At 37.0% G+C, this 72,089-nt stretch overlaps 3 protein-coding genes, 1 long non-coding RNA gene and 1 other non-coding gene across 5 annotated transcripts; 4 read left to right on the forward strand and 1 right to left on the reverse strand.

Annotated features, from left to right (window-relative positions):
* Positions 1–14,963: 14,963 nt before the first annotated feature.
* LOC113709178 (small nucleolar RNA R71) lies at positions 14,964–15,070 on the reverse strand. The gene has a single exon (XR_003452599.1). It is a non-coding gene; the product is annotated as a small nucleolar RNA R71 (small nucleolar RNA).
* Positions 15,071–25,036: 9,966 nt separating this feature from the next.
* LOC113708400 (uncharacterized) lies at positions 25,037–26,963 on the forward strand. The gene is made up of 2 exons (XM_027230858.2): positions 25,037–25,780; positions 26,658–26,963. Exons 1-2 carry the CDS (start codon positions 25,037–25,039, stop codon positions 26,961–26,963), a joined length of 1,050 nt encoding a protein of 349 aa, XP_027086659.2.
* Positions 26,964–28,066: 1,103 nt separating this feature from the next.
* LOC140014085 (uncharacterized) lies at positions 28,067–28,984 on the forward strand. The gene is made up of 2 exons (XM_072064479.1): positions 28,067–28,751; positions 28,833–28,984. Exons 1-2 carry the CDS (start codon positions 28,067–28,069, stop codon positions 28,982–28,984), a joined length of 837 nt encoding a protein of 278 aa, XP_071920580.1.
* Positions 28,985–29,927: 943 nt separating this feature from the next.
* On the forward strand, positions 29,928–33,413 carry LOC140014086 (uncharacterized). The gene is made up of 2 exons (XM_072064480.1): positions 29,928–30,891; positions 31,024–33,413. Exons 1-2 carry the CDS (start codon positions 29,928–29,930, stop codon positions 33,411–33,413), a joined length of 3,354 nt encoding a protein of 1,117 aa, XP_071920581.1.
* A 36,583-nt stretch (positions 33,414–69,996) lies between these two features.
* On the forward strand, positions 69,997–70,463 carry LOC140013998 (uncharacterized). The gene is made up of 2 exons (XR_011820847.1): positions 69,997–70,059; positions 70,167–70,463. It is a non-coding gene; the product is annotated as an uncharacterized lncRNA (long non-coding RNA).
* The last annotated feature ends 1,626 nt before the right edge of the window (positions 70,464–72,089 follow it).

Below are 72,089 nucleotides of genomic sequence, written 5' to 3' on the forward strand. Positions count from 1 at the left end.
TACTAGACATCACAACTAGATAAAACAAGTCAAATAATGCGGAAGCTTTCAAACTTAACAATTTATAATGATTATCCAAGCCTTACATCGAATATCCAAAGGATACTTCAATGCCCAAAATATACAACATCCAGATACATTAAATATCCAAATAATACATTAGATTCCCAAAAGTATAACCAATAAGGGGTCTAGCCCAAATTACATTAGAAACCCTAAGCCAAAAGTACATCAAAATGGGGTTTCTCCAAATTCATTCCGTGTCCAATCCTGTTAAGGAAAACAAATCTACAGGGTGAGCAAAACGCTCATGAGGCCAAGATCACACATGCAAGCACATAATCCAAGTAACAAGCCCAAATAACAGGTCAATTGATAAAGTATAAGTAATTGACAATTCCAATAAAATGTAAACAGAAACAATTCAAGGATATGGTAGCTCTCAGGAGCTAAGTTCCACTTGCTTTGCCAGAGTCATTCGTATACCTTCCCGCAATGACTCTCCATCAACCGGGTCGGTATTTCCGTCCCGTAGATCTCCACTTACTTCTCATGTCCGTGCACCGTACATACCACTCCGGGCCCGCACGTCATTTATAGGGCGATACTCCACGAGTATGCCAAGCGAGATTTCTCAAATAGATCAAGTTTATCAGGTAATCTCATGACTCACCGAGGTTCTCGACCAAGCCCATGCCGCCTCGAGTCCCACGGTCGGCCTATGAGTTTGGGCATCCCCCATGTACATGTATGTGTAGAGGAGATTCACTCCAGCGACGTATGCAGCCATAGCATATTATTTCAGGTCAAGCAAGCATTTGATATATTCAAGCATTCATGTCATATCAAGCAGGTCATTCATTTCATGTCAAACAAGTTGATCATGAATTATTTGTTTCAAATGAGAATGAGTGCGATAAAATACACATTCGACTCCATTTTTAAAATCTTTGATCATTGGTTACAGGTAAACTTGTATCAAGTTCACAGGAGTTCAAGTAATCATACACTTGACACTCACCAAGTAAACAAGGAAGAAATGTCACTTGAAGTTCAGGTGTCCACCGAGAATCCTCTTGAAGGTTCTCGTGCGAGCCTGAGCAATTTAATAGTGAAGTATCATTTATAAACCCTAATTATCACGCATGAGTGTACGCTTGTACAATCCGAGAAAATTTCATGAAAGTGAGCCTAATTTATTCATAAATTGAGGCTCAAAAGTGGGGTTTCAAAAGTACAAGAGAAATCGAGTTTTCGCCTTTGAAATCAAGGGTAAAACGTTCAAGTGATATCGAGAGAAAAAGAAGAATTCGAACAACTCTATTTCCCTTAAGTTTTGGAAATTTCAGTTTTGATACGAGATCTTTGAAAAATCGTATCTCACTCGTTACAAGTCCAAAATTGGAAAACTTGGTACCGTTGGAAACTCCTTCCAAAGTACTAAAGTTCCTAGAATATACTTTCCCATGATTCCAAACGGAAAGTATTCAAAAATTAGCTCAAAGTTGCTGTTTTGGGGAACTTAAGACAGGTTTAGGTTGGTTTTTGGCCAATTTTGAAAATTCGGCAAAATTCACTTGATTTGAACTAACATCTGAAATTTGGAAATCTATTAGAGTTACAATCCAAGTTTTAAAAAAAACAAATGGAACAAGAATCGGAGTATTGAGAACCAAGATATGATAGCTCAAATTTGGTGAAAAATCGAAACTGTTAAGCAAAATTCCAGATTTAAACTTCAAATTTTGGGACTTTGGTTAGGTATTGAAACGGACTCAGAACGGCACCAAATTTGGTATGAATACACTACCATATAATGGCTATTCTTCTACCAAATTTCATTGAAAAATATGTACGAGAAATCGGTTAACGAAACTACTAAAATCCCAAGAAGTTCCAAGGTAAATCTGCCTTGGACTTCCGTTTTTTTCCGTTTTCAAATATTTGGCCAAGAAAACATCTCAAACATGGTCCACTCCAGTAGTTAATGTCTAAGAGATGTCCAATATACATTTGGTAGGTGATTTACACCAAGAAATTCAAAACAACAAGTCCCAATAAGGATTTAAGCATTCACTAGCCAAAAGAGGATTTGAATTCGCCTAGTCAGTTTTGGAGATTGGCCACAACTCACTCAATTCGACTCGGAATTGAGCGTGATTGGTGGCATTGAAAACTAGATTCATAAAGCTACAATTTCTTAGAAGAAATTATTTTCAAAATCTGTCCACAACCAACTCATATGTGAGCATCAATTCGCTGCTCACAACCAAGCTTCTAGTGAACTAATGAAACAGGTCAGTCAACTTCAAACGGGTGGTACGGATTACTCATGTGGAATCAGGACGTGTATTTTATACCGTTGGAAAGTTGGGAATGTCCAGTTTCCAATGCCATAAATGGCACTCAATTTCAATATTGGAGTAAAATGTTATGGCCGAAAGAAAAAGACTGTCTGGGCAATCCGAGAAAATTTTCCAGTTTTGCTAAACCTTTGAAATCACTACCATTGACCAACCAAATCTTTCTTGAATAAAATTCACTTTCAAAATTCAAAATTAGAGATTAAAAGAAAATCAAAAAATTTTTCTCAAAGTTTGAATACTTACCTTTCCTGCGAACATGACGCGGGCACGTCATGTAGGCACGAAGTGAAGAGCTCTCCAGGTTACTTGACGCGGGCACGTCATGAGGACATGAACCCCTTCTGACGAATCTGACCATGAGCCCTTCATGGGACTTGACACGGGCGCGTCATGTCAGAAGGATGCCTATGAATCATCAAAAATGAAAATTGAAGCAAAAAATCAGTCAAATCCAAGGAAAAACATATTTAAACCAAACAAAAACGAACAAATGATTAAAAGAAATTGGGTTGCCTCCCCATGAGCGCCTTTCTTTAATGTTTTTGGCCAAACATTGTCATGTTTGTTCAGGGAGGATAAAATCTTGTGCCTCGTTTCAATGTTTCATCCTCTATAGAGTCTTGATAGCCCTCGTAAATAAAGTAATTCTTGGGCACACGAGCTACGGGCTTCCATAGACTAGTAAATGGTGCCAAACGAGTCAACAATAATTTACATTCTCCATTCACTCCCCCTTCACGTGCATTTATTGGTCCAAGATATCTTGTCATCGCTACTCTTAATTTATTCCTATCATGAAATTCAAAATTTTCTGGTATAATAAAGTCAATTTCATTAACAGGAATTAAAGAATAAGAATCAGGAGAATATTGATTAAGGATTGGAGGAGATGTCACCGCATTTGGAGATTGTTCATTGGATTCATTCACCTGGACGAGTTGATACTTGGGCCTCATTTCTTGCACTTCAGCTTCCTTTTCAACTGCATCTTTAGATCCGTTTCCTTGAAACTTTTGCAGTTCCATGTCATTTGGCCGGATAATCGCACTCTCATCTTCTTCAAGGTTGATATTGGTTTGTGAGGGCAATTCTTCAAGGTGAGAAGCTAATCGCGTTATCTTGGATGTCAATAGATGTATTTGATCTGCCATCCCGGATATCAATAGTTGCACTTGATCCGCCATCGCTTGTGTCTCCTGCTGAGTTCGATATGTATTAGCAGCTAGTAATTCAATCATTTCTTCAAGAGACATACCTGACACGGATGATGGTTGTTGAGATTCTTGTTGTTGAAAATCCATAGGTCCGGTCGCATAATTAAAATTGGAATTATCCCATCATCCTTGATCATACCTGTTTGAATAAGGGTTATACCACGTTTGAAATCGAGGTGAAAAATCTCCAAAAGTATCAATTGGAGCACTTAGATTATCTTGAAATGCGGGGCATGTGTCGGTTCAATAACTTGAGGCAAAATAAGTTGCACAATTTGTAACAACCCATTGATCATTAGAAAAAACACGAGTCTCATAACCCCATTCAGGAATAAAGTCCAGTCTATCATCAAAATACGGAATGTTAGCAGCCATAAACTATATAAAAAAAATAAGAGAAAAATAAATAAAAAAAATAAAAACAGATGAACTCAAAAAGAAACAAATTAATCTGGCACCAGTCCCCGGCAGTAGCGCCAAAAATTGACAGGCGTCGGGCCTGTGCAATAATAAAACCTGCTCAAACTAAAAGTAATTTCTGTACATAGCGGTGAGTAGGGTCGAATCCACAGGGACTGGGAGTAATTATTTCTTTTCAAATTCACAGTGACAAGGGGGTGTTTTTGTGCAGAAGATGACAATCAAAGAAATTCAAATAAAATCTAAGAAACTATTAAAAATTAAATAACAAGTTACTAAAGTCAAATGAATGATAACTAATGATCTAGCCAAGAAATAACTTCAGCAATAGTTCACCTAATTGATCATCGATGCAAAGCCAATTCCAATTATTTACTAATAAATAGGTTATAACTGCCAAACAAGCGATGACAATCAACCCCTCCTTACTGTGTTGGTGATTAAGGTACGCCCGTTAATCACTACTTTAATTGAGAAATAATCTTAGGTACGCTTGTAAGATTTAATTCCCCAATTGCCTTACGTATTAGAGGAGCCATATTCTAACAAAATAACACACCACCAGGGTTATTTTAGGTTAGCCCATGTATTCCTTTGACACAAACCCAATCATGCTAGTTATCACTATTTTGAGACAATTAAACAATTATAGATTTAACGTCCCAATTGATAATAGATTATCAAATTAACTAATTATCCGGATCCAAGACAATCAATTAATTAAACAATCATAAGCACTGTAACTAGGGAATATGCAAATACTAATAAATAAAAGAAAAAGGTAAAATTAAATCGATCTCATAATTTTAGGCGAGTCAAAGCATTCGTTGCTCCTTGACTAGAAAAAGAGGTTTAGCTCATTATTGATGAAAAAATCCCATACAAGACTGCATAAATAGTTGCGACATACATTCTTCCAATTAGGGAGGAAGAAACAGTGGAAAACCGAATACTGGAAAAAAGACTACTTCTTCAAAAAAGATGATAACCCCTTATTTCTACCCTAAGTGTAACATACGTGGACTCAAAACCACTAAAGGACAAGATTGTCCAAAGCCCAAGAGAAGTCTTCTGCTACTCCCCGTACCTATTGAATTACTAATCTATTCTAATGCTTGGCTCTCATGTGCGGCGGCCCACCAGGAGAGAAACGACTCCAGCCTTTTGTGCTTCTTTTTGAATGTTGTCTTCTGCAAATTACCAAAAAGAACTTGTGTCTCCTTGTTCCAAAAATATCCTTGAAGACCTTCCATTTGAATTCTTTTCCGATGACTGTCAAATTGGCCTTGATTGTGATATTTTTGTTCTATTCCCTGAAATAAATGTAAATTACGAAAAGTGAGTAGAATCTAATAATTAATTTACATCAGGTCAGGTAATAGAGAAAATTAATAATAAAATAAATAATGAAATTGTAACCGATCAAGGGACAAATTGTTATTTTACCTTAGTTGGGATTTTTCCTAAGAGATTTTCCTTAAATGTTGACAACATAATCAGGGTTTAGTTCATTGAGCAGTACTATTGTATAGCTTAATTGGTTGTAGCTGTACTTTTGTGGAGCAGATTCCTTTGCACTTATGTACATTCATGTTCTATTAAATAAAATCCCTTTTTACGTGTGTGTGTGTTTATATATATATATATATATATATGTATGTATGTATGTATGTATAAGGCTCAAGAGAATTAAACTTACAAATGCACCCTACAAACCATTCTCCTTTTCATGTACTCCATCTATTCGTATAACTCACGATTTCCTATTATATTTATTCGACACGTACATTGGTTTTCCAACGTCATTGAACCAAGATTGTGACAAACAAACAAAAACCTTAATTTCATCAGTCATTCAAAATTCACACAAATGTTGATATCTTAGTTTCAATCCACATTTATACACACAAATACAAATGTTGGCTCTGTCATTCAATGCTGTGATTACAAGAAATACGGCCCGTAACAATCTACTTTGAATGATAAACTCTTATGAATAGGAATAAAACTAACATCTTTTGTCATAGAAATTACTTTTAAAATTTTAAGAATGCTAAGTGAAATTATTAGAAGCCTCTGAAATTATCCCTTAAGGAAAATAAGCAAGGTAGGCAACAGACATCCTGGTTACTGCGCACCACACTACGCCCCATCACACCTATATTTGGTCTTGAATTGAATGGCATTCCAAAATTGATTATCAACATTTGTAAAGATGTAGATGTACCATAACTAGATACCAACCCCAAGGCAATTGAGAATCTAAAACTCTTGGAGACCTAAAAAATCCTCATTGGTAGATCAATGCGCTGCTGATCAGGAAAAATAATTACGTGCGTAACATTTCTAAATTTCAGGTCAGGAGAAAAACTACGTGCAAATTTTCCTTTTCGATACATGTGATGAAGGCTACATGCATTTAGAAATTTCCAAGAACTCCAATAAAGTGAAAACATGTATGGTCGTATTGGGCTATTGAAAGCTGAAAGTATCATAATCTGGATAATAATTTAGGGGCAAATTCCTCATATTTCCCTTGTAGTTTAGCATTTTTTAAGATACACCCCTTATAGTTCAAAAAAGTCCACTTGTACCCTATGTGCTTTGAATTTAAGTAGGAAAACATGGAAGCAGACTTCACTAGCGGAGATTTCACTGTAAGCATTTCAATAGTGCAATTAGTTACTTGATTCTAATGGCGTTAAGACTTAATAATATTTTTCCTCTACAAATACCTCCAAATTAACATTTGCAATCTTTAAAAAGTTTCAAATCATCACTTTTAGGGTATTTGAACCTTCTATACAATAAAAAATGGTTGATATATTTTTATTATAAAGTCCAAATGTTCATCTGAGTGTATTTTCGAAAGAAAACATTATTTTAGTTTATTATCACTAGAAACAAGTAATTAATCAGTTGCACTATTGGATTGTGTAAAGTTAAATTTTCACTAGTAGAGTCTATTTCTGTCAGTTTTCCACTTAAATTAAAATCACATTGGATGTTAGTGAATATTTTTTAGTCACAAGGGGTGTGTCTTAAAAAGAGTTTAATCATAGAGGTGTGGAATTAGCCCATAATCTAATTTTCCTAAAGAAGGATTTTGGCTAAAAATAAGATGAGAGAGAAATAATGCAAGAAACCGATAAAAGAAATCAAGCGATCGATGTTTACCAAGACGATGTTTCTTCTCATTTGTGAAAAAAATTCCGAACTTATCAACTTTTGATGTTTGGAAAAAAAAAACACAAAAGATTATCCATGATTTATCGACTCGAAAAGAAATAAGACATGTAGCATACTTCGAAGAATTATTTCTAGGTTTTTCTTGTTTATGAAATTCAATTAGATTTCAATGGCACATTAATGAGTTATCTTAAAATACAAGTATATAAATGGAATATGCGGCAATCACAATAGTAGAAGAAATATTTAGGCAATCACACAGTGTTTTGTGTCCTTTGAATTGCGGACCACTTCAGGAACATTCCCGCTGTGGAACATTGATATGCATAGATTGGTTTTATTAATTAATTTATTCTAAAAGTATATTCAAAATTGCAAAATACTTCATTGAAGTTGTCTATGGAGTTCACCGGAATCCATGGAGAAGGGAAAGCGGCAGAGATTATTTAGAGGGTATACCCAACATCCAAATTTCCTACAAACAATTTCCATATGTGCATAAGGAAACTCAATAATTTAGAAAAGCTTTGAAATCGAAATGTTTTTTAATTTAACAAATTACAGTACTTAAATTTGGAAAAAATTATTATGATGGCGTGGCATTTCCTACTTTGACATCTACAAAAGTGGTGATACACCAGTGATCTAAAAATCAGTGATACATCTCATCACTCTCCATTTTAATGCCTTACAAAGCTTTTGCATAAACTGCAACTCAAAAAAAAAAAAAAAAAAAAAGGAAACGAAGGAGGGGGAATTTTCTACAATTTCATCTTGAAGGAGGGCAATGGTTTGGGATGAAACTGAAATTAAAAATATGTCTTATAGTTGCCTGCATTTTTTTTTGTTTGGGTTTGTGTGTTGGGTGTGTGTGTGTGTGGGTGTGTGTGTGGGGGGGGGGGGGGGGGGGGGGCGCATATAGTTGCCTGAATTGTTAATGCTATCTATGAATCGTAGTTTTAATTGCACATTTTGCGTGTACTTCTTGGATAATTTGTTTGCACTTGGTGAGGGCTGCTGACAATAGTTCCTAGGTCCTCCTGTAACTTGTTGAGAATGCCATTATGGAAGAGTTTAGAATTTGGTACTTTTCCAGTTGCTTCCATAGGCTGCTAGCACAGAAGATGATCTAGTCTTTGCATTTGGAATCTGCCAAGAAGGGTGGCCTTTGTGATGAAGACTGCACCCCGTAGAGAATCTTTTTCTAATCCCATTTCCAGATTCTGAAGAAGCTTGAACCTGGTCACAATTACGTAGCAGATGAAAATATGAGAATAATATCTACAAGAGATGTCTAAAATGGTAGATACCGATCCAGCATCATCTACTCTCTCTCCACTCGTGTTCCTTATTATTTTCAAAATGCAATTGTCTACACCAACCCGAAACTAATTCAAACTGCTAAGACTAATAGCAATAAAGTAGTTAAAAGCTCAGGAGGATTCAAAACTAGGTTTAGCTTGACACTGATTAATTGGATTACTAGTTTTGTTTTTGTTATGACTAAGTTCACTTCTGCTAAGCATACGTACGGAAGAATGTCAGATTTTTTGCAACATGTCCAAAAGTACAAATAAGGTTGTATTGGCAATGTCAAGTTGAAAATGAGAGATCAAATGGAATAAGTAGGATGTCCTGAATGCAAAGAAAAGATTAAAGAAAGGATCACTCCTGTTCTATTCTTTCTCACTCTTTTCATTTGGCCCCATATCACGACTAGGTTTAGGCACAAGATGTGTTAGGTCTGACCCTAAAAAATTGACGAAAGGATTTTTGATAACTCCAAAAGACAAATAACAACGCCAAAATAAATAAAATAGGAACACAAGAATTTACGCAGTTCGGTTAAATTGACCAACGTCCACGGGGAGAGAAGTATCAATATTTTACTATGAAGAAAAAAGTACAAAAATGTCTTAGGAAAAGATTTCTAGGTCTAAAACATCTAATACTTAAAACACAAGAGAACCCAAGATATTTAACTAACCAAAAGGTTTAATGATCCAAAAGTCAAAATAACCCACTAAAACTCTTTTGGTTTGGTGTGCTTAATCCCATCACAGGCTCACTATATTTATAGGCAATTAAGGGACAAGTTCTCTTATAGAAAAGGAGACGTGAGACAAAGCCACTTTAACAATTCTCCACCTTAGCATGTCCCAATATCAACAATAGCAAATCTACTCCACCTTCTCCACATAAGCCCCAATGGGCCTAAATCACTAACAACGAGTAACAACCAAGTTCAAGCATTGCTTGAAATTTCATGGGTCACCTCCTTGTCACGCACTTAAAAAGAAATATATAGCACCAATATTATTCTAAACCATTTGAGTAGAAAAAACAGTTCAAACAAAGACCAAAGAAGCTGAGTTAGCCAACAGACTTCCTGGTCAATACACGCCACTCTACGCCCCATCAAACCTACTTAGGTCTTGAATTAAAGGTCACTCCAAAATTGCTTATCAACATTCGTAAAGATCTCAAACTCTTGGAGAATCCATGGAGAAGGTAAAGCGGTGGAAGTGATTTAGAAGGTATACCCAAAATCCAAATTTTCCTACAAGCACTTTCCATATGTGCACAAAAGAAAACTCAATGATTTAGAAAAGTTTCTATATCCAATTTTGAATGTCTATTCAGCTTTCGCATAAAATGTAACCCCCCCTCCCCCCCCCCCCCCCCCCCCCCCCCCCAAAAAAAAAAAGGAGGACGAATTTTCTACAATTTCTTCTTGACGGAGGCAGTGGTTTAGGATGAAACTGAAAAACAATAGTTGCATGAATTGTTAATGCTATCTATGTATCATTGTTTTTGTTGCACATTTTGGGTGTACTTCTTGGATAGTTGTTTTGGCATTTGGTGCTTTTCCAGTTGTTTCCACAAGCTGCTTGCAGAGAAGATCATCTAGTCTATACATGTGGAATCTGCTAAGGAGAATGGTGGCCTTTGTGATCAAGACAGCATCACATAGAGAATGTTTTTCTAACCCAATTTCCAGATTCTGAAGAAGCTTGAACCTGGTCAGAAATATATAGCAGTTGAAAAAAGGAGAATATTATCTACCATAGATGTCTAAAGCAGTAGATACCGATCCAGTACAATCTACTCTCCCTTCACTCGTATGTCGTATCCCTTTCTATCTTCGAATTGCAACATCAAACCGCTAAGATTAAAAGCAATATTGTAGTTAAAAGCTCAGAAGCATTCAAAACTAGATTTAGCTTTATAGTAATTAATTAGATTACTTTATTTTTTGGGGTAATGGCTAGGCTATATGCACACATATGTATGGGAAGAATGCCAGATTTTTTAAAATATGTCCAAAAGTACAAATAAGGGAGCAATGGCAGCATCAAGTTGAAAATGACAGATCAAAGGGAATAAATAGGAAGCACTCAATGCAAAAGAAAAGATTGAAGAAAGGTGACCACTTAAGTTCTAGTGTTTAGCATTCTTTTCATTTGGCCCCATATCACGACTAGGTTCATTCAGGTACAAGATGAGGGCTTACTTAGCTTATTGAACGAAAAGCACTTGGAAAAAAATAAAATGCTATCAATGCACTGATCACATATACAAATCATCAAGAAAGAAGCTCTATAAATAGCAGCATCGAAGCTGATCAAAAGCATAGGATGAATTAACAAAGCATCAGATGTCCTCTAGAGTTCCCTCAGAACACTTCACTGGGGGGGACATGTTTCTTTCTTTGACTCATTTAGGGCCAAAGAACTTTGCCTACTGAAGTGTTTGGGGGAACTCCTGAGTCCATTTGATATGTAATGAATAAGATTCCAGATTTTTGTTGTTGTCTTCAAATTTCTTCCTAGCTTGTGAGCTTGAGCGAGCATTAGGATTGCGAAAAGTAGTTATTCAAGCTAGTTGCTTATATGTTTTCTTGCAGTTTCTTTTGAGTTTACTTATGTAGTTATATGCCTTCTTTCTTGGTAGAGATGAGTTGCATGAAGCAAACTACATAAAGAAAAGAATAAGGAACTTCAATTAGCAAATGCCCTGTAAATTACTAGTTCAAATTACTTATAGCCTATGTTCATTGTTAGTTTCATGCTGGTATTATATAACATGTCTAGTTTCTAGCTAATGCTTTAGATGAATTAGGATGGCCTTCGGAGATAATATCCAAAAAGAAACGGAGGAAAAATACGTAAAATTGTTTCTGTACTGTGCAACAACTACCATCGGTTTGAAGCTTATGTAGAGTTTGTTGGAACTATAAGAAGTCTCAGTTACTGTTGCTCAAAAATCAAGATAAAAAGTGTTTTTCTTTTGTTGCAATTCCTTTCATTTTGTCTTACAAATCCAATCCCCCCTCCTCCCAAAGGTTTCATAGGAATATTGGCAAGGTTACAATAGCAATATGAAGTAAAAAGGGAATTGCATGATTTATAATGGTGGTTAAGAGTACAGATACTCAAAGCATGTTGCAGCTTTAACGTTTCCATTAGTTGTACATGCTAAATAGTGCATACTGCCATCTACAAAATGTTTTTGTGCATAGATTTTCATAAATTTGTATAAATGGTTTAACAAATAGGTAAGTAAAACTACATAATCACTTTTTAAAGATAAAAGTCGTGTACTTTTATTTTCAATTATGTAGTTTGATTTCATGATGCATGACTAAGGTTAGTAGTGTTATAATATTTACATCCGTATGTTGGTTGCCTAATGATAATATCTATATTTTTCTCCAAAATCGAACCTCATTTGATATACCGCGCAAAATAAGTTTCTTACTTCAGGTAAAGGAAACTGTTATGGATTTTACCGTGCCTCATAAGTTGGACGATTTGACAAGCGAGGAATCGGTCTTTATGAACCAAAGTTTCAGGCATAAAGGTTGCATACATGGAATAACATCAAAGGGATTATTTTCATTCAAATGGAAGTCCGGATACCAGTTCCAATTTCATGGCAATGTTTCCAGGCCTCTCGCTATAAACTTAACGTGGATTATTTTCTATAGGTGATCAGGGTTCTCTGGCAGAGGAAGCATTATTCGTGATATTTAGGCAATTTTATTGATGGATTGACATAGAAGCAGGGACCCCTTCCCTACCAGAGGGTTTGAACCGAAGCTCTGTCTTGATCGACAACTCCGGCCAGCGCTCGTTCAAATGGACTGGAAGATTGTGATCAGCTTAGTTTGCAATACAGTAAGAATTCCATGGAAAATTCGTCTTTGTGTAACTCAGGAAATTAAGAAGTTCGCCTCGCATGAAATTTTTTCTATTAAACATGCGTAGCAGCAAGTTAGAAGTCTTGATCTAAAGTTGGAACTCTAGAAATTAGAAATTTTGATTAAGAGCAAAATGCACTTTATCCCCCTGTAGTTTAGCGCTTTTTCACATAACCCCTGTGATTTCAAAAGTTATACATAATCCCCTTATAATTGGAATTAAAGTGGCAATATGACGAAATTTACATTTCATAACGGAGTCAAATAAAATGTCAAAAATAATTATTAAATTTCACTTATAATAAAGTTAAAATGGTTGTTAATTACAAAAAGACATATCCAAATATACTTGTGTATTATCTACTTGATTATAAATTTGATAATAATAATTTTGAAAAATAGATATATATATCTATCAATTTCGCACGTCACAAAGTTGTAATGTTATCAGTCTTGTTTATATTTCTTCACCTTTGTTCTATTTCTTAGAATATTACCTTCTCTTGTAAATTCTAATATGAATGCTTCTACTGCTCTTGTTATCATATTATTTGAATCATTATCAGAGAATATGGTGTTTTTAATTTCAATACTAAGATGCTTCCAAAACCTGAGTGTACTATTAACAAGTGTTTTTTCAATAAATCTTTTAGTTGTATTATAATCCATTTCATAAATGGCTGCAACTAATCTTAAAGCTGTTTCCCATTTATCTATAGCTTCTCCAGTATTTAAAGACACAGTCTACATCCAGATACATTCCAAAAGGTTTGTATTGCTTCGGGTCTCAATTTTTCTAATGGAGTAAATCCTTTCGAATCTACATTTTTTCCTAAAGAATGGACCGCAGCATATCCTCTAGCAGGTCTATTAAAGCTATTATTAACATATCTAGGGAAGCGGCAGCAACACTATAAATAAAAAGGCAGCAATAGACTAGGGGATCTTCTGTCTTGGACTTGTCTCTTTGTTCTTTTCTTCTTTTTCCTTTTGAACGCAAGTAGCAAATAGGAGCCGACATCTTTTACTACTTCCTCAATCGACAAAAACTCGATGAAAACTCTGAATTGCTTCATGATTATGCGGCAAGGCTAGTTCTTTTATCTAGTTGAGGAATAAATCAAGGATTGGAGCACCATAACTGTGAGATCGTTTTAATTGTTTTATTTCTAATTTATATGTTCATGGGTATTTAATTATTCTCTATTTTTCCCTGAGTTGTTATTGTTTAGATTTATTGGATAATTAGGCCTGTTATTCAATTGTCTAAATAATTGATAGCCAATTAGGATGTTGGCGCGTCGCCTTTAAGCATCTTGATTAGTGGCAAACGAGACAATTTCACCGCCTCGCAAGCGGTTTAATTTGGATCGTGGGGATAATTAATCTAGCCTAAATAAACCCGCATGTGTGTTTGTCATCTAGAATTGGGTCTTTCTAATTCCTAATGCTGTGGCTACATTAAATCCTGTGAGCGTTTCTGGGGTTGTCTAGTCACAAGAGGGTAGTTTATGAGCATCTCTTGACTACCATAAAATTAAGGAAAGATTGGTGGTTGGGCGCGTCGCTTGACCACTATAACCAGTTTATTCGTGAGTATATGAATTGTCCCATGTATCTGTGATCAGTTGTGTGCTTCGGTGCCAAGATTAATTCCTTGACTAGATTGTTTTGATTAATTGTTATTTGTGTGATTTGGTTCCTGCTATCTTACTCAACTTTAAATTTCAGTTTTTATTCCTTTTTAATTAGTTGGTACTACTGCTAAAAAACCCCCCCATTTTCCTGTGTGATTTGCCTACCTGTTCCCTGAGGAGACGACCCTATTCACCACTATACTCATTCAGTTTTGGTAGTAGGTCTAATATAAATTTTATTTTTGGTGGTTTGACACCTACCAAATTTTGGCGCCGCTGCCGGGGAACTGGTGTTTTAAGTGACTTATTGCACAAGTTTTAGTTTATATTTTTATTATTATTTTTTTTATTATTATTATTTTTTATTTATTTTATGCCTCGATCTTCTCGTACAGGAGAATTAGAATTTGATCCAGAGATTGAGAAGACTGCAAGAAGGTTGACCAAGGAGGCAAAGTTGCGTAAGCAACAAGATTCAACGTCACCTTCAGAATTTAAGCAAGAGTTTGTTTCCAGGAATTCATCAAGTGAATCTGAAAAAGAAGAAGTGCATATCCCCCGAGTAGCAATGGCAGCCCCAAGAACTTTGAGGGAGTTGGCAACTCCTAACGTGAACCAGCAGCCATTATGCATTACATTTCCTAACACGGAAGAGGCATTTGAGCTTAAATCTGGTCTTATTCACTTACTTCCTACTTTTCGTGGTATTGCAGGTGAAGACCCACATAAACACTTGAAGGAATTTCATGTGGTGTGCTCTACAATGAAACCTCAAGGAGTCACTGAGGACCACATCAAGTTGAGAGCCTTCCCTTTCTCTTTGGCAGATAAGGCTAAAGATTGGTTATTTTACCTGCCATCTGGATCCATCACTACGTGGGAAGAATTGAAGAGAAGATTCCTCGAGAAATTTTTCCCTGCCTCTAGAGCCGCCAATATAAGGAAAGAAATATGTGGAGTTAGGCAGGCAAATGGGGAAATTCTATATGAGTACTGGGAGCGCTTTAAACAACTGTGTGCCAGCTGCCCACATCATCAAATCCCTGATCAGCTCTTAATACAATATTTCTACGAGGGATTATCACCCATGGATAGGAGCATGTTAGATGCAGCCAGTGGCGGTGCTCTGGTTAACAAGACCACAGACGAAGCCACGTTATTGATCTCCACCATGGCTGAAAATTCCCAACAATTTGGAGTGAGAGCTGATGGAGCAATACGAAGGGTCAATGAAGTGAATCACTCTGACTTAGAGGGTAAACTATCTGAGCTTACCTCCTTGGTACGTCAAATGGCAAGAGGGCAATTACAATCTGTGAAGACTTGTGGTATCTGTGCTGCTCCCGGACACATGACTGACATGTGCCCAACTCTCCAGGAGGATTCACCTGAACAAGCCAACATAGTGGAAGATTTTTCTGGACCACCTCCACGAAGGAATGATCCTTTTGCACCCACTTACAATCCAGGGTGGCGAAATCATCCTAACTTTAGTTATGCTTCAAAACCCCCTGGCTTTCAACAACATTTCCAGCCACGGCCACCAGTGCAACAACCATCCACTTCCAATTCAAACATGTCTCTTGAAGATATGGTGAAGTCACTGGCCCAAAGCACGAGTCAATTACAGCAAGAGGCTCAAAGATCTCAGCAGGAGTCTCACAGATTTCAACAAGAGACTCGTGCTAGCATTAGGAATTTGGAAGCACAGATGTCTCAATTGGCAACTTCCATGAGCAATCTGGAAAATAGTAATAGAGGAAAGTTACCATCTCAAGTAATTCCTAATCCCAAGGAGAATGCCAGTGCAATGCAATTACGGAGTGGCAAGGAGGTACAGTCTCCTAGGCGTGCCCACGCCAAAGAAGAAGAAGTGCCCAGGAAGGTGGAAGAGGAAGATGAGAAACAATCCTCTGAAGTCTCAAAGAAAGTTGACATTCCTCCTCCTTTTCCTGGCAGGTTTACAAGAGCCAAAAAGGAAGAATCTGAGCAAGAGATTTTGGACACCTTCAGGAAAGTGGAGATCAATATTCCTTTATTGGATGCTATTAGGCAATTGCCTAAATATGCTAAATTTTTGAAGGGCTTATGCACTAACCGCAATAAGTTGAGTCTGGATGACAAGGTGAAGGTGGGGGAGAATGTCTCAGCGATGTTTCAAAGGAAGTTGCCCCAGAAATGCAAGGATCCAGGTATGTTTACTATACCATGCATAATTGGCAATCAAAGAATTGAAAAAAGCATGCTTGACTTAGGTGCTTCAATAAATGTCATGCCTCTCTCAATTTTTAAAGTTTTGAATTTAGGGCCACTCAAAGAAACTAGGGTAATCATTCAACTAGCTGATAGGTCGAATGTCTACCCTGAGGGCCTAGTTGAAGATGTTCTAGTAAAGGTCAATGAATTCATTTTTCCTGTGGATTTTTACATTGTTGATATGAATGATGAATACTCTACTGATTCAGCAGTGATTCTTTTGGGTAGACCCTTCATGAGTACAGCAAGGACTAAAATAGATGTACATGAAGGGACTTTATCTGTGGAATTTGATGGAGAGAAAGTCACTTTCAATATTTTTGATGCAATGAAGCATCCTGTGGATACTGAATCTGTAAATTTTGTTGGCATGACTAACACCATTGTGCAAGAGAATTTTGAACAGAATTTCATGAGGGACAAGTTGGACTTTGTCTTACAACAAGGCAAGACCAATTTGGAAGTGGACGACATGGAGGAGGAGGAAGTCAAAGAAGCTATCATGTCCTTACATTCACTACATCCGCTTCCAGGCAGGTTTGAAAATTCTTTTTTACCATTACCCACTTCTAATGAAAGAATTCTACCTTCTGTTCAACAGGCACCTAATGTGGAATTGAAGGAACTGCCCGAGCATTTGAAATATGCTTACTTGGGAGATAACAAGACTTTGCCTGTAATCATTGCCAATGATTTAACTGCGTTGCAAGAAGAGAGGCTCTTACGGGTCTTACGGGAATTTAAACCAGCAATTGGATGGACGTTAGCAGACATCAAAGGCATCAATCCATCCATTTGCATGCATCACATCCTTTTGGAGTCGGACGTAAAACCCGTGAGAGAGCATCAACGCAAGCTCAATCCTGCAATGAAGGAGGTGGTGATGAAGGAGATTCTCAAGCTCTTAGAATTAGGAATTATTTTTCCTATTTCTGACAGCCAGTGGGTGAGTCCAGTCCATGTTGTTCCCAAGAAAACTGGAATCACGTTGGTGAAAAATGAAAAGAATGAGTTAGTGCCAATGAGATTGCAAAATGGGTGGAGAATGTGCATTGACTTTAGGAAGTTAAATGCCGCAACTCGGAAAGACCACTTTCCACTCCCATTTATTGATGAAATGCTTGAGAGGTTGGCAGGTAAGTGTTTCTTTTGCTTTTTAGATGGTTACTCTGGATATTATCAAATTATTGTTGCTCAAGAGGACCAACATAAAACTACTTTTACCTGCCCTTTTGGAACTTTTGCATATCGCCGTATGCCTTTTGGTTTGTGTAATGCTCCTGGAACATTTCAAAGATGCATGATGAGTATTTTCTCTGATATGATTGATAATTGCATTGAAATTTTCATGGATGATTTTACAGTATACGGTGATTCTTTTGATCAGTGCCTAGACCATTTAACAAAGGTTTTGAAAAGATGCATTGAAACAAACTTGGTTCTTAATTATGAAAAATGTCATTTCATGGTTAAGGAAGGCATAGTTTTGGGCCATGTTGTTTCATCAAGGGGTATTGAGGTAGATAAGGCTAAAATTGATTTGATCACTAGTCTACCTTACCCTACTAATGTCAAGGATATTCGTAGTTTTCTAGGCCATGCAGGTTTTTACAGGCGTTTCATAAAAGATTTTTCAAAAATTGCTCAACCATTGTCTCGCCTGCTTCAAAAGGAGGTGCCATTCAACTTTGGAGATGATTGCAAATTGTCCTTTGACACACTCAAGGGTATGTTGACCACGGCACCAATCATCCAACCCCCAGACTGGAAGCTATCCTTTGAGCTCATGTGTGACGCCAGTCAGTATGCCGTAGGAGCTGTGCTTGGACAGCGGAGTGGGAAGTGTAGTCATGTGATATACTATGCGTCAAAAACATTGACACCAGCTCAATGCAACTACACCACCACGGAGAAGGAGCTTCTAGCCATTGTTTTCGCTTTTGAGAAATTTAGATCATATCTATTGGGGTCAAAAGTAACGGTTTACTCTGATCATGCAGCTTTGAAGTATCTCTTGTCAAAAAAGGAGTCCAAGCCAAGACTCATTCGTTGGGTGCTCTTGCTGCAAGAATTTGACTGGGAGATCAAGGATCGGAGAGGGGTGGATAATTCAGTAGCTGACCATTTGAGTAGGTTGATAAGAGAAGAGGAAGCAGTTCCCATATCTGAGGTATTTCCTGATGAACATCTTTTCTATCTCAAAGGTAAGGAACCTTGGTATGCAGATATTGTGAACTTTTTGGTCAGTCATAAATTCCCTATTGGCATGAGTAAGAGTAAGAGAGATAAGATAGTCCATGATTCTCGATACTATATTTGGGACGAGCCATATCTGTGGAAAATAGGCTCTGATCAAATTATTCGTAGATGTGTACCTGAAAGTGAAACTCCTTCTATCCTTGCTCATTGTCATAATTATGCATGTGGTGGCCATTTTGGACCTAAGAGAACTGCTAGAAAAATCCTTGATTGTGGCTTTTATTGGGAAACATTGTTTCGTGATGCTTATGCATTTTGTAAAAGCTGTGAAAAATGTCAAAAATTTGGAAGTTTGTCTCATAGGGATGAAATGCCTCAAGTGCCTATGTTATTTTGTGAAGTGTTTGATGTTTGGGGTATGGACTTTATGGGACCTTTTCCTAGCTCTTTTGGATTTTTGTATATTCTGTTAGCAGTTGACTATGTATCGAAATGGGTAGAAGCAAAGGCTACCCGGACTAATGATTCTCAAGTTGTTGTAGGATTTCTCAAATCCCACATTTTTAGTAGGTTCGGGGTGCCGAGAGCCATCATCAGTGATCAAGGTACCCATTTCTGCAATCGCACCATTGCATCTCTCATGAGAAAATATGGAGTGCACCATCGTGTGAGTACAACATATCACCCTCAGACCAATGGGCAAGCTGAAGTCTCCAACCGAGAGATCAAGAGCATATTGGAGAAAACGGTTAACCCCAACCGTAAGGATTGGAGCTTGCGATTGGATGATGCTTTGTGGGCATATCGAACCGCGTATAAAACGCCCATTGGAATGTCTCCATATAGGTTGGTGTTTGGTAAGATGTGTCATTTACCTGTGGCTATTGAGCATCGTGCATTCTGGGCAGTCAAGCAATGCAATTTGCATGCGGATAGAGATGGCAAAGAAAGAAAGCTCCAACTCCAGGAGTTAGAGGAAATTCGTCTTGAAGCATATGACAATGCACGTTTGTACAAAGAGCGTACCAAGCAGTTTCATGACCGCCTATTGCGTGCGAAACACTTTTTCCCAGGACAAAAGGTACTCTTGTTCAATTCACGGTTGAAATTCATGCCAGGTAAGTTAAAATCTCGTTGGATTGGACCATATGTGGTAGTCAATGTTTTTCCCAATGGTGTGGTTGAAATCCAGGGTTTAGAGACTAATAAGAGTTTTACAGTTAATGGTCATCGTTTAAAACCGTTTGTTGATGTTTCAGACATTGGCACTTTGGAAGAGGTATACTTGATAGATCCTATCTATGCCTAATTGCTCACTGTGGAGTCGTCTAGCCAAAGACGTTAAAGAAAGGCGCTTCTTGGGAGGCAACCCAAGGCCTCCAATTTTTGTTATAGTTCTCTTTCATTTTTCGTTGATTTTGGGTTGTTTTGTTTCATTGCAAGTGTTTTTTTTGGTGTTGGGCAGGAGACTTGGATTTACAAGGCATGCCCACGCCCTATAAGTGACTCCATGAAAAGCGTAGAAATGCTTGGGCAGAAGACTCTGCCTTATAAGGCGTGGGCACGCCTTACAGCAACTCTGGTCCACTCTGGGGACACAGGCTTGGATTGAAGACTTCCGCTTCCATCTGAAGCAACGCTACACCACACTACCGTCGGAGGCTCCACGCTGCCAGTCCCTGACACCTCCTCTACCATGGTGTTTTGCTGCAGTTTTTATTCATTCAGGGAAGTTTTTGCTCCTTTCACTTGACTTCAACTTTTCGTTCTTACATTGAGGACAATGCAGACTTTAGGTGTGGGGGGAGTAGTCTAGCTTTTCCTTCTTACTGCTTTTCCTTCTTCCTTAAAAAAAAACAAAAACAAAAAAAACAAAAAAAAACAAAACCTTTACCATGCCTTTTGGATTTTTGTGGTTAGCCTTGATAAGCAATGGCTTGATTTTCAAATTTAACTATTGTTATGGTTTTAGATGATAATATGTTAAGTATGATATGGTAAAATTTTAGGATGACTCTCTGGTAAATATTTGAGATTTTGTGACTCTTGCAATTTCTTTTGGTTAACTTTTCTAGGCATTGTAAATATTTTTCTGATATTTTTGTGTGAACTGGTTCAACTATTAATCTTAGTTCTCCATGTTAAGGAAATGAAGTAGGCTTGCATGGTTTTAATTTTACTTGGGTGTTTATTTGTGAATAACATTCGGCTATACTCCACTGGTTATCATTGACTAGTAACCGGGGGTCTTCACCTAAAGTGTCGATTTTCGCGTCAAAAAGCAGCGATAACTATGAGTATGTGGTCTTTAAGCGGTTTAAGTTGAGTAACCGGGCTCCTTCATTGAAGAGATGTCGGAGTTCGCGTCAAAAGACTTGAATGGCTCAAGACTAAGCACTTCCTTTAAGGAAAAAAGGGAAAAGAAACAGAAAAAAAAAAAGAAAATGAAAAAAAAAAAATTGGTATACGAGCATGAAAGTATGCGAATAATTGTATTGCCTGCGGATCCATGAGTCTTTATGTTGAGATTTTGCTTAATGGTTGGACCAGTTATTAAAGAATGTTGGTTGGATATTTTCTATTCTTAGATTGGTTAGTCTGGATTTGAAAGAGTCATTGGTTTTAAAAGCTAGTTGGAGAGTTATCCCGTAAAATTTGTCATCAGTACTTGACAGTTATCTAAATCATACATTGGCAATAGTTGCTTTGATTAATAGCCATTGTTTTGAATTCAACTGCTGCAAAATGTTTGCTCGCTTGGTTGTGTATTTAAAGTTTGAAATGCTTGAGGACAAGCATTGTCTTGGTGTGGGGGAATTTGATAGGGATATAATTATGCATTTTATTTGTGGTTATTTGGTCTTAATTTTGGCAGTATAGTATGCAAAGTATTGGATTTCTGCTCATAATTAGTATTGGTGTTAATTACAGGCAATTAGTGTTGAAAGTGACAAAAGGGAGGCAAAATCCAGAAGACTCTTGCTTCTAAGGCGTGCCCACGCCAGACAACACAGAGCTGCGTGAAAAAGTCGGATCGCGGGCCCAATCCCTGGAACAACCATTCTGATTGGAAGATACCTTTTTACCATGCGTGAGATCAGGAAACCTTAAAAACAAGAAGTCGTTTGGCAACAAACAATTAAGAAAGTAAGAAAAAGGAATCCTTTTGGGAAACACAGGAAAATTGGAAACCAATTGGAATTGGAAAGCAAGTGCTGCGAAGACCTTTAAGTAGCAGAGGAAATAGAATTCGAAGAGGACTTTTGGCAACAATCCAATGAGGGAAATAAGGAAACAATCCTTGTGGGAAACAAATTCCAATTCAACAAGCAAAGGGAAGCGGCAGCAACACTATAAATAAAAAGGCAGCAATAGACTAGGGGATCTTCTGTCTTGGACTTGTCTCTTTGTTCTTTTCTTCTTTTTCCTTTTGAACGCAAGTAGCAAATAGGAGCCGACATCTTTTACTACTTCCTCAATCGACAAAAACTCGATGAAAACTCTGAATTGCTTCATGATTATGCGGCAAGGCTAGTTCTTTTATCTAGTTGAGGAATAAATCAAGGATTGGAGCACCATAACTGTGAGATCGTTTTAATTGTTTTATTTCTAATTTATATGTTCATGGGTATTTAATTATTCTCTATTTTTCCCTGAGTTATTATTGTTTAGATTTATTGGATAATTAGGCCTGTTATTCAATTGTCTAAATAATTGATAGCCAATTAGGATGTTGGCGCGTCGCCTTTAAGCATCTTGATTAGTGGCAAACGAGACAATTTCACCGCCTCGCAAGCGGTTTAATTTGGATCGTGGGGATAATTAATCTAGCCTAAATAAACCCGCATGTGTGTTTGTCATCTAGAATTGGGTCTTTCTAATTCCTAATGCTGTGGCTACATTAAATCCTGTGAGCGTTTCTGGGGTTGTCTAGTCACAAGAGGGTAGTTTATGAGCGTCTCTTGACTACCATAAAATTAAGGAAAGATTGGTGGTTGGGCGCGTCGCTTGACCACTATAACCAGTTTATTCGTGAGTATATGAATTGTCCCATGTATCTGTGATCAGTTGTGTGCTTCGGTGCCAAGATTAATTCCTTGACTAGATTGTTTTGATTAATTGTTATTTGTGTGATTTGGTTCCTGCTATCTTACTCAACTTTAAATTTCAGTTTTTATTCCTTTTTAATTAGTTGGTACTACTGCTAAAAAACCCCCCCATTTTCCTGTGTGATTTGCCTACCTGTTCCCTGAGGAGACGACCCTATTCACCACTATACTCATTCAGTTTTGGTAGTAGGTCTAATATAAATTTTATTTTTGGTGGTTTGACACCCACCACTACTCGAGCTCGAGCTCGAGTTTTGAAATAAATCTATAATTTTTTTTAAAAATATATAATATATAATATAATATAAATATATAATATAAATAAAATATGAAAGCTCGATTAAGCTCGGCGAGTACTTGAATACTTATTTCTTGAGCTCGAACTCGACTTGTTAAATTTAACGAGTAGCTCGAGGTCGAACTCGAGCTTGATTTTACCGAGTTCGAGTCAAGCTTTTGATGCTAGCACCCCTACTCGGGAACAGGTTTTTTTTTAAGTGGTGGAGTCTGATACAAAATGATGACCCTCAATTCAGGGATCTTTCATGAAATTTATAACGAGTTGCTGGATTAAAAAATACGACACCAAATCCATATGCACCCTCAACAAATCCATCCATCGCCAAATTGCTGACAGAGATTGGAGTTGTTTTAAAGTTTTTAAAATTATTTTTCTTTATTTTTTATGTTATAACTTTATAGCCTATAAATAGGCATATCTACAACTTTTTGTAATAATTAACTCTTTTGACAATTACATGAAATTTGATACTTTTGTGTTGGGTTTTGTTATTTTGTATTAATCTAACATTTTCATATTAGATTCTAGTTTGATTCTTGTTATTTTGGGGTTCTGATCGTATATCAATCCTTGATTCTTTTCTATGCAATTAGTGCATCAAACTATTTCTATTAATTCACTTCCATTGCCGCGTCATAAGGACAACCAACTCTTCAGGAATACGAATTTAATTTTTTTTTTTACTAAGGTCTCAAGTAAAGTTAAATTTTAAATTTATCCCTAACAGCCAGGAAGCCCCTTCTTAAGAGACATTCATTTTGAGAAATGTTAATCGCATTCTATTTTTTGTTAATCACATTTTTACTATCATTTTTATTATATGATTTTCATTTGTTAGACTATATGATAAAAAAAAAGTCATGAGAGTGTAATTAACAAAAAAAAAAATAGAATGCAATTAACATTTCCCTTCATTTTTAATGAAGTCATAAATTTTTCTGAGAAGCAGTGTCTTTTTTTTTTTTCCCGACTAAATGTGCAACTTTATGTGATATTCAATAAGCATGTACAAGGACATCAAAAGTAAACATCTATAGTTCCCATACCATTTACCTTTAGTATTTAACCATCAAAAACTTGCAAAACACTAAGGAGTGATGGCCCATTCCGTAATCCATAATGATGTCCCAAGTAGATTTCGTCAGTGGAACTTTCTTCCGGAAGAGGGGCAGGATCGGTTGCTTCCTGGCAGTTCATGACCAAGATTTGGTCAAAAAAATTTGTAAGATTCAAATTTCATCTTGTATCTCGTTTTTAACAATATATGTGGGACTTACAAAATTTTTTTTTGAGCTACATTGTTAAAAGTAAATTACATCATATACAAATAAAGTTACGTCGTGTGCGAAATACACATAACCTTCAGGTCTGCAACCGTTCCTACCCTCTTCTAGGTAGCTCCAACATGCCCAACAGTATCCAAGACAGCAGAAAAAATTACTCTGTATGGCAGTGGGATTATGCCCAAAGATGACCCCATTCCTAGCCTTCCATACTCGATAGACCGTAGCAGCCAGGGCTAATCTTTTGAACTTATCGACGAAGGAACTTGACTTCCATGTTGACATATCCAACTGATTTCAACAGAACAAGGGAAACTGCCCCTCTAAACAAAACGCATAGATTGAACCTTTTTCCATACTGCACCGGAAACAACACAAGAAAAGAGTAGACGCAGCCTGGATTCCTCTGCTGGATTACAAAGTACACGCGCAGAAGACCCATGAAACTTCCCACTTTCTCAATCTATCCCCTGTTGCAAGCCTTTTCTTGCACAGCAACCAGAGTATAAATGAGAAACGTGAAATACTTCCTGAATTACAAAGTACACACTCGAACCAAGGTCATAGTATATTCAGTACTATATATATCAACCCAAATGGCTGTGAGAACCGTACACCAAGTTTTATCGAGTTCCTCAGGCTTCCCAGTTGCCTAGACAAACGATCATTGTTGCAATTAACTAAATGGAGCAATATTTATATCACATCTATGCCTAGAAGTGCCTTTCAGCATTCTAATATTTTGGTTCAGATTTCCTCAAATCTCCAAATACATAACCGTGAAAAGCAATATTATCTAGTGCAGCAAATCAACCTGCGACCCGTGATATATAGTATATAGCTGAGGAGTTTAGGCAGCATGGGTGAGAAAGAACTGGAGAAAGAACCGGAGAAAAGGCTCTGTGATGCCGCACTAAAAGGTGACGTTACCCCTCTTCATCAGTTACTTGGAGAAGATCCAGTTGTTCTTGATAAAGCTGCTTTGAACTGCGAGGATAAGAATCCTCTACACATAGCAGCAATGTTGGGCCATGCAGATTTTGTAAAAGCAAACTTACAAGTTCAATCTGCTTATTTTTTGTGCTTGGCCCGTGATCGAGAAGGCAGAAACCCTTTACATCTTGCTGCCATTTATGGCAGATTGACAGTCTTGCAAGTGCTGCTTGATGCCGGATTTGAAGCCGCTGTGGAGAAGACAGATGGGGAAGAGACCATTTTGCATTTGTGTGTCAAATATAATCAGCTAGAGGCCTTGAAGGTGCTAGTCAACCGATTAAAAGATACACAGCTTCCGAAGGGCAGAAGTGAGGATGCTGCTTACTTTTTGTGCTTGGCCCGTGATGGAAATGGCAGAAACCCCATACATCTTGCTGCCATGTATGGCAGATTGGCAGTTTTGCAAGAGCTACTTGATGCCGGATTTCAAGCAGCTCTGGAGAAGACAGACGAGGGAGGGACCATTTTGCATTTATGTGTCAAGTATAATCAGCTGGAGGCCTTGAAGATGCTAGTCGACATCTCAAAAGATGTATGGTTTCAGAACGCCAAAAATGAGGATGGAATGACCATATTACACATGGCCATATACTATCGTCAAAACCAGGTTGTGTTTATTTTCTTTCATTTTTTAATCTTCTTGTGATTTTTTTTTTAAGAAGTAATGGATCTCTATGGTTAAAAAAAATCATTTTATTATAGAAATAATTTCAAAATCATCCCTTAGATTTCTTACAATTTCACCTAACACACTTCTAGGGATAACTTGGGAATAATTTTATCATCAAAATTTTCTTTCAACTTTTCCAATCACTTTTTCTGATGGGGTCTGAACTTGTTACCAAAAACCCCAAAGTAAGGGAGATCACTAAACGGATGTTAAGCAAAATTGTTAAAAGCTTCAAAGGAGGTTTTTGAAATTATTCCTTTAACAACATGTAGCATTATTCTCTCCTAAGGAAATTGAAAGGTACATTTTCCTTTCATTTTCTTATATTTTTGTTCCATTTCCACATTTTGGTGGTTGGAAATTTCTTTTAAACAAAAAATGGTTTTAAAACCTTTTCAAGAATCGCACAATTGTACAAGCTCCAAATCTAATTGGATCATTTGAGTTTTTGTAATTTCTTATTTGGCTTGACAACTTCATGTGTCATTACGTTGATTCTTAGTCTAAATTTGTTATTTGAATAAATGTCACGAACAATATCCGAATGGTATCCAAATTGGGTTACCTATATGGATAAAGAAAAGATTGGATTTTCAATGGGCACCAAGATCATCTGACAATCTCTTGTAATTGTCATTAAATGTTTATGCTTTCAAAGATTAATTACGTGACTATCAAATCCAGATGACCACATATTTTGTTTGACATAAAAGATCCTTGGCGCTCTAAAATAATACAAAAGTACCAAGGAACAACCAAATGGAACCACCCTTGATCTAGATTTTAAAGCTAAATTGCTAATTCGGAAATGCAGACGATCAAATACTTGCTTGATAGCTCCCAAGTTTGGGTGAAACAGCAGGATGCAAAAGGCAGAAATGCTTTATCACTTTTGCGGGGTCAAGAGAACTTCGATACCGAAATTGAAAGCTCTCTTACGTCGATCGGTGCCATTACAGGAGGCCGCGACCCAGGAGAGTACCAGGTGATGCTCAAAGAGAGAAGTAATGCAATGATGGTAGTGCTCTCACTCATAGCAACCATGGCCTTTCAAGCTGTGGTAAGCCCTCCAGGAGGGTTGTGGCAAGATGACTTAAAGGAAGGACCAAATCCACACTGAGTAGGAGAACCCATCATGGCACAAACCCATCCCACCTATTACCGGTATCTGATTCGGGCAAGTACCGTTGCATTTGTTTCATCGTTAAGCACAATTGTCTTGCTCATAAGGGGGTCAGCCATGTATCGCTCCCGTGCTTCGCACTTACAGATACTTTTGTCTTATTTGATGGGGCTGGCAATTGCAACCGTAGCATTGACTTATGCTATATCACTAGTTGCGCTGGCACCAAAACACACGAGAGAGGTTTTTCTAAATTTCATTTTCTCCCACACCAAAATTTTATCTTCTCTCTTTCATCTTCAATACTCAATTTTTTGATCTCCTGTCTAATTTCTCCAACTTTGTTCTTATTTGCTCACTCTCAATTTGTCTATATTATATTTTTTACTTAATTCATCTAATATCTATAATTATAGGTATTGGATTATTACTTGCAAACTTTTTTTTTTACTTATTTGCTATCAAATGACAAGTTATTGTGGTGATAGCTCATCTTCAAAATCAACAAGGGCAAAAAAATTTGTTGCAATGTTGATGATGTTGATATTCCAACTCAAGGACAATCTCCTCGCGTGTAGGGGCACTTTCTCTCTCTAAAAAAGAGAGCAACTCTTCCTTTTGTGGGAGCTTTCAAAAGTTCCGACAGTCCCAAAAGATTCAATCTTTGTATCTTTCAGACAAGGTTTTAGCGTTAAATACATTGTTCTAAGTGCATTTTGGTCGGATCCCTTTCATAGTAATTGGAGCTGAAGAGTCTTTACTAAGAGCAGAATTCCTAGCATCGCTGTTTGAGATCGTGGAGACCCTTTCAAGCTGTACTACTATGAGGTAACAGATCTACCGGCTAAGACGAAGTTCCAAGGGAGTGGTTTTGTTTCCGACAGGTAAACTCACTGCCATTCTCTTTTCCTATCTTGTCTGGTATAGTAGGTGCATTAGTGTTAGGTGCATATTGCTCTGTTTCTTTGTCGCCTACCATTCTAACATTTACCTAGAGAAAAGCATATTTTTTTTTTCTTTTCCCTTAGTGGGTTCATCGGGTTTCCTTTGAGGTCAGTGTGGGTGTGAGACTTATACTGGCAGTACCTCATTTAAGCCTAATGGCTGAAGACATTGTGGATATTCTGCAAAGTTTTAATCTCTCGAACAAGGAGCTGCAAGTAACAGAGATGGGGAGCGAGGAGCTATCCTTAGGTATCAAGGAGTGTCAAAGCAGTTTGTTAGGGAAAATAGTGGGGGAGAAGATAGCTAATTACACGGGTGTGAAGAACTTTGTCACAGCAGCATGGGGGTATCCAAGGGATTTGACTGTGGCTGAGTTGGGTCCAAATTTGTTCCAATTTATTGTACCAAAAGACGAAGATAGGGATAGAATAGCTCAGGGAGGCCCGTGGATCTTGGATAACCAATTACTGGTTCTGAACAGATGGTATGAGGGGATTGAAGATGATGAAAAGGCCTTTAATTTAGCACCACTTTGGGTGCAAGTCTGGAATCTTCCAGTTCACTATATCTCAAAGAAGGTGGGGAAGAAAATAGGATCTGTTTTCCACCTGGTAAGAGACGTCATTATACCACAAACTGGGGGAAAGGAAGGAAGACACCTCAAGCTAGCTGCATTAGTGGATATTACTCAACCTCTCCTGCGAGGGACAACCATCGAAGTGGCAGGGGTAGCAAAATGGGTTCAGTTTAAATACGAGAGATGTCCGAACTTTTGCTATAGGTGTGGCAGAATAGGGCACAGTGAGAGATCTTGTGGAATGGGTGTGAGTGGGAGGGAAGGTAAAAGGGATAATTAATATGGGAATTGGATGAGGGCAGGGCATGCAAATGGGATGATGTCTGCTCAGAAAAAACATACAGGGGTGGTTTTTAACCCCCAAAGGAGCCACTGGAGTTATCAGAATGGGGAATGGATAGAGAAAGAATGTCCAGGGACTCAAGTACATGGTGGTTCCAGAGGAGTGGAAGAGGAGTGTGAGAGAGAGACAGTCCTGGAATTGGGAGGAAGCTAGCGGGATGAACAACCAACTGATCAGAGGGAGGTAGTGGTGGCAACAACCTCCAATTCAGTATCTGTTTCAAACATGGAGGGTGTTGAGGAAACTGAAGTTCTAATACCCAATTCTGGTGGGGATATAACCCATGCAGGGGAAGTAAAGGGTGGTAACGAACAGGGTGGGAGGACTTCTATGATGGTAGATAGCGATCTTGAGCATATACTGAGGGAGCAAGGGGTTCAGCAAAACATACAGGGGTGGTTTTTAACCCCCAAAGGAGCCACTGGAGTTATCAGAATGGGGAATGGATAGAGAAAGAATGTCCAGGGACTCAAGTACATGGTGGTTCCAGAGGAGTGGAAGAGGAGTGTGAGAGAGAGACAGTCCTGGAATTGGGAGGAAGCTAGCGGGATGAACAACCAACTGATCAGAGGGAGGTAGTGGTGGCAACAACCTCCAATTCAGTATCTGTTTCAAACATGGAGGGTGTTGAGGAAACTGAAGTTCTAATACCCAATTCTGGTGGGGATATAACCCATGCAGGGGAAGTAAAGGGTGGTAACGAACAGGGTGGGAGGACTTCTATGATGGTAGATAGCGATCTTGAGCATATACTGAGGGAGCAAGGGGTTCAGCAATTTCAACAGCCAGCTTTGGAGGTGGCAAATAATGGCCTGTTACTTACACAGGTTGATCAGGTGAGCATGGCTACAAAGCAAAAGGGAATTAGGAAGCAGCTTCGAAGGGTTCAAAAGCCTTTAAGATCACCTAGCAATAGAAGACAGGATCTAAAAGGAATTAGTATCAACCTGGGGAATATTAAATACCAAGACAAGAGGAAAAGTACAGAAGTGGATGTGGCTATGGAAAACGTTGAGGAGGAAGGACATGAGATGAAACGAAATAAACTAGGGGCTGAGGGGGAAGGGTCCATCCCTAATAGGACCCCAGGATCCAAATGAGAGTTCAGGTGTGGAATTGTCAAGGAGTGGGGAGCCCCTTGACAATTCCCCAGCTGAGAGAGGTTAATAACCTCTTCTCCCCAAGTATGGTGTTTTTAAGTGAGACCAAGAATAGAACAAAATACATGAAAAAAGTGAAAAACATTTTAAGATTTGATGAAATGGTTGTGGTGGAGGCAATGAATAAGGCAGGAGGATTGGCTCTTCTTTGGAAAGATGAGGTGAAAATTATAGAGGTTTTGAGGACTGCTTTTACCATAGAAGCGCATGTGGAGGACCCGGAAGTGAACACTGATTGGTGGTTTGTAGGCATCTATGCAAGTTGTGATGATCAGTTCAGAAAACAACAGTGGGAAGTTATAGAAAGGAAGAAGAGTTTGTGGGGAGAAAAATGGATGATAGCAGGAGACTTTAATGATATTGTATCTAATGAAGAAAAATGGGGAGGAAATAGTCGACAGGAAAGCAGCTTTCAAGACTTCAAGCAATTCATTAATGGGAATCAGTTGATGGATATTGGGTTTGTTGGACATCCTTGGACTTGGTGTAACAATTGGGATCAAGAAGGAGAAATCAAACAGAGACTGGATAGAGGTTTTTGTAGCTACTCCTGGTCAAAGGTGTATGAGAAAGTTCAGTGTACTCATATTGACTCATATGCGTCTGATCATAGTATTCTTTTGTTCGATACTAAGATGAATCTTGGTAAGAGGAAGAAGAGATTCTACTTTGATAAGAGGTGGCTTAAAAGAGAGGATATAGGGGAGGTAATCAAGTCGGCTTGGGAGCAGGAAATTGATGGATCTAGGATGTTCCAAGTGGTTAAGAAGCTCAAAAACTGCCGAGTAGCTCTACTACAATGGAGGAATAACTTCCAAGCAAATGCAAGAGTGAAAACTGAGCAGATAAAAAACCAGTTGAGTGATCTGAAGTCTTCTCTAGGTAGCACCAGCAAGGATTGTAAGGATTCTCTAAAAAAATAGTTAAAGGAAGCCTACAAAGAGGAAGAGTTGTACTGGCTTCAAAAATCGCGGATACAATGGCTTAGGGAGGGTGACAAGAACACGAAATTTTTCCATGCCTCGGTACAAGGTAGGAGAAGGAGAAATAGACTGAACAAACTTCAGCGAGAGGATGGTACTTGGACTGAGAGTGAGCAGGCAGTGAGCAAGGAGATTGCAGAATACTATAGGAATCTGTTCAACAGTAATGACGTCGGGGACTTAACTGAGGTACTGGATGGTATACCCCATACTATCACTGATGAACTCAATGGAAATCTGATGAAACCAGTTTTGGAAGAAGAAATAAAAGCTGTAATTTTCTCTATGAACCCAGATAAATCTCCTGGGGTTGATGGTACGTCACCACTTTTTTTCCAAAAATTCTGGACTACCATCAAGAAAGAAGTGGTAAAGGCAATCCAAACCTTTTTTCATACAGGCCACCTCTTGAAAAGTGTTAACCATACGGTGATTACTCTCATCCCCAAACTGCTTAATCCCACATCTTTGAATCAGTTAAGACCAATTAGTCTTTGCACTACCATATATAAAGTCATTGCTAAAATTCTTGCAAATAGGCTCAAAGGTGTTTTACATTGCTGCATTTGCAAAAACCAATCTGCATTCATCCCCAGTAGGCAAATTCTAGATAACATCTCAGTCTCTCATGAGTATTTGCATTATCTAAATAACAAGAGACAAGGTAAGGATGGGTTTATGGCAGTGAAGTTGGACATGTCCAAAGCCTACGACCGTGTGGAATGGAGTTTTCTTGAGGCCATTATGCAAAAGATGGGGTTTCAGTACAGATGGATAAACTGGATTATGGAGTGTGTAAGAACTGTATCTTACTCCTTCAATATTAATGGGGAGGTGAAAGAGTATGTGATACCCACAAGAGGTATTAGACAAGGGGATCCCCTATCCCCTTATCTGTTTCTCCTTTGCTCTGAAGGATTTTCCAACCTCATTTGGCAGGCTGCACAAACCAGAAAAATTTCTGGGATGAAGATAAGTAGACAGGGTCCTAGTATAACACACCTCTTCTTTGCAGACGACTCTTTGATCTTTTGCAAAGCAAATAAGGATCAGGCTACGGAATTAATGAGGGTGCTGCAGATGTATGCCAAAGGGTCTGGACAACTGATAAATCTGGATAAGTCTTCTATATTATTCAGTAAGAATGTGAGGCTACATCTGAAGCATGAGATTTGTCAAGTTATGGGGAATATGCAAAGTGTTACTCAAGGCAAGTATCTCGGATTACCAATGGTGGTATCAAGATCAAAGCAGCAGATTTTTGGATTTGTCAAATCAAATATACAACAGAGAATGAGCAAGTGGAAAAACAGGTTCTTAAGTACAGCAGGTAAGGAAATTATGCTTAAGTCAGTAGCCTTAGCCATGCTGACGTATACCATGTCCTGTTTTAGGCTCCCATCCAGATTATGTAAGGAACTCAGCTCACTAATGTCAAACTACTGGTGGGGAGAGGCCAATGGAAAGAATAAGGTACACTGGTGCTCTTGGAGGAAGCTCACTCGGAGTAAGAACATGGGAGGATTAGGCTTCAAAGATTTGATGGCATTTAATGCAGCACTTCTAGGCAAGCAGGTTTGGAGACTGATAACGCAACCTAATCTCCTAATCAGCCAAGTTTTGAAGGCTAAATATTTCCCAAGGACTTCCATATTTAGGTGCAAAGTCCCCAATACTGCATCTTGGATATGGAGGAGCCTTATGGGAGCTAGAGAGTTGGTGGAACAAGGAACAAGAAGAAGGATTGGCAATGGAAACAACACCAATATCTGGGATGATTGCTGGATCCCGGGTAATATAAATGGGAAAGTCACGACCAGAAGACATATGGACAATGGACTTCAAAAAGTTCATGAGCTGATCTGCCAGAAGTCATGGAATACGAATCTGGTTTTCAAAAATTTCAATCGACAAGATGCTGAAAGGATTTTGGCCATACCAATAAGCTTATCAGGGAAGGAAGATAGTCATTTCTGGATATACGGGACAGATGGAAACTATACCGTTAATTCAGGGTATAAGCTACAGGTGCGGCAAGAAGGAAGTAAGCACAGCAGAAACCAGGTGGAGGGATCTACTAGTTGGGAGGATCAAACACAAAAGCTATGGAAGGAAGTGTGGAAATTGAAAGTGAAGCATAAACAGAAAATCTTCCTATGGAAATGTCTCAATGATGCGCTTCCAGTGAGAGATCTTATACAAGGCAGAATCAAAGTTGGGGACCCCATTTGCAATAGATGTGGAGAAGATAGGGAAACATTAGAGCATACCCTTTTGAACTGCAGGGAGGCAAAACTGATATGGAAGCTAGCCCCTATCCAATGGGAAGGAATGATGGAGCAACAAGGGAATTTCCGCAACTGGTGGACATCAATCTCAGAAGCCAGGAATAGACCAGAAGGTGGGCAACATATTTCGTTGTCTGTCCATATTCTATGACAGATATGGAAAGCTAGGAATGAGGAGGAATTTAATGGAAAAAAAAAACAGCCTTGGAAGACAATTCAGAAGGCGCATCAGGAATGGTTAGAAATGGTGGCATTAGATACTAAGGAAGCTAGGATGAGCATAGACGAAACAATAGCTCTACAGCAACACAGTTCGCTGTCAGCTTCAGAATATGGGATACTGGAAGTACGGATTGGGGTAACATCAGATATACCCAACCACGCCTTTGGCATTGGAATCAGCCTGACTCAAGGAGATCAAGGACCACACCGAGGATGGGCGCTACGAGCAAGAAGTTCAGGATCAATTCTGGTGGATGAAGCAATTGCACTGAAGCTGGCAATGTGTAAGACAGCCACAACGCAAGCCAGGGAAGTGCAATTCCAAGTGCAAAACCCACAAATCCTTAACAATATTCGCACAAACAGAGTAAGTGAGATTAGATTAGCGACTGTTGTGGATGACATTCTTCAATTAAGCCAATTGTTTCATATGTGCTCCTTTTGCCTAGTTAGAAAAGTTAAGACTCAATTAAGCTACAAGCTTAGCATTCATGCCTTGGGCATTATTTTTGATGAGGAACATTGGTTTCCTTAGTGGTAAATATGCCGCTTGTAAAGGTCAATCAAGCCCTTGCTCGCACTTGTATATCTTTTGTCAAGCAATACAATCAATTATCGTTTCGAAAAAAAAAAAAAAAACCAAAACATACGAGAGGTGATCAATTGAGCAATACAGTTGTGATTGTGCTCATTGTGGTCACGACGTTTAGCAGTAGCATTCGCCGAGTTACCAGATGTTTGTCGAGATTGGGCCACTATCTAAATATAATCAGGTACCAGGTATTTAATTTTACTCATAGGCTGTCTCGCATCTCAACCAATGCTTAAGGTTGCGCTGAGTATAAAGATCGATGGAATGTTTGATTGTCTGTAAGAGTATAAATAACATGGGTGTTCGATGCGCACTCATTGAGAGATGTATCGGGTGTTAGTCTTTTAAAAAAGTGTAATTAATTTGAAAATGTGTTTAAACATAATTATATACTTGTGGTTATACGTATTCACGTAATAAATTAGATTTAATTTAAGTGTATTAATGGGTCATTCCTTAGAAATATCTTAAATAAATACATGATGTATCAATATGTATTTGGAATGTGTTGATAAATACATTATGTATTTTTCAGACAACAAAGTGTTGCGGATGAGCATGTTGTCGATAGCATGTCACCTAATTTATATGGGCAAAACTAGGAAAGCCCTATGAATGTGTTGATGAAATTGTGCCAATAAATTTCTGACTTCTAATACGGCTGCTATTCGTCCCGCCTGAATAGCCTCAAGGACATAAACTTCGCGACAACAACAATCGATCACAAGGAAAGGATAAAGGAACAAGAGCCGATAATGACAGCTGACAAGTAAAATAAAGCTAATAAATTGTGAGATATGAAGTGAGCTGGAAAGCTAATAAAGATTGCTTGGGAATAAGAAGATCTTTCAAACTAAGCTTGCTGATTTCCACAAAGATTAATATCAATCTACAAGAAAACATGAAACTGGAAAATAAATGATTGCTAGAAATTAGCTAATACTTCTGAGAAATCTTTGAAAATCCTAGCCTATGATTTCTAAGAAAGCTGTTAAAAGGAAAAAGAAACATAAGACTTGTCATTTTTGTGGAGTGAAAGTAGTAGCCTCAATTTGATGCGTCTTTGGGAATTTATAGATATGGATTTCCTTCCAAAATTAGCTGCTCCAATCTCTTCCCTCTACCCGTCTCTAGCCACTGGACCTTGTTATAATTCATTTGATAGAAACCTGGTTGTTCAAGCTCCGATGTATCAAAACCCAGATTATCCATGCATGAAACCCTACATCTTGATTCTTCTAATGTCTTCAACGGTTCCATCCCTTCTTTACAAACTTGGCCATGGAGTGTGAGAAGCGTGTTAGGATCTAAGCACGGAACAAACAACTATTGAGATAGCAAGTACATAACAATTTAATGATAAACAAGCCACAAGTATGAAAGATAAATGATACACAATATTTATATGGTTCGACTTCACCATTGAGTCTACGTCCACGGAAAGAAATTCGTTTTTTATTATGAGAGGAAAATCCTATACATGAATACGACTTGAAACCAAGCCCAACCCTTGTATACCATCTCTCATCTCTCAAGAACCCTCTCTCATCTCATGTATAAGGCTACATGTCGCCTCTTGTGTACCTTTGTGTGTCTCTTGTATAGTATGCTAACCCATCTATTGATATAAATAACATTATTTGGCCACTATCTAAATATAATTAGGTACCAGGTATTTAATTTTACTCATAGGCTATCTCGCATCTCAACCAATGCTTAAGGTTGCGCTGAGTGTAAAGATCGGTGGAATGTTTGATTGTCAGTAATGCACACTCATTGAGAGAGGTATCGAGTGTTAGTCTTTTAAAAAAGTGTAATTAATTTGAAAACGTGTTTAAACATAATTATATACTTGTGGTTGTATGTATTCACATGGTAAATTAGATTTAATTTAAGTGTATTAATGGACCTTTCCTTAGAAATATCTTAAATAAATACATGATGTATCAATATGTATTTGAAATGAATGTGTTTGCGCCGATTTTTTTGGACAACAAAGTGTTGTGGATGAGCATGATGTCGATAGCATGTCACCTAATTTATACGAGTAAAACCAGGAAAGCCTTATGAATGTGTTGATGAAATTGTGCCAATAAATTTCTGACTTCTAATATGACTGCTATTCGTCCCGCCCTGAGTGGCCTCAAGGACATAAACTTCGCGACAACAACAATCGATTACAAGGAAAGAAAGAATAAAGGAACAAGAGCCGATAATGACAGCTGATAAGTAACATGAAGCTAATAAATTGTGAGATATGAAGTGAGCTGGAAAGCTCATAAAGATTGCTTGGTGTTAAGACTGGCCCAAGAATAAACAAACTAAAATTAGAACAAAATAGACGGTATAACCGACCATATAAAAATTATGTAGTAGACACCAGCCATATAATAATTAGGCGGTAAAACCAACCATATAAAAGGGTTGTGGCAACCCAATAAAGACAAAAAATAAAGCAAAATAAAAAACACATAAATTTACGTGGTTCGGTCAAATTGACCTACGTCCACGGGCGGGGGAGGAACAATATTTCTACTATGAAGAAAAAATGCAAAAGCTGTAGGAAAGTGGTTCCTAGACCAAAATGGCACTTACAAAAGGTTTAGGAAATATTCCTAAACTCAAAACAAGAGAGTCTAAAATATTTGACTATAAATGGGTTAGATGACCCAAGAAACTAATAGCCCATATAATGCTTTCTTGAGTGGTATACTTAAAACCTTCATAGGGCCTCTATATTTATAGATGTATAAGGGAAGGCTTCCTCAGCCTTTCTCCGATGTGGGATGAAACTAAAGGAAGAAAACTTTCTTATGCAAAGTTGATGTGGGACAAAGTCAAAACTAACAAATCTCCACCTTGACGTGTCCCCAACATCGACAATATCAAAACTACTCCACCTTCTCTATATAAGCCCCAATGGGCCGTATTACAAACTACGAACACCAACCAAATCTAAGCACTGTTTGAACTTGTAAATTGGAAGAGGTTTTGTAAACATATCGACTGGATTGTCCTTGGTATTGATTTTCTGAATAAGAACCTTTCCTTCAGCAATGATATCCCGAATGAAGTGATACTTCACATCAATTTGTTTCGTCCTCTCATGATACATCTGATCTTTAGTCAAGTGTATGGCACTTTGACTATCACAGTGAATAACAGTAACACTTTGATGTAGACTAAGTTCGCTAAACAAACTCTTCAACCACAAGGCTTCTTTGATTGCCTCGGGCACAACCATATATTCTGCTTCTGTAGTAGACAAAGCTATGACAGGTTGTAGAGTAGCTTTCCAACTAACGGCACAACCGCCAATGCAAAATACATAGGCTGAAAGTGATCTTCTCCTGTCAAGATCTCCAGCGTAGTCTGAGTCTACAAAACCAACCAAAGTATTATTATTTCTTCCAAACTCCAAACATGCATTTGAAGTACCTCGCAAGTATCTGAGAATCCACTTCACAGCCTGCCAATGTGCTTTACCAGGGCAAGACATATATCTGTTAACAGTACTAACTGCATGCGAGATATCTAGACGAGTACAAACCATTGCATACATAACACTGCCGACTGCACTGGAATAAGGAACCCGTGCCATATAATCTTTCTCTTCATCTAATTGTGGTGATTGAGTAGCAAATAGTTGAAAATGGCTAGCAAGAGGAGTAGATACTGGTTTAGCATCTTTCATGCCAAAACGCTCCAAGACTTTCTCAAGGTAATTTTTTTGGGTCAAGAACAACTTCCCTACTCCTCGATCTCGCTTGATATCCATGTCAAGAATTTTCTTAGCTGCTCCTAAATCTTTCATTTCAAATTCATTATTTAACTGCAGTTTCAAAGTGTGAATTTCTGACAAATTCTTGGCAGCAATGAGCATGTCATCAACATATAACAATAAGTAAATGAAAGAACCATCATTTAACTTTCGAAAGTAAACACAACTATTAAACATCCTCCTTGAATAACCATGACCCAACATAAAGGAATCAAACTTTTTATACCATTGTTTTGGAGACTGCTTCAATCCATATAAGAATTTCTTCAATAAGCAAATATAGTCTTCCTTACCTTCAATTTCAAAACCCTGGGGTTGTTTCATATAAATTTGTTTTTCAAGTTCGCCGTGCAAGAAAACTGTCTTAACATCAAGCTGCTCTAACTCCAAATCATACATGGCAACTAAAGCAAGCAAAACACGAATAGATCTATGTTTAATAACAGGTAAAAAAATTCATTAAAATCAACACCTTGTACCTGACTATAACCCTTAGCAACTAATCGTGTTTTATACCTTGTATTTTCAACCCCTGGAATACCTTCCTTTTTCTTGAAGATCCACTTGCAACCAACTATTTTCTTATTTGATGGCGGTTTTACAAGAACCCAAGTTTCATTCTGATGAAGAGATTCAATTTTTTCATTCATCGCAATCAACCACTTTGTAGAATCATCACAAGAAACTACTTCTGAATAGGTGGAAGACTCACCAACTGCATCAGTTTCTTCTGCAACAGACAAAGCATATGCAACTAAATTTACATATCTTTGTGGTGGTCGAATGTCTCTCTTTGATCTATCTCTGGCTATGTAATACTCTTTTTCTTCTAAACTATCTTCAACAGTAGATTCAGGTGCATCTACTGGCACTTGCTGAATAGAAGATTTGATCTGAGAAGGACCAGAATTGTCAATATCAAGCTCCACCTGCTTCTGTGTACTAACAGTAGTACAAAAACTAGAAGACTCATTCTTCGAAAATAACATAGTCAATTCATCAAAAGTAACATCTCTACTGATCACAAATTTTGGAGATTTGGAATCGGGGCACCATAATCTGTATCCTTTCACCCCAAAAGCATATCCAAGAAAAATGCACTGTTTAACCCTAGGCTCCAATTTTTCATCATTCATATGCATGTATGCTGGACACCCAAAAATTTTTAAATTGGAGTAATCAACAGGAGTACCTGACCAAACTTCCTCAGGAATTTTAAAATCAAAAGATGCAGAAGGAGAACGATTGACAATATAACAGGCCATATTGATCGTCTCTGCCCAAAAGTCGTTTGTCAATCCTGTATTGGAGATCAAACATCTCGCTCTCTCCAAAAGCGTTTTGTTCATACGTTCGGCCACACCATTTTGTTGAGGCGTCATTCAGACAGTGCGATGCCGAACAATTCCTTCATTTTTGTAGAATCTATCAAATTTACCTTCACAAAATTTCATGTCATTATCTGTTCTCAACCGCTTAATATGTTTTCCTATTTGTTTCTCAATCAAAACTTTCCCATTGCTTGAAAGTTAGAAAAACATCATTTTTATACTTAAGAAAATATACTCAAAATTTCCTTGAATAATCATCAATGAAAGTCAATATGTACCTGGCACTACTTTTAGAAGAAGCATGAGAAGGATCCCATAGATCTGAATAAATGTAATCAAGAGTACCTTTTGTTTTGTGAATTGCTGGTGAACTGAAACTGACTCTTTTCTGCTTCCCAAAAAATACAATGTTCACAGAATTCCAATGGTCCGGTACTTTGTCCATAAAGAAGTCCTCTTTTGCTCAGTATGTCCAAGTCTTTTTCGCTCATGTACCCCAAATGCATATGCCATAATTTGGTGATGTCTGTATCTAACAAAGATGATGTTGAAACAGCAGCAGGACCTGTAACAGTAGATCCCTGCAAAATATATGAAGTACCAGATCTGTGTGTCTTCATAACAACAAGAGCACCTCGAGTGATTTTGAGAACTCCACTTCCACCAGAATACCTGCACCCAATAGACTCAAAAGTACCCAAAGATATGAGATTTTTCTCACAATACCATCGTATATTTTAATCCGGATTGTGCCTTTGCCAACAACTTTACAAATGGCGTTGTTACCCATTAAGACAACTCCATATTCAGTTGATTCATATGTTGAAAACCAGTCCCTATTGGGACACATATGATATGAACAACCCGAATCTATAATCCACTCATTGTTAGACCTAAAGTTATTTTTCGTTGCACAGATTATGGTTCCATCATTCTCATCAACTGCAATACTGGCCTCGATGGTCTCACTCTTTTTCTTCCTTTGCTTTTCTTTATTTTTCAATTTAAAGCAATCAGAGATAACATGACTCTTCTTTTTACAATAGTTGAACACCATATTTTTATGTTTGGATTTGGATCTACTTCTATTTTCTGTATTTCTCTTTTCAGATCTATCCTGAACAAACAAGCCATCGGCTTGACTCCCACTATTTTCCCAGTAATATCCCTATCTATCTGCTCTTTAAATTTTAATGCAGATTTAATTATTCGATACGAAATTGTTTCCATTCCATAAATCATAGTATCACAAAAATGCTTAAAGGACTGGGAAAGGGAACACAAAAGTAATAGGCCCTGATCTTCATCATCAATTTTCGAATCTATATTCTCCAAATTCATAATAATGAAATCAAATTTATCAAGATGGGAGAGTATAGATATATCTTCAGACATCCGAAACATATACAAACTCTGTTTCAGATATATCCGATTCTCCACTGTCTTCTTCATATACAAGCTTACAATTTATCCCACATAACCTTGGCCGAAGTCTCCGTTGCTACCTCCCGTAAAACTTCATCGGAAAGATTCAAAATTATGCTGGATCTAGCTTTCTTATCCATATCGGCAAAATCCGCATCCTTTACATCTTCTGGCTTGTTTTCAATACCTTGTATTGCCAAATCAACTCCCTCTTAAATAAGAATGACCTCCATCTTGAGCTGCTACATGTCGAAGTTGACATTCCTGTCGAATTATTCGACAACCGTTTTTATTATCATCACTGTTACCACAAAAATCTGTAACCTGAAGTTTGTCTCAAAAACTGATGAAACAAATATGCAAGTCTCGTTAGTGGATCCCACAGGGTGAGCGGGCTCCACAGGATGAACAGCCCCACAAGGTGAGCGGGTCCCAAGGATAAACGAACCCCACAGGATGAGTAGGCCCCACCAGATATATCAACCAACTCTGGCACCAGTTTGTTAGGACTGGGCGAAAAATAAACAAACTAAAATTAGAACAAAATAAGCGATATAACCGACCATACAAAGATTATGCGGTAGACACCAGCCATATAATAATTAGGCGATAAAACCGACCATATAAAAGGGTTGTGGCAACCCAATAAAGACAAATAACAAAGCAAAATAAAAGACATAGAAATTTACGTGGTTCGGTCAAATTGACCTACGTCCATGGGCGAGGGAGGAACAATATTTCTACTGTGAAGAAGAAATACAAAAGTCGTAGGAAAGTAGTTGCTAGGCCAAAATGGCACTTATAAAAGGTTTAGGAAATATTTCTAAACTCAAAACAAGAGAGCCTAAAATATTTGACTATAAATGGGTTAGATGATCCAAAAAACTAATAGCCCATATAATGCTCTCTTGAGTGGTACACTTAAAACCTTCATAGGGCCTCTATATTTATAGATGTATAAGGGAAGGCTTTCTCAGCCTTCCTCCGATGTGGGACGAAACTAAAGAAAGAAAACTTCCTTATGCAAAGTTGATGTGGGACAAAATCAAAACTAACACTTGGGAATAAGAAGATCTTTCAAACTAAGCTTGCTGATTTGCACAAAGATTAATATCAATCTACTGGAAAACATGAAACTAGAAAATAAATGATTGTTAGAAATTAGCCTAATACTTCTAAGAAATCTTTGAAAATCCTAATTCTAGCCTATGATTCTAAGAAAGCTGTTAAAAGGAAAAAGAAACATCAGACTTGTCATTTTTGTGAAGCGAAAGTAGTTGCGTTAATTTGATACTGTTAGGTATGGTTCCAAAACATTGACCCACGAGAATAATAGGGTGTTTGACAACTCAATAATAACAATAACAAAACAAATAAATCAAACAGAGAAACACAAAATTTCTATGATTTGATCAAACTAATTTACATCCACGGGCGAAGAGGCAACACATTTACTATAACCAAAACAAACGACAAAAGAGAGAATACAAAACCTTAGAAAAATAATTCCTAAACCCAAAAGACACCTAAAACTAAAAACACAAAAGAGCTTAAATAATACAAAAGACTTAATGGCCCAAAGACACATAACTTGCTCTTTTGGATTGGTGCCTAACCAAAACTCCTCTCGTAGATTGGGGTGTGGACCCTATAAAACTCTCTTGAATTGGTGCACATGGCATTTGGATTGGTGCCCTCAACACAATTAAACTCATTTAAATTTACTATATTTATAACTACCAAGAGGAGATACTTCTTTATAAAAGTCTTGATGTGGGATACAAGGACACATAACAACAAATCCCCACGTTAACGTGTATCCTACATCGCTAAATAGTAAACAAGCTACACCTTTACCATAAAAGTTTCAGCGGAACTCAATGGACCTCAACAAGCCACCAACGAACCAAGATACAAAAGATTTAACAGATTCCAACAAGCCAAATTTTATAAAAGGTTCAACACATCCAAACAGGTTAAAAACCACGAACATAGTAATATTTCTCCACGTTCTTCTCAAAACCCTCAACGAGTTCCAACGGGCCAAATAATTCTTCTCCAAAATCCAACTGAACTCCAATGAAATTTTTTTTTCACTCTCTGTAACACCAAAATCTGTTAATGTCTTCAAGAATCCAAAATCTGACCATGACCCAAAACTTGAAATTCAAATACCAATTTGTTAGTTTTGGTTCCAGCAAATTGACCCACGAGAATAATAGAGTTCTTAACAACTCAATATTGACAATAACAAATCAAATAAATCAAATAGAGAAATACGAAATTTACGTGGTTTGGTCAATCTAACCTATGTCCACGGGCGAAGAGATAGCACATTTACTATAACCAAAAGAGAGTACAAAACCCTAGAAAATAATTTCAAAACCCAAAAGGCACCAAAAATTGAAAACACAAAAGAACCTAAATAACACAAAAGAATTGACAGCCCAAAGGTCGATAACTTGTTCTTTTGGTTTAATGCCTAACCAAAACTGCTCCATTAAATTGGGGTGTAGATGACAAATGCAGAATACACATATAACAATTAACTTATCCACAGTCAAGTTTTACATTTATAACATTCTAAATACCCCACATGCGATTTTTCTGCAAGTATACAAGCCGTGAACAAGCATAGAGTATTAAGGGTTGATCCCATAGAGAAAATTTTCAATTACCAGTTGTTTTCGAACTCCTTTATTATCTAGACTACCATAAACATAAAAGTAATGAAAATAATACTAGAAAGTTTTTAGAAGTATGGAATTCCTTACTACTCTTCCGAATGAGATTACCAGTTAAGTGAATACTATTATTTTGATTAGTTATGGTGTAATTTCCTAATGTATATGAAACCTACTCTCGTAGTGAATTAGCTATACTTGTAACTAAACCATACCTACTCTTGTGGTTATGAAATTAACTACAAAGTCATTTCTTCTATGAAATTATATTAAACAATTCACTAAAGCCACAAAGGTGCACCTCTACTTTCATGAGTGTACTTTCTAAATTTATCAATTCCTTGAACTAGTGTTCAATTTCAATTCTCATTGCAAACTTAACACCTTAAGATTATCACAATTAATGACCGGTTAATCAAGATTAAATAAACAAAAGTGATAAATTACTTGATCAAAATAATATCATCAAATAACCAAGTAAGTGTCACTAACAAGATATAGAAATTTCATCCATAACTCTAGCCATGAACTTTAACTAAACATAAAGAAAAAAAAATCCAAACATGTATTATAACTAAACATGAAATCAAATACAAAAAAAAAGTATTAGGAAAGAAGTCAGCCTTGTTACATGAGATCAACCTCTTCATCTTTGCTCCTTAATCTTCATCCAAATTTAACTATAAATCCAAGAAAGAAAAACTACACTAACTATACTAATCTATTCTAACTAATGAACTAAGGAAATTCTATTGAAAACTACATTTTTTGTGAGTTTCTCTAGCCTTCCAAAGTTATGAAAATGTTCCTCTATTGAGGACTCAATAGTCAAATGAGTTGTTTCTAATTGTCATTTTTGACTCTTGAAAATCCTATGAGTTGTCTCTCCAACTTTCTCACTTTTCTTGATCAGATACAACTAAAATTGAATTGAAAAAGTTGTGTAACGGCAGGACAAGTTGATGAGCAAGTTATAGAAATGAGACAAGAATACGCAACCTTGGAATACGTGACTTCAGCTCGCGTATTCAAGGGTCGTGTTTTCACTTCTGTGAATTTGGCACCATTTCAACAGCTATTTTCTTGATGATGGAGGCCAAGCTAGCTCTTGTGCAAAACATACAAATTATAGCCCTTTGAGTGATCTTTTGAATGTCTCAAGAATCATCTCATTTGGAGCTTTGTGGACTGAGAAATGACCAAAATACCTTTAACTGGTAGAGTTCTGTTTCAGCTTTCGACAGCAGAGTTGCACTTCTGTATTTTGACTTTTTGACAATAAAACTGATTAAACTGGATTTTGATGTCTCATACCAAATGCAGATCTATCTCTTACCTTCAAAATGGTATAAGAATCACCTCAATCCAATCATTTTGCTCAAGATATAGTCAAAATACTATAAAGTATCAAAGCTGTGAAACTTTCTTTCTTTTGCTCTTGCTTGCATTTCTTCTTTTGCACTTTATATTCTATTTTTATCACTTCAAACCATCATCAATCATTCAATTATCTTCTCAATTCACTCCATTTGATGTTTGAATTGTTAAATCTACAAAACATGAAGTTTTCACTATTAAAATTCATAGAAATGCAATTTTTACCACTTAAACCACAAAATACATATTTTCACTAGAAACTTAGTTAATTAGCTATAAAAATAGTTAAAACACACCAAAACTAACTAATAAAATACACTAAAAACATGTCAAATATGCACTTATGAAACTCCCCCACATTTAAACAATTACTTGTCTTCAAACAATTAGAAATACAAATCCAACAATGATCCAAAATTTTTGGAAATAAATATACTTGTACAATTCAACTTCATTTTCTCAAAATAAGGTGAATGACCATTATGTAATCATTAAATTAAGTTCAAGTACTCGTAACATCAAGTAAAGGAGAGTCAATTATACCATAATTTTAACTAGTTCAACTCAATTTCTCATCTTTACCCAATTTCATAAAGTAAGTAACTCATATGGTCAATAAAATATTTTCTAAATCCATGATCATCTTCTTATTCATATTTAAAAAAAATTTTATTCATATCACATATATAAATATTACTCAAGTTGTGAAAGTGTCTTTTGACGTGAAAATCGACATTTTTAGATGAAGATCACCGGTTATTCAACACTTCACATTCTCAAGTTGCCTTGCCTACTCTTAGTTCATGTACCATTTTTTGCGAAAGTTAACAGTTTTAGATAAAGACTCCCGGTTACTAAGCACAAGAACCATTGGAGTAAAATTAATTTTATTCTCTTTTCTTTTTTTTTTTCTTCTTTTGTTTGTTTCAAAGCAAAGTTAATAATATTCACTCAAAAGAATAATCATGAGAAGAGGATTACACTTATTGACCATATTAATCACTTAACTCTGTAAAATCAAGTAAAGAGAAAAAATTTCATCAAAATTGCAAAATTTTGGCATAATTTTCTCTACTTTTCACGATATATTTTCCTATAAATGCACAAATTATAATCACATAACAGTCATTTCTAAGTTAAATGAGAAATGAAGTTTCCAAGTCACATACATTTATTTCAAAAATAAAAGGAATTTGAATTACTAATGACATGGAACTTGTTGCCCTTTGGATAAAATTGAAAAGTTTGAAACTTTTTGGGGCATTTTTGTAATTTTGGATAAGATTTTGAAAATTTTTTTGATAGAGTTTCTCCTTATAAATGAACTAAACTCTTTGCCAACAAACCTAATTTTTGAACAAATTAAAGCATAAGAAATATTCCCAATATCAAGTCCGAATCATTTCAATCACCACCAATATATATAATCTCAATTCTCTCTCCACACTTAACATGCACATTGTACTCAATGTATAAAAAGGGAAATCAAGATAAAAAATAATAATACTCCCCTACCGACGTAATTGACGTATGCAAATATGAAACTTCACAATCCATTGTTCGTGTATCTTCGAACTTTCATGAATTCTATTTGATAACCATTAGCAATAGAAACCTAAGAATGAAAAATAAAAAACAAAAATGATAACAAAGGTATTAATAAACATAAAACGGTGATCCGTAACTTCATGCCTTTGTTTTGGTGATGTACCCACATAAAATATACAAGAAACTACACAAGGTACAAGGAAATATACGAGGAAAAGAAGAAGAAAGAAGAGAATGAACAAGGAACCTGCATTTTTCTTTAAAATGAAACCTAAAAATACGACTACGGAAAACACGACCATGAACTCGCATTTTGGAGTCGCATTTTCTGCTTTAATGATGCAGAAAGGAATACGTGACTTCAGGAATACGCGACCTGAAGTCGCATTTTAATGACCACATTTTTAGTGTAAAAGTTGTAGAATGCGATATGCGGCTTGTAGAACACCCGACTTGTAGTCGCATTTTTCTGGGCATCGCATTTTCTTCTGCAAATTTTGCAGAAATGTTAACTTTCCAAAATTATACATGGTATTTCAATTACTCAAAATGCATTCTAGATCATTTTTTTTGCCAAAATAATCAATGTACTCAATGTAAAACGATCAAAACATGCATTTTAACTCTTTTTAACAAATTAAAAATAACATTTACTCAAATCGAAAGGAGTTCCTTGATCGAAATTCATTTTTTTTCACCTCATTTGGTCACTCTTGCTTCTATTTTCCAAACCTACAAAAGAAAAATATTGGGTTGTCTCCCACATAATCGAATGATATGAGAGGTGAAAGTAGCTCACTTAATTCAAGTGATTCATGGATATTACTTTGAATATACACCACTTGTTAACTCGCCAAAGGAACATCCGCATGTCTTTCTTGGGGAATAATACCTTTAAAACCTATATTCTCTCAACAATCCTGAAGAGGGATGAAAAATGAGTCATTAAGGCTCACCTCTTAAGGTTGAAGGTTAGCTCCAAAGGTATTAGCATTTGAAATGGATATTTTCTTATTGAAACACAATTGAGATTCATCATTTTCATCAAAAAGTAATCCACTTTCACTTGCAACATGCTCACCATTCATGCTGGGGTTAACTTGCATCTCATTAGAGGAAATAATTTCACATGAAGCATATAATTGGTCTTGTATTCTACCAAAGTAAGAAGCCAATTCATCTATCTTTTCCTCAACCCTATCAAAACTATCGGAAGTTGCATTTACTAGCTTTTCTATAGCTAACTCCCAAGATGATTTAGAATCCTTAACTAATGGTTCACTTTCTAGTTGCCAAGGTGAAGGTGCATTAACTAACCTTTCTATTGCCAATTTTCAAGATAGTTTTGACTCATATTGGACATATTCGAGTTGGTCATCATAAAAATATGGAGAATTACTATTAGTACATTGATTATCCCAACCATAAGTATAAAAATTACCCCTGTTAGCACCATATTGATCAAAATAAGGATTGTAATGCCCTAATTCATCATAATTATCTACATTTTGTGCTTGCTTACATATATAAGTAGCATGATAACCTCCACACAAGTCACAAATCACATGATTAGAATTAAAAATATTAACATTCCTCTTTTACTCAAGCATATTCATAATGGTGTCTATTTGAATTTTTAACATTATAACATCAAGTTTAACCTTTAAACACCTTAAAACATCTTCAAAAGATATACTTTCGGTAATTTTTCGGTTATCTCTATTCATGGAGCTTTGCATGTAGTAACCATCAATTGCCAATCTCCCACTTCCCAAGCATTGTCCGCCCATATTTCCTACTATCCTTGAGCCCCTAAGCATGCTTTCAAAGCAACTCAAAAACAAATTTAATCAAGAAGAATAGATGACTCAATTCATAAAAAACATACAAATAAAGACTCAACAAAACACTAAATACAACAAACAAGACACCAGATACAACAAAACATCAAAAACAACTAAATTAATAAAGTTATCCCAGCAACGGCAGCAAAAACTTAACAAAGACGGGATATACATATAATAATTAGTTTATCCACAGTCAAGTTTTGTATTTATAATATTCTAAATACCCCACACGTGATTTTTTACAAGTATACAGGTCATGAGCAAGTATAGGGTATTAAGGGTCAATCTCACAGAGAAGATTTTCAATTACCGTTGATTTTCGAACTCCTTTACTATCTAGACTACCATAAATATAAAAATAATGAAAATAACACTAGAAATCTCCTAGAGGTATGGAATTCTTTACTACTATTGCAAATGAGATTACCGATTAAGTGAATGCTATTATCTAGGTTAATTATGGCGTAATTTCCTAATGTATGTGAAACCTACTTTCGTAGTAAATCAACTATACTGGTAACTAAACCATACCTACTCTCATGGTTATGAAATTAATTACAATCTTATTTCTTCTATGAAATTACATGAAACAAGTCACTAAAGTCACAAAGGTGCACCTCTACTCTCGTGAGTGTACTCCCTAAGTTTATCATTTTGTTGAACTAGTGTTAAATTTTCAATTCTCATTGCAAACTTAACACATTAAGATTGTCACAGTTAATGGCCAGTTAATTATGATTAGATAAGCAAAAGTAATAAATAACTTGTTCAAAATAAGATCATCAAATAACCAAGTAAGTATCACTAACAAGATATAGAAAGTTTATCCATAACTCTAAGCATAATCTTTAACTAAACATAAAGAAAAACAAATCCAAACTTGTATTATAACTAAACATGAAATTAAATACAGAAGAGAAAGTACTAGGAGAGAAGTCACCTTTGTCACATGAGATCAACCTCTCCATCTTTGCTCCTCAATCTTCATCCAAATCTAACTATAATACAAGAAGGAAAAACTACACTAACTATACTAAGCTATTCTAACTATTGAACTAAGGAAATTCTAATGAAAGCTACATGTTTTGTGAGTTTCTCTAACCTTCCAAAATTGTGAAAATGTTCCTCTAAGGCTGCTATTTATAGAGGATTCAAGAACCAAATGAGCTATTTCTACTTGTCATTTTTGACTCTTGAAAATCCCATGAGTTGTCTCTCCAACTTTCCTCACTTTTCTTGATCAGACACAGCCGAAATTGATAACTGGAATTGAGTTGGAAAAGTTGTGTGAAAGCATTGTAAGTTGATGAGTAAGTTACAGAAATCAGGAAAGAATGACGACCTTGGAATACGCGACTTCAACTCGCATATTCAAGGGTCGCGTTTTCACTTCTGTAAATTTGGTATCACTTCAACTGCTATGTTCTTGATGATGAAGGCCGAACTAACTCTTATGTAAAACATGAAAGTTGTAGCCTTTTGAGTTAGCTTTGCAATGCCTCAAGAATCATCCCATTTAGAGCATTGTGGATTGAGAAATGACCAAAATAACCTCAACTTGTCGGAGCTCTATTTCAGCTTTCGACAACAGAGTTGCACTTCTGTATTTTTGACAATAAAACTGACTAAACTAGACTGTGATGTTTTCATACCAAATGTAGATTTATCTCTTAGCTTCAAAATGGTATAAGAATCACTATAGTCCAATCATTGTAACTCAAGATATAGCCAAAATACCATAAGGTGTCAAAACTATGAAACTTCCTTTCTTTTGTTCTTACTTGCATTTCCTCTTTTGCACTTCATATTCTCTTTTTATCACTTGAAACCATCATCAATCATCCAATTATCATCTCAATTCACTCCATTTGATGATTGAATCCTTAAATCTACAAAACATGAAGTTTTCACCATTAAAATCCATAAAAATGTAATTTTTATCACGTAAACCACAAAATGCATATTTTCACTTGAAACTTAGTTAATTAGCTATAAAAGTAGTTAAAATACACCAAAACTAACTAATAAAACACACTAAAAATATGTAAAATATGCACTTATCAGTAGACCCCCTAAAACTTTTTTGAACTGGTGCACATGGCAGCTGAGTTGATGCCCATAACACAATTAAATTCATTTAAATCCATTATATTTATAACTACTAAAAGGAGATATTTCTTTATAAAAGTCCCGATATGAGACACAAAGACATATTTAACAAATTTTCACCTTGGCTTGTATCCAACATCGGCAAATAGTAGATATATAGTAAACAAGTTCCACCTTTTCCATAAAAGTCCCAACGGATTTGAACGAACCACAAAAGTCCCAACGAATTAGAATAAGTCACCTATGAACCAAGATACAAAAGGCTCAACAGGTCCCAATGGGCCAAATCTCACAAAAGGTTCAACAGATCCCAATGAGTTAAAAACCACGAACATAGTAATCTTGCTCCATCTTCTATTCAAAACCCTCAACGAGTTCCAATGGGCCAAATAACTCTTCTCTAAAACCCAACTGAATTCCAACGAAAACTTTTTTTCAAAATATTTGTAGCATCCAAAACCTGTTATTGTCGTAAAAAATTCAAAAACTGACCATGATCCAAAACCTGAAACTATGATACCAATTTGTCAGGTCTGGTTTCAAAAAATTGACCCACGAGAATAATAGGATTCTTGACAACTCAATAATGACAATAACAAATCATATAAATTAAATAGAGAAACATAAAATTTAAGTAGTTTGGTAAAACTGACCTATATTCACAAGCAAAAGGGTAACACATTTACTGTAACAGAAAGAGAATACAAAACCCTAAAAAGTAATTCCTAAACCCAAAAGGTACCTAAAGCTGAAAACGCAAAAGAGGCTAAATGACACAAAAGATCCAACGGCCCAACGGCATATTCCTTGGAAGTGTTAGATTCATGAGTAAGGTGTTGTGTCCCACATCGGTCCGAGAGATGAAGAAAGAGCGGTTAATATGTAAGTAAGGGCTCAAGACCTAATAGCTTAAGCTTTTGGGTCAGAGTTGGGTTCCTAACTTACATATTGGGCTCTTTGGTAGACTCTCTCGAGGTGTTTCTCTCAAACAAATTGGTATCAGAGCTTCAGGTTGCAAAACTGGGTTACTCATGGGCAAGTGGATTCTTCTCGGAGTTGGACCGGTGAAAATTTTCTTCTTGATGGTGGATCGAAGTGCCAAGAAATTTGGTTGGTGTTGGACCAGGTGTGCCATGGGTTTGACAGAGGTTCCGGTTGATGTTAGACCAAGAAGCCAAGGGTTGGCAGGGGTCCAAAATATAGTTTGGATGCTAAAGAAGAGTGGGTCCATGTTTGGAAGAAGAGGTGACCTTAAGTGATAAGGTGGGCTTGTGTTGAGTAATAAAGTGGGCTTGGAAAAATAAGAGCTTGTAAATTTGGGTTTAATGTGAAGGTTACTCATGAAAGGGGAGATTTGTTAGATTCATGAGTAAGGTGTTGTGTCCCACATCGGTCCGAGAGACGAAGAAAAAATGGTTCATATGTAAGTAAGGGCTCAAGACCTAATAGCTTAAGCTTTTGGGTTAGAGTTAGGTTCCTAACTTATATATTGCGCTCTTTGGTAGACTCTCTCGAGGTATTTCTCCCAAACAAATAACGTGGTTCGGGCCAACATCGGTTGAGATATCAAGTGTGAATCAATATCCCACATCGAAAAAAGATGAGTAGAATGAGAAACATATAAGTGGGAATGATCCATAGACCCAATGCCTTAAGGTTTTGGGTTGGATGTGGTGTCAAACCCATGGTTGTGGTTCCCATTCTAGCTCATGGTTAAATTCTCCCCGAGTTTGGCTCTCTCAGAGCCCAACAAGTGGTATCAGAGCTGATAGTTCAGTTGGGCAGTGACTCCGGGCTAAAAAGCCAGTGGGAGTGATAAGGCGTGGCTTGGATAAGAGCGGGGAAAAAAAATCATGCAGACCTGCAGTGAGGTAAGGGCATGTGGGCTCTTGAACAAGAATCGTACACTCCAGATTGAAGTGGGCTTGATGGAGTGGATGGGCTAGGGAGAGAGGTCCGATGTGGAAGAGATTCACAATTGAGGAGGAGATTGTTGGGATATCAAGTGTGAATCAATATCTCACATCGGAAGATATGAGTAGAATGAGGAACATATAAATGGGAATGATCCATAGACCCAATGCCTTAAGGTTTTGGGTTGGATGTGGTGTCAACCCCATGGTTGTGGTTCCCATTCTAGCTCATGGTTAAATTCTCCCCGAATTTGGCTCTCTCAGAGCTAGGGCTGCAAACGAGCCGAGCCGAGTCGAGCTTTGAGCTAATCGAGCCGAGCCTTGGCTAAATTTTATCAAGCTCGAGCTCGAGCTCGAGCTCGACGAGCTGGCAATTTTCGAGCTCGAGCTCGACTCGAATCAAGTCGAGCCGAGCTCGAGCTCGAAAAAAATAAAAAAAAAATTATTTTATTTTTAAAAAAAATAAATAAAATAATATTTTTTTCTGAATAAATAATAAAATATTAAGGATATATCCGTAATTTCACTATGAAAATAAAAAATATATATATATAATATACGTAATTTTATTATTAAATAAAAAAAAAATAAAAATAATATATATATATACTCAAGCTCGCGAGCCGGCTCGCGAGCTAACGAGCTTAATATTCTGAGCTCGACTCGAGCTTGACTCGAGCCGCTCGCGAGCCGCTCGATTCGTTTGCAGCCCTACTCAGAGCCCAACAGGAAGATTATGACCAGCTTAGTTTGCAATACATTAGCAATTTCATGAAAAATTCGTCTGTGTAATTCATGAAATTAAGAAATTAGCCTCGCATGAAATTTTTTCTCTTAAACATAGCAGCAAGGTAGTAGCAAATGGCTGAGGAGATCTTGGTCTAAATTGAAACTCTAGAAATTAGATGTTTTGGTTCAATTTCCTCCATTGTTTCTCAAGTCTCACCTCCCCTCCTCCCTCCCTCTCTTTTAAGTATGTGGTAGATGCATTTGCTAACATGGATAGCTCAACAAAGCACGTACAGCCCGATGTATGATTTGAAGGCCTTAAAAATCACGTTACTGGCCCAAATATCAAGCTAGATGGGGCGCATGTTCCTTGTATTAGGTTTATATATAGTTATGTGATTATTTATTGTAAGAGAATAGTACTTTTATTTTCTTTGTTGCTTATTATGCAGTCTCCTGGGGTAAGGTTTACTCCCCTTTTTTCCGAAGTGCAAAGACATAATAAAGAGGGGACTAAATCTTATCTACAATACACGAGTGAATGAAAATGGCTAGTCCCTCACATATATCATTGGAATAGAAGGAAAATAATGGCTATCTTAGTGTAAAAGGCTAGAACTCTATTGGACAAATGCTCTTAAGCAAAGAAGAATTGAACCCCTTGAACTCCAAGGATGGCTAGTTCATTTTTTTTCCTAAGGATTCCAAACATTGGTTGGTTAGTTCATTTTTACAATTAATTTTTGGCCATTATCCACTAAGGAAACTCCTAGATTTTTTACTAAATATCTTCTCGCTTCCAAATTTTAACTTGTCATCCACCTTTGTAGGTTTTTCTCCTTTTGAGATTCTCCAACATTAGCTAATAGAAGCTTTAGCATTGCATAGAAAAGTGTAAGACCCAAGCAACCGAAGAGGGGGGTGAATTTTCATCCAATTATTCAACCAAAATAACTTGAGTAAACAACCACTCAAACAAACATAATAACAAGAGATATAAGTAAATTAAACCACACAAACAAATAGCAAAAAGAGAACAATAAAATAAAAGGATTGCATAAACTGCCAACTTGTACAACTGAAGGCTCACTCCCTCCTCAACCAAAAAGCCTTTAGTTGAGCTAAGAAGTTTTACAATTCTCCTAGTTAATCCTCAGGTATTTACAATTGAAAGTTCATCCAACCAATTAAAAACACTTTACAAGTGATGGCCACATTCACAAAGGTTTTACTTCTCTTTGAGAAACCTCACAAACCCAATTTTCCTTACACCTATACAATAATCAAAATATATTTTTACCAAAATATCACTCTTGGAAGTAGGGGTGTGCAAAATCGAAAAATTCCGATTTACCGACCGAATTCGAATTGAATTCGGAATTTCGAATTCGGTAACTCGAAATGGAATCGGAATATCCGATTTCGAATTAGTCAAATTCGGTAATGAGATTTTTCAAATCGAAAATTTCGATTTCGAATTCATAATTCGAAATCAAAATCGAAATCGGAATTCGGAATTCCTATTTCGATTTCAATTCTGTTTTTCATATATATATATATATATAATATTTACATAATATAACATTTATATTATAATAATAATTTTATACTCATGAATTTGGTGAAATCGAAATTCCTATTTCTATTTCTATTTCGTTTTTACACACACACACACACATATATAATATTTTATATATATATATGTAATATAATATTTATATAATAATAATAATTTTTATATTCATGAATTCGGTGAAATCGGAATTTACTGAATTCCAAATTAAATTCAGAATGAATTCGAATTCGAAATTGATGAATTCGAAATCGAAATCGGTCAAAAATTCTGATACCAAAATTTTGAAAAATTCCGATTTCAAAGTTTCGAATTACCGATTTGGATTTCGATTCACACTCCTACTTGGAAGCTTATATTTTGTAGAGGCAAAAGTGTTTCTTCTTCTCATGCTTGGAGGTATTTATAGGTGTTGAAATTTTGCTCTAAAAGCCTCTCCAACGGTCAAAATATTAGTTGTTAAAAAACTAATCGTTACTCAAATATCTCAATTAAGGATTTCGATTTGCTCTTGTGTAAAACCCAATATTCAATGAGTCAGCTTTCTAGTGGATCAAGAAACCAGTCAATTGGAGATCTATAGAATGACTTACGACCAAATCACCCCCGACTAGTCAGAAGACTATTTCAAATTGTAGCCACAGAAAAATACTCCTAAAATTTAGATTTTTGGATAAGAAAACAAGAGAATTGGACTTTGATGACTCTTAACAATTGTAGCTCTTCGTCACATTTTCAATTGAGAATCCTTAGCTCGAAACCAGGTCCTGCAAGAACTTTGCTTTGACAAAAGTTTCAATTCACTTCAAAATTGGCCTGCCGAGAATCCCCAACTCCAACCGGTTTCTTCCCCTGTTTTGCAAACCCCAAAGTTTCATTCTCAAATATTTCTTGTTTTCTTTACTTTATCATCATTTGTACTTCATGTTGAGAAATCATTCCTGTTAAATAAATGTGGACAAATCATCATTGACAAAGACATGGAAATTTTGTTAGCCCAAATATTCAAAATCGATCACCCTCATTCATGGTGGATGCATCCATACTTTTGTACTTAGGTTCAAGTCGATTGTGGGGTAAGGTTTGACTTACACACTAATGCTTCTCACGGTTATGAAACAAAGATTAGTATTCACAGATGCAAATCACCCCCGACAAATTTTCTTACATGCTAATTGTGGTCAGACATCAACTTTTGTGATTTTTTTTTAAAAAAAACATTAATAAAGAACAAGATGTATGGTTTTTGCTTGTTAATGTGATCGAATGTAATATCAATGGCTGTTTTTAGAATTTTTTGTGAGAAATTTCATGGGTCACCTCCTTGTCACGCACTTAATAAGAAATATATAGCACCAATATTATTCTAAACCATTTGTGTAGAAAAAACAGGTCAAACAAAGACCAAAGAACCTGAGTTAGCCTACAGACTTCCTGATCAATACACGCCACTCCACGCCCCATCAAACCTACTTACCCCTTGAATGAAAGGTCACTCCAAAATTGATTATCAACATTCGTAAAGATCTCAAACTCTTGGGGAATCCATGGAGAAGGTAAAGCGGTGGAAGTGATTTAGAGGGTATACCCAAAATCCAAATTTTCCTACAAGCACTTTCCATATGTGCACAAAAGAAAACTCAATGATTTAGAAGAGTTTCTAAATCCAATTTTGAATGTCTATTTAGCTTTCGCATCAAATGTAACCCCCCCCCCCCCAAAAAAAAAAAAGGAGGACGAATTTTCTACAATTTCTTCTTGACGGAGGCAGTGGTTTAGGATGAAACTGAAAAATAATAGTTGCCTGAATTGTTAATGCTATCTATGTATCATTGTTTTTGTTGCACATTTTGGGTGTACTTCTTGGATAGTTGTTTTGGCATTTGGTGAGGGTTGACAACAGTTCCTTGGTCCTTCTGCCACTTGCGGAGAATGCCATAATGCGAAGAGTTTAGAATTTGGAATTTTTCCAATTTTCTTTTTTAACACTCTTCGAACTTTTATTTTGGTGCTTTTCCAGTTGTTTGCAGAGAAGATCATCTAGTCTATACATGTGGAATCTGCTAAGGAGAATGGTGGCCTTCAATGGCGGATTTACACTGGGAGCACTGGGGGCACGGGCCCCATTGCCCTCTTAAATTTCTATGATACCTATAAAAATTTGATGTAATTTCAACTGTGCCCCCTAGAGTTTTGTGTATCTATTGATTTATAGGCCCCCACTGTCCCCCTTAAATTTCCATAATACGTATAAAAATTTGATGTAATTTCAAGTATGCCCCCTGGAGTTTTATGTATCTATTGGTTATTTACTTTTAAAGTTGTCTTTGATTTTACTTGTTGTTATAGCTACTATAGAAAGGGTTTTTTCAATGATGAATATAGTGAAGAATTGGTTACAAAATATAATGGAAGACACTTAGATGAATAATTGTTTAATTATTTATATTGAGAAAAATATACTTCGTGAAGTTCAAAATGAAAAAGTTGTAAACCGTTCTCGTCATGAGCAATTATAAATGGTTTAGTTTGCTTTTGAAATAAAATTATTATTAAATTAATAATTTTGAGTTTGTCTTTTGATGTTTTTTATGAAATATATGCATCATTTGTACTTGTTGGTGAATATTTTTTTCCTTAAAAAATTAAAATAAAGTAGGTAAAAAATTTTAGAGTTACTTTTGCCCCCACTGAAAATTTTTTCTGGCTCCGCCACTGGTGGCCTTTGTGATCAAGACAGCATCACATAGAGAATGTTTTTCTAACCCAATTTCCAGATTCTGAAGAATCTTGAACCTAGACAGAATTATATAGCAGATGAAAAAATGAGAATATTATCTACCACAGATGTCTAAAGCAGAAGATACCGATCCAGTATAATCTACTCTCCCACCACTCGTATCCCTTTCTATCTTCGAATTGCAAAATCAAACCACTAAGATTAAAGCAATATTGTAGTTAAAAGCTCAGAAGCATTCAAAACTAGATTTAGCGTTATAGTAATTAATTAGATTAGTTTATTTTTTGGGATAATGGCTAGGCTATATTCACACATATGTACGGGAAGAATGTCAGATTTTTTAAAATATGCCCAAAAGTACAAATAAGGTTGTATTGGCAACTTCAAGTTGAAAACAACTGATCAAAGGGAATCAATAGGAAGGATTGAAGACGACAGAAAAGATTGAAGAAAGGTGACCACTCAAGTCCTACTGTTTAGCATTCTTTTCGTTTGGCCCCATATCACGACTAGGTTCATTCAGGTACAAGATGAGGGCTTACTTAGCTTATTGAACGAAAAGCATTTGGGAAAAAATAAAATGCTATCAATGCACTGATCACTTATACAAATCATCAAGAAAGAAGCTCTATAAATAGCAGCATCGAAGCTGATCAAAAGCATAGGATGAATTAACATACCATCAGATGTCCTCTAGAGTTCCCTCAGAACACTTCACTGGGGGGGGGGGGGACATGTTTCTTTCTTTAACTCAATTAGGGCCAAAGAACTTTGCCTACTGAAGTGTTTGGGGGAACTCCTGAGTCCATTTGATACGTAATGAATACGATTCCAGATTTTTGTTGTTGTCTTCAAATTTCTTCCTAGCTTGTGAGCTTGAGCGAGCATTAGGATTGCGAAAAGTAGTTATTCAAGCTAGTTGCTTATTTGTTTTCTTACAGTTTCTTTGAGTTTACTTATGTAGGTCTATGCCTTCTTTCATGGTAGAGATGAGTTGCATGAAGCAAGCTACATAAAGAAAAGAATATGGAATTTCAATTAGCAAATGCCCTGTAAATTACTTGTTCAAATTACTTATAGCCTATGCTCATTGTTAGCTTCATGCTGGTATTATATAACATGTCTAGTTTCCAGCTAATGCTTTAGATGAATTAGGATGGCCTTCGCAGATAATATCCAAAAAGAAACTAAGGACAAATACATAAAATTGTTTCAGTACTGTGCAACAACTACCATCTGTTTGAAGCTTATGTAGAGTTTGTTGGAACTATAAGAAGTCTCAGTTACTGTTGCACAAAAATCAAGATAAAAGTGTTTTTCTTTTGTTGCAATTCCTTTCATTTTGTCTTACAAATCCAATCCCCCCTCCTCCCAAAGGTTTCATAGGAATATTGGCAAGGTTACAATAGCAATATGAAGTAAAAAGGGAATTGCATGATTTATAATGGTGGTTAAGAGTACAGATACTCAAAGCATGTTGCAGCTTTAACGTTTCCATTAGTTGTACATGCTAAATAGTGCATACTGCCATCTACAAAATGTTTTTGTGCATAGATTTTCATAAATTTGTATAAATGGTTTAACAAATAGATAAGTAAAACTACATAATCACTTTATAAAGATAAAAGTTGTGTACTTTTATTTTCAATTATGTAGTTCGATTTCATGATGCATGACTAAAGTTAGTAGTGTTATACTATTTACGTCCGTATGTTGGTTGCCTAATGATCATATCTATATTTTTCTCCAAAATCGAACCTCATTTGATATACCTCGCAAAATAAGTTTCTTACTTCAGGTAAAGGAACTGTTATGGATTTTACCGTGCCTCATATGTTGGACGATTTGACGAGCGAGGAATCCGTCTTTATGAACCAAAGTTTCAGGCATAAAGGTTGCATACATGGAATAACATCAAAGGGATTATTTTCATTCAAATGGAAGTCCGGATACCAGTTCCAATTTCATAGCAATGTTTCCAGGCCTCTCGCTATAAACTTAACGTGGATTATTTTCTTTAGGTAACCCGGGGTTCTCTGGCGGGGGAAGCATTAGTCGCGATATTTAGGCAATTTTATTGATGGCTTAACATGGAGGGTGGGGCGCTTGCCCTACTAGAGGGTTTGAAGCTATCTTGATCGACAACTCCAGCCAGCAATCGTCCAAATGGACTGGAAGATTGCACCAAGGCGCGTTACAATTCCAATTTCCCTAAACTTTAATTTACCCCTACTACTTTGGTGTGTAAAAGAGTCGCAAAACAACTTATAGTACACAACAAAGGGGTTTTGGTAACCTATGTGTGCAATCGGATTTATTGGTCTTAGTTGGGATTTTTCAGCGGCGCTTTCAGTGTTCGTGGCATATCCGAAAAGAGGTCCGGCAAATTTGCAATTTAGTTGACGATCCTGCTTGTTTCTCACATTGCTACAGGGAGGCAAACAAAACTGCTGATGCACTATCTAATGTGGGCATAATTCACCATGAGCAACATATCAAGGTCTATGACTGCTTTAATATGTTTCCCAGGCTGGCTCGTGGGGAAATCCGACTGGATAGAATAGGAATGTCTTCGATTAGGAAAATTAGGCATACTGCAGCTACTACAGGATGTGGATGAAATATTTCCCTAATTTTCGTAGAGAAATGCTTTAGCTTCGCTCAAAATTTGTATTAAATAACTGCCATGTAGATATTTTTCTTGAATTTGAGTTTGTTGGTAGGGAGTTTCGTCCATTTATAAGGGGAAACTCTACCAAAATTTTTATAAAAAATAAAAAAGATATTTTATTAAAAAAAAACTTCAAGTACACAACAAAACTTAGTGATTGACTGCATTTTGCACTAACGAAATTAATGCACCAACTACTTAAGAGTTTGACAAATTTGTCTTATTTTTGTGGACGAAATTAGAAAAATATTGGCCTGAAAATGATTATACAGATTTCATATTCCTGACAACTAATATAGTTGGTTTTATTTAGAGACATAACCATGTCTCTTCAAATGAGACATACCCATTCGCTATCCATGGCGTTAGTGACTAAACACAATAACCAACTACTAGTCAATAAGCTTATTTTTTTAAAAAGAAAATTTAGTATGGAAAGGATAGGATTTAAGAAGTAGGGAAATGGCAGGTAAACTAGAACTTAGAACCTCTAATTCCAGAAAACACAATAAGTTATAACTACCGTGAAGATTCTCCAACTGTATTCAGCAGCTCCGCTAATACATTATGGGCTTTCAGTTTAATAAGTCATAACTTTAAGGGCAAACTCCATTTTACCCCCCTGTGGTTTAGCATTTTTTCACATAACCCCCCTGTGGTTTCAAAAGCTATACATAACCCCCTCATGATTTGGATTAAAGTGTCAAAATAACGGAAATGGTCACTCGTAACGGCGTCACCTAAAATGTCAAAAATACCCTTATGTAAGGTTGAAATTTATGTATTAACCAAGGGGGGTTATGTGTATATTTTGAAAAGCATAAGGGGGTTATATGGTAAAGTATTAAACCATAAGGGGGTTATATAGTAAAATATAAAAATCATAGGGGGTTAATGTGTCATGTATTTATAAGGGTAATTTCGACATTTTTAGAAGTTCCGTTACGAGTGACTATTTCTGTTACTTTGACACTTTAATCCAAACCATGAGGGGGTTATGTATAGCTTTTGAAACCATAGGGGGGTTATGTGAAAAAACGCTAAACCACAGGGGGGTAAAGTGGAATTTACCCTAACTTTAAATTATAAGCATGTTGTAAGTTAAATAACAGGGTCGCTTTTCGGTAAAATTTGAAGACTTCTAAGCGGCTATTTCTACACAAAAGAAACGGCACTTGAATCCATTTTCTCGATACCACATTTATGACTTAACACTATTACACTATACAGACTATTCAGTTTGTACAAGCCAAATAAAAATATAAGTACCAAACTATCCTTCAAGGATTGCACTCCTATCATGGAGAAGATAAAGAGGAAAATAGAAGGTGGAGCAATAAACTATTGACTTAAGTTGGTCAGTTGCTATTGGTGAAGTCAGTATTGCTTAGTGTTTAGCTCTATTGGAGTAGCATATTAGCGAGGTGTGGATTGATATGATATGGCGTCTAATCTCGAATGTCTGGTTTTCTGTGATTGTGAATGGTTTGCCACACGGTTTCTTTAAGTCCACACGAGGACTAAGGTAAGGTGATCCACTCTCTCCAGTTTTGTTCATTATTGGAGCGGAGGTCCTTTCTCGGTCTCTGAATGCTCTGGCGGAGCATAGGAAATATAAGCCATTTAGAATTCCAAGTGGATGTCCTATGGTCACTCATTTGGCCTTCGCTGATGATGTGGTCATCTTTACGAGTGGCATGAAGGCTTCTATACAGTTGGTCAAGAAAGTGGTGGGATGGATATTGTTCAATTTCAGGCCAGCGGGTTAATTGTAAAAAAAGCTGTTTCGTAGGGCACCCCTCGATGCCACCACGGCGCCGAGCCCTGGTTAGGTTGATAACAGGTTTCTCATATAAGCACTTCCCGATCAAATATCTTGGTTGTCCCTTATACATCGGGAGGCGAAGGATGTGTTATTTTGGAGATATCTGCAATGCACTTACCTCTTGTATATTGTCCTGGAAGCATACGATGCTTTCTACTGGGGGCAAAGTGGTATTGTTGAAGAGCATCTTGTCGTCAATGCCAATCCAGTTGTTAGCAGCGGTGTCCCCTCCAAAGGGAATTTTCGCGTCACTGGAAAAGGTGATGGCTGATTTCTTGTGGAATTCTCATGGGGATGGCCCTAGGTACCATTGGATAAGTTGGGGGACATGTGTAGGCCACAAACGGCGGGAGGAATTGGAGTTCGCAGCATAGCAAAGGTGTTTGATGCCTTCTCTATCAAGCTCTGGTGGAACTTTCGGCAGAAGAAGTCTTTATGGGCGGAATTTCAACATGCCAAATACTGCAAAGGGGTCCATCCTTGTCCGGCAGAAGAGGGTGCGGCACAGTCTCACACCTGGAGGAGGTTGTGTTCCATCCAACGCTTAGCGGAGGACCACATTGGCTGGATTTTAGGGGAGGGTTCAATGGACTTCTGGCATGACAATTGGTTGGGTTCAGGTGCCTTATGTCAGGAGGTGGAGGAGTTTCATGAACACAAGGTGTCGGATTTTGTCTCTCAAGCAGTTCTAGGACTGGGGTTGATTGAGCGTGTGGCGAAGGTTCCTCCCCCCTCCCCTCAAAGCTCCGATAGGAGGGTGTGGGCCTTATCATCTGATGGCGCTTTTTCTGTATCCTCGGCTTATTCACTTGTAGCGCAGGATGATTATTGCTCGTGGTGTTCTCGCAAGTTTGGCTTGAAGGTTGCCCAATCAAGATATCCTTCTTCATGATAAGACTATTGCGGCTCCATATTCCTCTGATGGGGCTCCTTCGACGCGTTGGGATACAGGGCCCTTTGAAGTGTCATTGTTGCATTGAGCCAGAAGAGGAGGAGGTTAATCACGTCTTTTGTACCGGGGAACTAGCCCATGCAGTTTGGACTACATTCCAGTGTAGCTCGGGGGAGCCCATGGTGTCTTCATTCAGACATATGGTGATCAGGTGGTGGTTGAAACAGGGGAAAATTACGTATATTAAGTTCGTTTATCGGCTTTTACCGATGCTGGTCTGTTGGGAGTTATGGAAAGCGAGAAATAGGGCAGTTTTTGACGGAAAAATTATGGGGTGCATGGAGGTGGTGGACCAGATAAGTCAACAGTTACAGGTATTATTTCATTGCCATTTCCCGGGAATTCCATGGTCCTTCGCCTCTTGGGATACTTTTCATTCTGCTGTGTCTGGGCGAAGACATAGGGTTTCAATTCTTCCGGTGAGCTGGATGGCCCCGGTGGTAGGTTTTAAGTTGAATTCAAATGGTTGTGCTAGGGGAAACCCGGGAACAAGCGGGGGTGGGGGGTGGTTCGTGACTGCGAAGGGAAGGTCGTCCTGGGTTACTCATGTTTCTTTGGTTCCTTGACGAGTTTACATGCGGAACTTAAGACCATGCTATTTGGAGTACGATTATGTACTACTCGGTGTTTGCAGAGGCTGCAGGTCGAGACTGATTCGCTCACCTTGGTGAGAATTATGCAGGGGCGACAACGTAGTCCGTGGAGGCTACAACGAGAGGTTGATGATTTACTACGATATTAGCAGCTTTTTCAGGAGATTACTCACTGTTATAGAGAAGCGAACAAACCTGCAGATTATTTAGCCAATTGGGGGGCATATGCAGGGCATGATAGCATTTTTGATTGCCAAGGTGAATTGCCGGCCGTTGTCCGTGGGGAGATTAACTTGGAACGCTTGGGTTACCCAAATTTGCGTAGGAGGTTTGTATGACTGAAGCAAATTGAGGAACTAATGCGCTGGCAAAAATGATTTGTGGTTCAATTCATTCACTTGGGGGAAGGAGCTATCTGATTGGGTGACTTCGTAATTAATCGATCGATTTTTCCAAACTTAGTAGCATTACATTGTTATAAACATTTGTCTTGTGATTTTTCTCTTGTATTTGGGCTTGTTAGCAGGGAGTTTCGTCCATTTATTAGGGGAAACTCTGCCAAAATTTTTATAAAATAAATAATTTAAAAAATAAAAATAAAAAAGCTGTCATTAAGAGGATTGAAGCTATGCTTACTGCATTCTTATGGAAAGGAGTAGATTCTATCAAGAATGAGATCAAAGTATGCTGGAAGAAAATGAGCAAACCTATCAAAAAAGGAGGGGCTAGGATTAACCAATTTGACTAATTGGAATAAGGCTTTATTGTTTAAGCATATTTGGCACATAGCACTTAAAAAGGATTCTCTTCAGATTGCTTGGGTTCACACTGTGAAATTCAAAAATAAGTGTTTCTAGTCTATTTCATTGCCTCAATCGTGTTCTTGGATTTGGCATAAACTTATTTGGATCAGACCTATTACACAGCCTTTTATTGTCTCAGTGATCAAAAGTGTAGAAAATATTTATTTCTGGTATGATAATTGGCGCCATAGAGGGCCATTGTTGACAGCTTATGGGCCCAATATGGTGCGATAGTTTGGAAGTACGCTGCAGGCTAAGGTTTCTTTTATCATTGAAAATGGAGAGTGAAAGATCCCCGCTGGTAGGAGGAGAACGGATGAAATAGATGAATTTGCACAATTTCTTCCTTCTAGATAGTCATTAAGTGAGGGAATGTCAGATATGGTGAAATGGCTGCCCAGTAAATTAGGTTTGTTCTCTATCAGATATGCAAATGAAGTGTTGAATCATTTCGCTGCTGAGGTCTATTAGCATCATCTTGTATGGTTCAAAAAATATATCCCAAAACATTCATTTATCTTATGGTTGTTGTGTGAGAACAGATTAAGGACAAAGGATAGGTTGGTTAAGTGGGGCATTATGACTGAAATGAAATGTGTATTATACTATACTGGAAATGAATCTTGTAATCATCTATTTTTTCAATGTAAGTATACAGCATATATTTGGTCAAGAATACATCAATGTTGCTTGCAATATCGAGGGACTTATGAATGGAATACTGAAGTTGAATGGCTCAGTTGTCATTGGAAGAAAGAATGCTTTATAAACACAGTAAAGAAGTTGGCACTACGAGCAGCTGTATATTATATATGGAATGAGAGAAATTATAGGGTGTTCCAATATAAAGCCTCTGATGCTGAATCTATTGTATGCAGAGTGCTAAAGGAGATTCACAGCTATGTGGTAGAATGGAAGAATCTATTGTATGCAGAGTGCTAAAGGAGATTCACAGCTATGTGGTAGAATGGAAGAATGTATCGAGTACAAGGGACAAATGGTTATTTTACCTTAGTTGGGATTTTTCCTAAGAGATTTTCCTTAGATGTTGACCGCATAATCGGAGTTTAGTTCATTGAGCAGTACTATTATATAGCTTAATTGGTTGTAGCCGTACTTTTGTGGAGCAGATTCCTTTGCACTTATGTACATTCATGTTCTATTAAATAAAATCCCTTTTTACTTATATATGTATGTATGTATGTATGTATAAGGCTCAAGAGAATTAAACTTACAAATGCACCCTACAAACCATTCTCCTTTTCATGTACTCCATCTATTCGTATAACTCACGATTTCCTATTATATTTATTCGACACGTACATTGGTTTTCCAACGTCATTGAACCAAGATTGTGACAAACAAACAAAAACCTTAATTTCATCAGTCATTCAAAATTCACACAAATGTTGATATCTTAGTTTCAATCCACATTTATACACACAAATACAAATGTTGGCTCTGTCATTCAATGCTGTGATTACAAGAAATACGGCCCGTAACAATCTACTTTGAATGATAAACTCTTATGAATAGGAATAAAACTAACATCTTTTGTCATAGAAATTACTTTTAAAATTTTAAGAATGCTAAGTGAAATTATTAGAAGCCTCTGAAATTATCCCTTAAGGAAAATAAGCAAGGTAGGCAACAGACATCCTGGTTACTGCGCACCACACTACGCCCCATCACACCTATATTTGGTCTTGAATTGAATGGCATTCCAAAATTGATTATCAACATTTGTAAAGATGTAGATGTACCATAACTAGATACCAACCCCAAGGCAATTGAGAATCTAAAACTCTTGGAGACCTAAAAAATCCTCATTGGTAGATCAATGCGCTGATCAGGAAAAATAATTCCGTGCGTAACATTTCTAAATTTCAGGTCAGGAGAAAAACTACGTGCAAATTTTCCTTTTCGACACATGTGATGAAGGCTACATGCATTTAGAAATTTCCAAGAACTCCAATAAAGTGAAAACATGTATGGTCGTAATGGGCTATTGAAAGCTGAAAGTATCATAATCTGGATAATAATTTAGGGGCAAATTCCTCATATTTCCCATGTAGTTTATCATATTTTAAGATACACCCCTTATGGTTCAAAAAAGTCCACTTGTACCCTATGTGCTTTGAATTTAAGTAGGAAAACATGGAAGCAGACTTCACTAGCGGAGATTTCACTTTAAGCATTTCAATAGTGCAATTAGTTACTTGATTCTAATGACGTGAAGACTCAATAATATTTTTCCTCTACAAATACCTCCAAAATTAACATTTGCAATCTTTAAAACGTTTCAAATCATCACTTTTAGGGTATTTGAACCTTCTATACAATTAATTATTACTGAGAACCAAACATTCGAAATAAGTCTCCAGATCATATCAATTTAGATTAGCGCTCTTTGTGATTAGTGCGGAAGTTCTTTCTCGTCTGTTGAACAATTTGAGTATCTATCGGGGTTTTACGCCTTTTAGAGTTCCGCGGGGCTGCCCGCATGTTACTCATCTAGCCTACGCAGATGATGTTATTGTCTTTTCCAGTGGTTTGCGGCAATCTGTGCAGTTAGTGATGAAAGCGCTGGACGCTTATGCTTCAGTGTCAGAACAACAAGTGAATCAGCAAAAGAGTGGTGTTTTGGCTCATGCCAAGTTTCCTGGAAGCAGGAAACGGTCTATCACGGAGATGACTGGTTTTCAGTCAAAGGAGTTTCCGGTCATATATCTGGGTTGTCCTCTATATGTAGGACGGAGGAAGAGATGTTACTTTGCAGGGCTTTGTGACTCAATCACGAGTAAGGTGTTGTCTTGGAAAGGAAGGCTACTATCGCATGGTGGTAAACTAGCTCTAATCAAAAGTGTGCTGTCCTCTATGCCGCTTCACACATTCGCTACTTCAACCCCTCCTAAGTTGATGCTTAGCGGGATGGAGCGCATTTTTGCTGGTTTTTTATGGAGCTCCTCAGACATTGGGCCACGCTTACATTGGATTAAATGGGACCAGTTGTGCAACTCGTATGACAGGGGAGGTGCTGGTTTGAGATCCCTGAAGCACGTGTTTGACGCCTTTTCCATGAGATTGTGGTGGCATTTCCGGCTGCGGCAATCATTGTGGGCTGAATTCATGCACTGTAAATATTGCCCTAACCTTCATCCTTGTTTTGCTGATACGTCTCCAGGGGACTCTTGGACTTGGAAGAGAATGGTGGCTATTCAGGGGGTAGCGGAGCAACACATCCTTTGGGTTTTGGCTAACGATAGTGTGAGTTTCTGGCATGATAATTGGTTGGGGTCAGGCCCATTATGTCATTATGTGGATACTTTTCAGGAATGTGCGGTTTCTGATTTTGTTGAACAGGGTTGTTGGAATGTACAACGTTTAAGCATGGTAGCGCCTAACGGATGGCTGGGGAGGATTTGAGAAGTTGTGCCACCATCTTTAGAACATGCGGATACCATGGTTTGGGCTCCTAGTACCTCCGGTGCCTTCTCATTAGCATCTGCCTACCGAATCGCTCGAGAGGATGGAAATAGCTCTTGGCTTTACTCACGGCTCTGGATTCAAGGCTTGCCAATAAAAATTTCTTTTTTCATGTTGAGATTGATAGGGTCCCGTTTGCCTGTGATGGACAGGTTGCATAAACTTGGTATAATTGGCCCCTCTCATTGTGGTTGTTGTCTACATCCATGTCTAGAGTCTTCTGATCATATTTTCTGTACTAGTGAGGCACCAAAGAGGATTTGGGGTTATTTCGAAGGGGTGATTGGAGGGTTTCAGGAGTCCTTTACGGTACGTCACAAGTTGGCTAGCTGGTGGTTGAAGCCCACTCGGAACCTGTACCTCCAATACATTTTCCGTTTATTACCATCTTTGATCTCTTGGAATTTGTAGAAGATGCGGAATTCGTTTGTCTTTCATGGTCATCTGCAGCCTGTGGCTCATGTGTGTGCGCCAATTTTTGAGGATCTCAGGGATATTTTCCTCCTTAAATTTAAAAGTCTGAATATCTATACTCAGGATTGGCCGGGTTTATATGGTATGGTGGCTGCCCTGCATAGGATTTCTAGGACCTTGGTAGTTCGGTGGAGCTGCCCAGCTCACAATGTCGTCAAAATGAACTCCGATGGCTACTCTTGAGGAAACTCGGGGGTGAGTGGAGGTGGGGGGGTGCTTCGATGCTCGGAAGGAAGGTTTATCTTGGGGTACTTGTGCTTCTTCGGGGAGATGACGAGTCTGCAGGTTGAATTGAAGGCATTGATTTTTGGTATTAGGTTGGCTATTGATTAGGGGTATTCTGATTTACATTTAGAATCCGACTCTTTGGTTCTGGTTCAGATCATTCAAGGGAAGACTCGGTGTCTGTGGCGGTTGCAAGGGGATTTACAGGACCTGTTAAAAGTTAAAACCTTTGTTAGAGAGGTATCACACTGCTTTCGGGAAGCAAATAAACCGGCTAACCGCCTTGCAAACATCGGAGCAGACTCTGAGAAGAACCTAATGTATGGCTCATTGCGTGATTTGCCTCGCTTGGTGAGGGGCGACTTCGCTCTTGATCAGATGGGTGTTCCAAGTTTGCATAGACTAAAAGAGTAGCTTATGCTACTATTTGTGTTTTCTAGTTTGGCTTGCTATGTTCCTTGTGATATTTTTCTTCAATTTGGATTTGTTGGCAGGGAGATTCGTCTATTTATAAGGGGAACCTCTGTCAAAATTTTCTTAAAATTAATAAAATACTAGAGTATTTCCTTAAAAAAAAAATCTTCTATACAATAAAAAATGGTTGATATATTTTTATTATAAAGTGCAAGTGTTCATCTGAGGGTATTTTCGAAAGAAAACATTATTTTAGTTTATTATCACTAGAAACAAGTAATCAGTTACACTATTGGATTGCATTTAAAAAAAAAAATAGAGTGAATACAATATTATCTTGTCACTTACAATTCTCTCTTTTTTTTTTAAAGCAAATCTTTTTTTTATATAAAAATTTCGGCAGAGTTTCCCCTTATAAAGGGACGAAACTCCCTGCCAACAACCCACAATTCAAAGTAGAGTCTATTTCTTAAGTTAAATTTTCACTATTGGATTGTGTAAAGTTAAATTTTCACTAGTAGTGTCTATTTCTGTAAGTTTTTCACTTAAATTAAAAGCACAATGGATGTTAGTGAATATTTTTTAATCACAAGGGGTGTGTCTTAAAAAGAGTTAAATCATAGAGGTGTGGAATTAGCCCATAATCTAATTTTCCTAAAGAAAGATTTTGGCTAGAAATAAGATGAGACAGAAATAATGCAAGAAACTGATAAAAGAAATCAAGCGATCGATGTTTACCAAGACGATGTTTCTTCTCATTTCCTCTTCGCTGTTGCTCTCCTGTTTGCTGATAAAGACTTGTTATATCTATCTAAGGTTAAGGTGACTGGATATGCATTCCCAGTAAAATGAAGTTATTTGATACCTAGCTTCTTTCTTTGACCTATCAGACATTTATTGATCAGGCGTTTCAAGTTCATCTGAATGTGACTGGATTCTCTTTTTTTGTTTTTTGTTTTTTTTTGTTTTTCCCTTTTTTCCTTTTCTTCATCGGTTTTTTTCCTCCTCGGCCGCCATGTCATCTCCCTCTTCTCTATCGGCTCCCTTGAAGGTGAAGTTTCCTTCACTTTAATCTCTTTGTTTTAATTGATTGTTCATCATCCTTATGAGTCAGTCTTGATTGATCAGAAAATAACTGTTGTCAAATGAACCTAAGAAAGGAACGCCGAAACTCATGAGCATTTCTACCAGTAAATTGTCGTTTCTGCATTTTCAGGTCGTTTCTACATTGAGAGGTGTAAAGAAGATGCTTCCTATTGGGAAACCATCTCATCAGGATGCCTAAAACGTATGCAAGAGAAGTAAGCAGCAGCCTACTCATTCATTTGACTTTTAAGCTGCGAAAATATTAATATTATTAGTTCAATTAAGCTTTTTTTTTTAACCCACATTCTGAAGCTTTTCATTCTCCATCTCCAAGCTTGATCGCCTTAAAATGCAGCGCTACCTTGAAATGTTTTATTTTCTCAACTACAGAAAGTTGGTGAGTTCACTTGCGCCTTTACTATTCAACAAATTACACACTTTCCAGCGTTGTTTTATGCTTATCTTTGGCTCTTATTTTGTCCTTTGAATTGTTATGTGTTTCAGGCTGAATCGGTTCCTTTGACCAATTGAATAGATGAAAGCAGGTGAGGCTCTGGTTTCTCTTCCTTGCCGTCATACACGAGCTTCAACAGGAGAATGTTGAAGAGGAGCTCGACCCAATAAACTTAGCCCAGAAGCTAATAACTAAATTATGGAGTTGATCTTAGGTCTATATTTTCCGTTTTAGTTTTCCTTTTCTTGGGGTAATTATTCTTCCATACTGGACGTGTGTTCTCCTGAACTGCAGGGGAATGAGCTGTGAACATTTTGATATGTGAATGAAATTTTGTGTTTGTTGTCTGTTGGTTTTGTATAAAGCTGAAATATTTTGATATGTGAATGGAATTTGGATTATGAAAAATGATGTGAATTAGTATTTGTTATGGTCTTCTGCACATATTGTGAGACATTTTTTTTTTAGGCAAAGTGATGCGGTTCCCTTTTTTTTTTTTTTGGGTGGATGGTGGAGGTCAGCAACTCAGTAATGCTGTATATAAGTAGTATTTGTTTCAAAAAATGGTGTAGTTTTTGAAAAATTTGGGAATAAGTAGTGTATACATTTTGTGTCTATTGAAGAGATATTTCCTGGTTTAGGCTCTATGAATGTTAATAGCATCTGCCTAGGTGACTAAAGCTGTTTGGTTAAGAATCTTCATGTCATTAAATGACTCTGCCAGTTCTTCCTTTTGACCATCTCATGTTGCTCGTCCTCGGCACTAACTCCAGAGGGAAATCTTGACTATACTAATTTTTGTAGAACCCTTCAAAGAGCATACATTTTTGCAAAAGCAGAGAATTAGTCAATAATAGCTTAAATTTTGTTGTCCACCTGAATGAATTTAATTTCTTTTGGCTTACAGCTCCAGGTTTTTCTTTTTAGTACTTCACCCCATTATTGCTACCAATGATGCATAATACTTTGTTATCGGTTGTTTTCCATATAAATATCCTGATTTGCAATATTTATTCATAAGGATGCTGCAACATTATCGTCAAATTTGCATTCTTGCAGTTTTGTGATAACTTTTTAAATTCCATTTTATTTGTGTTGTATTTCAACTGCGCACAAATGCCTTCTGATTAATCATCTACCTTGTTAGCTAACCTCTCTGATTAATCATTTTACTTTTAACTCTACACTATATTTGTAAGAAATGGTTTCCTGGGAGCCAGTATTCCTGTATTATATACTACGTTAGCTCCATTTTTTTCACCAGAAATGGTTTTGTAAAAAATGAAAGTTGGCGGTTGCCGTTGACCAGAAGCTTTGTGAGAAACGTCCGAGAAATATGAACAAAATTTCAGACTTGTGGGATGCCTATACTTAAAAATATACTTTTTTACATAAATTGTTAATTCTTTTATTACTTCAAAACTGGGCAGGGCATTTTATAGTTCTATCGCGCGAAGCGCGTTTATGCCTCCTAGTAGAACGAAAAGTGTGAAATCCACGACTTTTGGTATCCCATTTATTATTATATTCTTATTATTTTATTTTCTCAATTAATAAAAAAAGGGGGAGATAAAGTTATTATGTCAAAAAAAAAGGGAAAAGGGAAAATGAAATAACGGTAGGATGGGATAAGGGGCCCTATTAGACAAAAACTCTGGTCCAACCCACATAATAGTAGGTAGTGCTAGGTTTAGAATTTTATTGAAACTCTAGACAGAAAAATAACCCCAACCTTGCCTTGCTTTCGTCTGCCTCCCTAGAGCAAGAGTCGTCAGAGAATAGAGAAAGAGAAGCAAGCGTCGCCATCAATCAATCAAACGATTAGGCACCCGAACCTGTAAGTCCCAAATTCACGCAAAACTTCTCTTTTAAGTTCTATTAGTCGGATTAATTATTCTAAAGATTTTATGAATATGTGTTATGTTATATATAGAGATATATGCTTGTATATGAGATTTAGGAGGATTCGTATT

The sequence above is a fragment of the Coffea arabica genome, chromosome 9c, assembly GCF_036785885.1.
Source record: "Coffea arabica cultivar ET-39 chromosome 9c, Coffea Arabica ET-39 HiFi, whole genome shotgun sequence".
Lineage (NCBI taxonomy): Eukaryota > Viridiplantae > Streptophyta > Magnoliopsida > Gentianales > Rubiaceae > Coffea > Coffea arabica.

Coding starts and splice junctions, on each gene's coding strand:
- LOC113708400 (XM_027230858.2), top strand. CDS start 25,037: ATGGGTGAGAAAGAACTGGAGAAAGAACCGGAGAAAAGGCTCTGTGAT. Junction 25,781..26,657: donor TATACTATCGTCAAAACCAG/GTTGTGTTTATT, acceptor TCGGAAATGCAG/ACGATCAAATACTTGCTTGA.
- LOC140014085 (XM_072064479.1), top strand. CDS start 28,067: ATGGCTGAAGACATTGTGGATATTCTGCAAAGTTTTAATCTCTCGAAC. Junction 28,752..28,832: donor GGGTGTGAGTGGGAGGGAAG/GTAAAAGGGATA, acceptor AAAAACATACAG/GGGTGGTTTTTAACCCCCAA.
- LOC140014086 (XM_072064480.1), top strand. CDS start 29,928: ATGAGAGTTCAGGTGTGGAATTGTCAAGGAGTGGGGAGCCCCTTGACA. Junction 30,892..31,023: donor AGGTAGCACCAGCAAGGATT/GTAAGGATTCTC, acceptor CCTCGGTACAAG/GTAGGAGAAGGAGAAATAGA.